This window comes from Mobula hypostoma, chromosome 26 (genome assembly GCF_963921235.1).
Source record: "Mobula hypostoma chromosome 26, sMobHyp1.1, whole genome shotgun sequence".
Lineage (NCBI taxonomy): Eukaryota > Metazoa > Chordata > Chondrichthyes > Myliobatiformes > Myliobatidae > Mobula > Mobula hypostoma.
The window spans coordinates 38,885,666-38,948,078 of record NC_086122.1 but is presented as its reverse complement, the minus strand read 5'-3'; the positions used below and the strand labels follow the sequence as shown (position 1 = coordinate 38,948,078).

General features: G+C 42.2%; 1 protein-coding gene across 1 annotated transcript; it reads right to left on the bottom strand.

The window, feature by feature from the left end:
• Window positions 1-14,999: 14,999 nt before the first annotated feature.
• On the bottom strand, window positions 15,000-40,017 carry LOC134338274 (delta-type opioid receptor-like). Its single transcript, XM_063033996.1, has 3 exons — window positions 39,616-40,017; window positions 18,608-18,963; window positions 15,000-16,440 (listed from the first exon to the last, which is right to left on the bottom strand). The coding sequence occupies exons 1-3, from the start codon at window positions 39,879-39,881 to the stop codon at window positions 15,914-15,916; spliced, it is 1,149 nt and encodes a 382-aa protein (XP_062890066.1). The 5' UTR covers window positions 39,882-40,017; the 3' UTR covers window positions 15,000-15,913.
• Window positions 40,018-62,413: the final 22,396 nt, after the last annotated feature.

Below are 62,413 nucleotides of genomic sequence, written 5' to 3'. Positions count from 1 at the left end.
AACAGTCTGGTGTTCTGACCAATTTTTACCATTAACTGGGGGTTAGCTGGACAATTTCACTTATTGTCTGTGTGGCCTTTCCACACATAAACTAGGTTTTACATTATATTCAAAATTCGCTTAGGCACCTTGGAGCATGTTGAGATTGTAAAAGGTACCATACAGATACAGATTCTTTTTTACGCCACAATTCAGAACGCAAGTCTCTGCATGATTGTTCTGAGATGATGCCCCCTGTGCATTCTCCCCATTGTTCTTGGTCTTTCCTTTTTAATGTAATTGTCCTTTGAAAGAAACAAATGATCACCCAGACCATTTGCTGATCCAACAACTAATTTCTCCTTATCCAATTTTATAATTGATCACAGCCTCTCCTGAGGAAATTAATTTTCTCCCTACACTCTCTAAATTAAACCCTATTAAATATTCTTTTGGTGTTCCAGTTCAAATTGTTGCCATTGCTCATGCTTACAACTAGTTGACGCTGTTATTCTGATCTACTCTGAATCATCTTTAGTTTGGATGTGCTTTCAGCAATGGGATGCCTATATAATACATATTAACTGCAATTAATCCTTTATCTGAAGTTACTCTTTATCATCCCTTAAATATAAGACCCTTAATTATAAAAATGTAAATTCTGTTGGCTACGCACACAAAATGCTGAAGAAACTCAGCAGTCCAGGCAACATCTATGGAAAAGAGTATAGTTGACATCTTGATGAAGTGTCTTGGCCTGAGATATAGACCAATGCTGTTTTCCATAGATGTTGCCTGGCCTGCTGAGTTCCTCCAGCATTTTGTGTGCATTGTTTGGATTTCCAGCATCTGCATGTTTTCTCTTCTCTGAAATTCTGTTGGCTATTATTTTATGGTTTCCTTTTATGTTTAAGTAACTAATAGAATTTTTAATACCCAAGATCAAAATCACCTTCCTGCTAGTCTTCAACTAATACTGCTATATTTCTTCAGCTTTCAAAATGTAATTCTTCTTATCCCTTCTCTTGTGCAAGTTCACATGTATTTCTACCTTTAGACAATGCAAGGGAAGCTCTTCAGCATGTCACTTAACTTGTCTTCACCAAGTTAGCTCTCTGATAACTGACTGAATATCTAAGCATTTTGTTGCTAAAATGTTGAACTTAGCTTTGATTTTATCCCCACTAGGTAAAGATGGGTCAGCTTTGCAAATTGTTTCAACTTCCTTTGGAGTTTGGCAGTTGGCATTTTTTCACTTAAAGGGTAGACAACCTCTCTTCCTGTACAGCTACTTAGTGCACAATATGAGAAGCTTACAAGGTTAGTACAAATTAAGTCTTGAGGGATGGTCTTGGCCCGAAACGTTGACTGTTTATTCTGCCTGACCTGAGTTCCTCCAGCATTTTGTGAGTTGCTTTGGATTTCCAGCATCTACAGAAGCTTTAGTGTTTAAAGTTAGTACAAAAGCTGGAGATTACAGAACAGGGGCCTGCACAAGGGCCTCTGTCTGACATCGATCATTAACGGAGAGCTGCATCAGTGGAGAAATGCAGAGACATGGATATGATGATGTAGAAATGTATTGGATGCCATCAGATACTATAGTAAACTCAATGTCTGAGCAAGTGACAGGGATTGTCCCAAAAACATATGGTGGAAAATAATAGAGAAAGTGATGGATGTATGGAGACTGGTTTGAGATACCATGAATATACATGTCTCTGCACCGTCGCCCTGTCATGGAAGTTGAATCATTTGAGGTGAGAAATGAAGTAAATTATGGAAGAAATAATTCAGAAATTGCCATGTTTGGAGCATTGAAGTTCATATGTATTTTTCCTCCCCTAATACTGCCTTTTCTTTCCAATCACCCCACCCCCTACCTTGGCATCTACATCTTGCACTTTTGATACAAGACACTTCAAGATTCAAGATTAAGATTGTTTATTGTCATTGTTCAGTACACACGAGTTAAAAGAGAACAAAGTGATAGTTACTCCAGATCTGATGCAGCATTAAAAAAACACTAAGCGTAAAGAACATGATAAATATACATACATAAGATAGCTTGTATACATAGCCTGATTGTATGTACATAAGGAGACGCTAGGCATGAGTGTCTGTACATAAGATGACTGACAGGAAATGATAAAGTAGTAGTGGTGGGGGGTGGGGTTAAGTGTGTGAAGGTGTTGATTAACCTTACTGCTTGGTGAAAGTAACTTTTTGATTCCAGGTGTAGCCAGGACTAAGCCTTAAAGGAACAAATTGGGATCAAATACAGTTGTTCCCTTTAAAGCTGAAAATTCAATGGAGAGATTAGCATGTACAATGTTAGACCAAAGCACAGCCCTTTCATCTCTTAAAAGACAAATAATTGAAAAATAAAATTCAGAATCATGCAGGCAGATAAACAATAACTGATAATTTTTAGCAAGAGCGTGCAGAGCTGATGGGCCAGGTCACCTGCTACATAAAATTCTGAATCCATAAAGAGACTGAAGTTGGCTTGTATAAATTTTCCACATTGTTCCTGCACTATTATCTTCCACCACGAGATGGTGACCTTACATCAGTTGTAAATAAATAGATCATTTTAATCTATGGTAGCATAGCAGGTAGTACAACGGTATTACAGCTTGGGGCGTCAGAGTTTGAAGTTCAGTTCTGACATCATCTGGAAAAAGTCCATGCCCAACTCCCCGTGGAATGTGTGGATTTTCTTCGAGTGCTCCAGTTTCCTCCCACAGTCCAAAGGTGTATCAGTCAGCAGGTTAATTGGTCATTGTAAACTGTCCTGTGATTAGGCTAGGATTAAATCGGGTTGCTGGCGTGGCACTGTTTCAATGGCTGGAAGGGTCTGTTCCATGCTGTATCTTCAAATAAATAAATATTGCCACCTGCTGTCAAAAATAAGTCAGTCAGAAGCACTTGGTGTCTATTCTGAAACTGGAATCAAACTATCATTGGAGAGGTAATGTTTCAGGATGATGAGCTTGCAGCAGTGATTATCACCAGCAAAATGAAATGTCAACACTCTCCAATGATGCTGCTGGATCAGGATGTTTTCAGCTTCCCTGCCATTGCTTACAATTCCCAGTAAGTCCCATGTTCCTTTTGCTGAAGGGACTGTGATTTGGAACAGCAGAATCATTACAATCCTCAGTGTCCGCTTTATTTGGTATACCTGTATACCTCGTTAATGCAAATATCAAATCAGCCAATGGTGGCAGGAACTCGATGCATATAAGCATGTAGGCATGGTCAAGAAATTCGATTGTTCAGACCAAACATCAAAATGGGGAAAAAATGTGCTCGAAGTGGCTTTGGCCATGGAGTGATTATTGGTGTTGGACAGAGTGGTTTGAGTATCTGAGAAACTGTTGGTCTGAGATTTTCACTCGTACCAATCTATACAGTTTACAGAGAATGAAGCAAGAAACAAAAAATCCAGTGAATGTAGTTATGTGGGTGTAAATGGCATGTTAATGAGAGAGGTCAGAGGAAAAATAGCCAGATTGGTTCAAGATGACAGGAAGGTGATAGTAACTCAACTGATCATACATTACAACATTGGTGTGCAGAAGAGCATCTCTGAACACACAACATGTTGAACCTTGAAGTGGATGGGCTACAGCTGCAGACCACAGACGTACACTTGGTGGCCACTTTATTAGTTACAGAAGGTAACTAATAAAGTGGCCATTAAGTGTCTATTAGCTGATACATGAAAGAAAATGGAACAATGAATATAATGTAGTTGTTTGACTTGGTGTTGAATCAGGAGGCTGTAGCTCAGAATGATATCTTACTGCCCATTACATTGCTGGGGTTTAGGTCAGCAATGACGGTCCTCCTCTGTCCATGGCCACGCAGATGCAGAAGGATTCTTCATTGCTGCTTTCAGAACAGTTTTGTTTTACCAGTCAGTTGTTAGTCCTGAGCTGAAGAACCAAACCTGGAGAATTGGTGAACCACTCTTAATCTAGCCTCTACCCTTTGACCTGTTTGGCATGGGTGACCCTACAAAGAGCCAAAGCATAAAGCCCTGACCTGCCAACATAGCTGTCCAGGTCATTGAGGCATATAAGCCTTCAAACCACAATGAGTTTGTGGTTCTCTTGGAGGTCAGGTGGATTGATGTCTAATGATATTTAATACATTCCTACATTATCGGCATGTCCTACTCAACTGTGACTGATAGTTTTCTGAAATTGTAACCATGTGTTATTTGACTATGTGCAGTGTGCTGTGGGTAATGTGTTTTTCACCTTGGCCCCAGAGGAAAGCTGTTTAATTTGGCTATATTCTGTATGGTTGAATGATGGAGTTTAAACTAGAGTTGCAGGAGGATGGGAACCAGAGGGTGAGAACAGTTAGTGGATAGGTTGTGGAGGCAGATATTGGTAAGACCTCAGACAAAGTTAGGAATTAAAAAGTTTACCATGGTGTATTAGTGTCCTGAGCTGCCTATATTTCAATGCAAGAAGTATAAGTATGGGAGGAAAGGTGGATAATAGTGCTGAAGATGAGGTAGCTGGTTTACAAACAGAAGCAATGAGTAATGAGGAGAGGATGTGGATAGGGCAAAACTGCAGTCAGCAGCATGAGTTGAAACATAAAAGGTGGACAAAATCGAAAAGGGTAAACACAGAACTGAAGGTGTATCTGTATGCGCATAGCATACAAAATAATGTAGATAAACTTGCAGCACTGTTGCAAATGGGCAGGTATGCTCTTGTAGGCATCACAGAATCATGGCTGAAAGATTATAGCTGGGAGCTTAATGTTCAACGATACACATTGGGCAGGAAGGCAGAAGGGGCAGCATTGGTCTGTTGGTTAAAAAGACAATGAAATCAAATTAGAAAGAGGTGACATAGGGTTAGAAGTTGTTGAATGATTGTGGATAGAGCTAAGGAACTGCAGCAGTAAAAAGACCCCGATGGGAGTTGTATACAGATCCCCAAGCAGTATTAAGTATGTGGCCTGCAAATTACAATGGGAGATAGAAAATGCATGCCAAAAGAACAATGTTACAATAGTCATGGGGGACTTCATTATGCAGGTAGACTGGAAAAATCAGGTTGGTGCTGGATTACAGAAGGGAGAATTTCTAGAGTGCCTATGAGATGGCTTTTTAGAGTGGCTCGTGGTTGAGCCCACTTGAAGATCAGCTATTCTGGATTGGGTGTTGTGCAATGAACTAGAATTGATTAGAGTGCTTAGGAGTAGGGAAAGCAACCAGAAGTCATGATACATGTTGGCACCAACGATGTAGGCAGGAAGAGGGATGAGGTCCTGAAGTGTGAGTTTTGGGAACTAGGCAGAAGGCTAAAGAACAGGACCTCAAGGGTGGCGTTCTCAGGATTGTTGCCAGTGCTACGTGATAGCGATGGTAAGAATTGGAGAAGATGGCAGTTGAATGTGTGGCTGAGGAGTTGGTGCAGGGGGCAGGGTTTTAGATTTTTGGATCATTGGGGAAGGTGGGACCTGTACAGATTGGATGGGTTGCACCTGAACTCGAGGGGGAACAATATCCTTGCAGGTAGGTTTGCTAGCATGGTACGGGAGGGTTTAAACTAATTTGCAAGGGGGATGGGACTCAGAGCGATAGAGCAGTGGAAGAAGTGCATGGAGTAAAGCCAGATCCAACATATAGAGAGGCTTTGAGGAAAGAGAAGCAGAATAAACGGTGTAAAGACAGTAAGGTAGAAGGGCTGAAGTGTGTGTACCTCAATGCAAGAAGCATCAGGAACAAAGGTGATGAACTGAGAGTTTGGATACATACATGGAATTATGATGTAGTGGCCATTCCAAAGACTTGGCTGGCACCAGGGCAGGAATAGAGTCTCAATATTCCTGGATTTCAGTGTTTTAAAAGGGATAGAGAGGGGAGAAAAAGGGGAGGAGGGGTGGCATTACTGGTCAGGGATACTATTACAGCTGCAGAAAGGTGGGTAATGTTGCAGGATCCTCTTTTGAGTCAGTATGGGTGGAAGTCAGGAACAGGAAGGGAGCAGTTACTCTATTGGGAGTATTCTTTAGGCCCCCTGGTAGCAATAGATACCGAGGAGCAGATTGGGAGGCAGATTTTGGAAATGTGCAAAAATAACAGGGTTATTATCATGGGTGACTTTAACTTCCCTAATATTGATTGACACCTGATTAGTTCCAATAGTTTAGACAGGGCAGAGTTTGTTAAGTGTGTCCAGGACGGATTCCTTTCACAGTATGTTGACAGGCCGACTAGGGGGAATGCCATACTAGATCTAGCACTAGGTAATGAACCGGGTCAGGTCACAGATCTCTCAGCGGGTGAGTATCTGGGGGACAGTGACCACCGCTCCCTGGCCTTTAGCATTATCATGGAAAAAGATAGAATCAGAGAGGACAGGAAAATTTTTAATTGGGGAAGGGCAAATTGAGGCTATAAGGCTAAATATTGCGGGTGTGAATTGGGATGATGTTTTTGCAAGGAAATATACTATGGACATGTGGTTGATGTTTAAGGATCTCTTGCAGGACGTTAGAGATAAATTTGTCCCGGTGAGGAAGATAAAGAATGGTTGGGTGAAGGAACCATGGGCGACAAGTGAGGTGGAAAATATAGTCAGGTGGAAGAAGGCAACATACATGAGGTTTAGGAAGCGAGAATCAGATGGATCTATTGAGGAATATAGGGTAGCAAGAAAGGAGCTTAAGAAGGGGCTGAGGAGAGCAAGAAGGGGGCATGAGAAGGCCTTGGCAAGTAGGGTAAAGGAAAACCCCAAGGCATTCTTCAATTATGTGAAGAAAAGATGACAGGAGTGAAGGTAGGACCGATTAGAGATAAAGGTGGGAAGATGTGCCTGGAGTCTGAGGAAGTGAGTGAGGCCCTCAATGAATCCTTCTCTTCGGTATTCACCGATGAGAGGGAACTTGATGACAGTGAGGACAATATGAGTGAGGTTGATGTTCTGGAGCATGTTGATATTAAGGGAGAGGAGGTGTTGGAGTTCTTAAAATACATTAGGACGGATAAGTCCCCGGGGCCTGACGGAATATTCCCCAGGCTGCTCCACGAAGTGAGGGAAGAGATTGCTGAGCCTCTGGCTTGGATCTTTATGCCCTCGTTGTCCATGGGAATGGTACCGGAGGATTAGAGGGAGGCGAATGTTGTCCCCTTGTTCAAAAAAGGTAGTAGGGATAGTCCGGGTAATTATAGACCAGTGAGCCTTACGTCTGTGGTGGGAAAGCTGTTGGAAAAGATTCTTAGAGATAGGATCTATGGGCATTTAGAGAATCATGGTCTGATCAGGGGCAGTCAGCAGGGCAGATCATGTCTGACAAGTCTGATAGAGTTCTTTGAGGAGGTGACCAGGCATATAGATGAGGGTAGTGCAGTTGATGTGATCTACATGGATTTTAGTAAGGAATTTGACAAGGTTCCACACGGTAGGCTTATTCAGAAAGTCAGAAGGCATGGGATCCAGGGAAGTTTGGCAGGTGGATTCAGAATTGGCTTGCCTGCAGAAAGCAAAGGGACATGGCGAAGGGAGTACATTTGGATTGGAGGGTTGTGACTAGTGGTGTCCCACAAGGATCGGTTCTGGGACCTCTACTTTTTGTGAGTTTTATTAACGACCTGGATGTCGGGGTAGAAGGGTGGGTTGGCAAATTTGCAGATGACACAAAGGTTGGTGGTGTTGTGGATAGTGTAGAGGATTGTCGAAGATTGCAGAGAGACATTGATAGGATGCAGAAGTGGGCTGAGAAGTGGCAGATGGAGTTCAACCCAGAGAAGTGTGAGGTGGTACACTTAGGAAGGACAAACTCCAAGGCAGAGTACAAAGTAAATGGTAGGTTACTTGGTAGTGTGGAGGAGCAGTGGAATCTGGGGGTACATGTCCACAGATCCCTGAAAGTTGCCTCATGGGTAGTTAGGGTAGTTAAGAAAGCTTGTGGGGTGTTAGCCTTCATAAGTCAAGGGATAGAGTTTTAAGAGTCGTGAGGTAATGATGCAGCTCTATAAAACTCTGGTTAGGCCACACTTGGAGTACTGTGTCCAGTTCTGGTTGCCTCACTATAGGAAGGATGTGGAAGCATTGGAAAGGAGATTTACCAGGATGTTGCCTGGTTGAGAGAGGGTGAATTATGATCAGAGATTAAGGGAGCTAAGGTTTTACTCTTTGCAGAGAAGGAGGATGAGAGGAGACATGATAGAGGTTTACAAGATATTAAGAGGAATAGAGCGGACAGCCAGCGCCTCTTCCCCAGGGCACCACTGCTCAATACAAGAGGACATGTCCTTAAGGTAAGGGGTGGAAGGTTCAAGGGGAATATTAGAGGAAGGTTTTTTAGTCAGTGGTTGGTGCTGGAGTGCCCTGCCTAAGTCGGTGGTGGAGGCAGATACACTAGTGAAATTTAAGAAATTACTAGACAGGTATATGAAGGAATTTAAGGTGGAGGGTTATATGGGAGGCTGGGTTTAAGGGTCGGCACAGCATTGTGGGCCGAAGGGCCTGTACTGTGCTGTACTATTCTATGTTCTATCATAATATGATCGAATTCACCTGAAATTTGAGAAGAAGCTGAAGTCAGATGCATCAGTATTACAGTGAAGTAAAGGAAATTACAGAGGTATGAGAGAGGAGTTGGCTAGAATTTATTGGAAAAGAGCACTGGCAGGAATAATAGCAGAGCAGCAATGGCTGGAATTTCTGGAAGCAATTTGGAAGGCACAGGATATGTACGTCCTAGAGGAAAAGCATTCTAAAGGCAAGATGACACAACCATGGCTGAAAAGTCAAAGCCAACATAAAAACTAAAGAGGGCATACATCAGAGCAAAAATTAGTCGGAAGTTAGAGGATTGGAAAGCTTTTCAAAACCAACAGAAGGCAACTAAAAAAGACTTTAAGAAGGTAAAGATGGAATACAAAACTAAACTAGCCAATAATATTGAAGGGGATACTGTAAGTTTCTTCAGATATATAAAGTGTAAAAGACGAGAGTGGATATCAGACCACTGGAAAACAATGCTGGAGAGGGAGTAATGCGGCAACAAAATAGCGGATGGACTGAACAAGTATTTTGTATCAGTCTTCATTGTGGAAGACACTAACAATATGGTGGAAGTTCCAGGTGTCAGGGCATGAAGTGTGTAAAGTTGCCATAACTAGAGAGAAGGTTCTTGGGAAGCTGAAAGGTCTGAAGGTGGTAAGTCACCTGGACCCGATGGTATACTCTCCAGAGTGCTGAAAGGTGGCTGAAAAGATTGTGGAGGCATTAGTAAGGATCTTACAAGAATCACTAGATTCTGGAATGGTTCCAGAAGTCTGGAAAATTGCAAATGTCCCTCCACTCTTCAAGGAAAGAGGCAGAAGAAAGGAAACTATAGGCCAGTTAGTCTGAACTCAGTGGCTGGAAGCTGTTGGAGTTGATTATTAAGAATAAGGTCTTAGGGTACTTGGAGAAACATGATAAAATAGGCCATAGTCAGCATGGTTTCATCAAGGGGAAAATCTTGCCTGACAAATCTGTTGGAACTCTTTGAAGAAAGAAAAGGCAAAGTAGAATTGGTTGATGATGTTGTGTACTTGGATTTTCAGAAGGTCTTTGACAAGGTGCCACACATGAAGGCTGTTTAACAAACTGTGAGCCCATTGTATTACAGGACAGATTATAGCATGGATAAAGCAGTGGCTGACTGGCAGGAGGAACAGAGAGGGAATAAAGGGAGTCTTTTCTGGCTGGCTACCGGTGACTAGTGGTGGTCCACAGAGGTCTGTGTTGGAACGGATTCTTTTTACATTATATGTCAGTGATTTGGATGATGGAATTGATGGCTTTGTTGCAAAGTTTGCAGACGATATGAAGATAGGTGGAGGGGCAGGTCATTTTGAGGAAGTAGAGAGGCTACAGAGGACTTAGAGTGATTGGGAGAATAGGCAAAGAATTGGCAGATGAAATACAGTGGGAAGTGTATAGTCATGCATTTTGGTAGAAGTAATGAAAAGGTTGACTATTTTCTAAATGGACAGCAAATACAAAAAAAAACTGAAGTGCAAAACAACCTGGAAGTCTTTGTGCAGGAATTCCTAAAGGTTAATTTGCTGGTTGAGTCTGTGGTGAGGAAGGCAAATGCAATGTTAGCATTTGTTTCAAGAGGAGTAGAATATAAAAACAAGGATGTAATGTTGAGGCTTTATAACATACTGGTGAGGCCTCACTTGGAGTATTGTGAGCAGGTTTGTACCCCCTTATCTTCGAAAGGACATGCTGACACTGGAAAGCATTCAAAGGAGGTTCACAAAAGTGATTCAAGGATTGAATGGCTTGTCACATGAAGAGCATTTGATGGCTCTGGGCCTGTATTCACTAGAATTCAGAAGATTGAGGGGTGACCTCATTGAAACCTATCAAATGATGAAAGGCCTTGATTGCGTTTGTGGAGAGGATGTTTCCAATGGTGGGAGAGTCTAAGACCAGAGGACACAGCCTCAAAATAGACTGGGCATCTTTTTAGAATGGAGAAGCGGAGGAATTTATTTAGCCAGAGAGTGGAGAATCTGGAATTTTTTGCCACAGGCAGCTGTGGGGACCAATTCTTTATGTATGTTTTAAGGCAGAGGTTGATAGATTCTTGTTTGGTCAGGGCATGAATGGATATGGGGAGAAGGCAGGAATATGGGGCCGAGGAAAATTGGATCAGCTAAGATGAACTGGCAGAGCAGACTCGATGGGCCAAATGGCCTAGTTCTGCTCTTATGTCTTATGGTCTTAAAATTGGACCTGAACTTGAATCTGGATAAAAATGATTTGTATTTGTCTACTGATGCAGTTCTTCTTTTATGATCCATCTCATTCAGAAATCCATCTTGGGCGTCCTTTTCGGGTCCTTGTTTTGGAAAGCATCTATTTTATGTGCTAGCTTTATAAGCGTGAACACTAAGCAAAGTAAAAATGCAGGAAAAGGGACTTCCTGCTTAGGAAATTAGATAATAACTGACTATATCACCAAGAGAAGTCAACACAAGAAATTGCAAAATTAGCCTGTCCTTTTACCCTGGTGAGGAATCGGGAGGCTATAAAGTCCGCAATGAACAGACTTTCTGATGTACTATGTGAGCTGGCTAATTGGATTCAGACTAGCTTGGTGACAGGAGGCCAAAGTAGGGGTGAAAGTAAACAGATGCATGAGAACTTTAAAATTGAATTTTTTTTTCCTGGAGCAAAATCTAGTTTGGATCAAAGTTAGGAAATGGACAACTGAATTTTAAATGAGGGAGAGTTTATTGCAGTAGAGCAATCAACTATTTGGATATGGAGGTGGCAAAGGCATGGATAAAACTTTCATTACCAGGTGGGCTAAGGTTGGGACAAGATAGATTGGAATTGAAGTAGGAAGTCTTCTGATGTTGCAAATAGAATGGTTTGGGTAGCCAAGGAGGAGGATGAAGTCAATTGCAAGCAAACAAAATTTAGAGGGAACCTATAAGATATTGACCCAGGTGTTCTTCAGATAAAATGAAAGGCAATTTCAGTACTGCTGGTCAGATAATCAGCATATCAAATCAAAGGTGGTGGGGAGGGGTGGTGGTAGAGCATGTGAAACTCATTGTTAAACCATTCTGACTAAGGGTCATTAAACTAAAGCATCAACTGAATACCCCTAGTGTTAATTGCAAAGATATGCATCTGCAGCTAGATAACAATCCCTCCTCTCAAAGAAAGATGTTCTTCATGTACAGGTAGAAGTGTTGCTCAACTGATGTTGAAATGTAGTTGAGAATGTCCTTTTCCTTCAAGTTGATACATGAGTGCAGTCCTGCAGAGTTAATTGAGTGGCCATCAGTAATGTTCATCCTGCTGTAGTGGTTTGGCTTGTTTCTGTTTGTCAACAGCACCGACTGTTCAGGCTTGAGAAAAGTATCTCTCCACCAGTTATTTTTCAGCTTGTTCACTACATTTAATTAATGCACAGCACTTTGGCATGTCAGAGGCTTGATGTAAGAGAGTCCGAGCCGGCAAATGGAGGTTGGTGGTCCAAAATCTGCAGTCCCAGACCAAGGGCTGGATACCCAGAGGAAGCGTCTCCTGTGATTGGTGTGTGTGTGGGGGGTGGTGGTGGGAAGGGGCTTGTTTTGATGCTGCTGTTTGTATTGTTCTGTTGAACATTGTGGACATCCTATGTTGGTGCTGGAATTCATGGCAATACTTGAGGGCTGCCCCAAACAACCCTTGGGTGTGTTAGTTGATGCAAACGGCACATTTTACTGTATGCTTCAATATGCATGTAATAAATAAATGTGAATCTGAGTAGTGAGACTTTTCTGCATTTGTCAGGTTAATATTCTCCTTAATGTTGCACAAGGCAGACTGATTAAAGAAAGACCACAGTGTCTGTCCATTCGGATCACCTGGGGTGAAGAGCAGGCATGTTCAGTGTTTTTCACAATCTCAGTGCATGAAAGATGCCTAAAAGATAATGAAATAGATATTCATGTAAGGGTTGGTCTCATAAAGTAGGAAAGGCAGCAGATAGTTTGCACAACACAAACAGCAATACTGGCACGTGATGTTGATTGAGATGTAATGTTTACACCTCAGTCGACATTTAGAGCAAGTGTTGGTGTTTGGTATAAATATTATACAAGAAAGCTAGAAAGCTTGACTTACTGAGAGTAATGTTATGAGGTCAATTACATTTATCTGAGTGAGCTAGCAGACCATGATTTAGCATAGCATTCAAGGGTTATCAACTCTGACAGCGTAGTGTTCCTTAAGTAATGTGTGTGTCAGCCTGAATTAAGTACTTTCCTGTGCATTGAGACTTGAACCCAAAACCTACTTGCTCAAGAGATCTGTATTTTAACAATAGTTCCCCATCAGAAGAGTAATACTGTTGGGTTTTAGCAGCTTACTGAAGTCTGATGAGCACACTAGGATACTCATTATGGTTTTGCTGTTCCCAGTAGATGGATAAAATAAGCTTCATTAAGCTTGGATTCAGTATGCTTTGGGGTACAATTAGCATTCAGAAATGTTGCAGGAATAAAATCAATCTGCACAATGGAAGAAATGCATATTATCTGTCCCTGGTGTACCGGCAGATATTTATCCAAAACTGTCTTCCCTATGAATGAAGAAAGCACTTTGTAGGAGGCATGTATCTGTTTACTGCTTGTGTTATATTTTGTGTTGTGTTTATTGTGGATAATTTGTCACGTGGGTTGGGGTGTGGTAGAAGCGAATGAGTATAGTTACATATTCTTGCTTTGTCTTAGTCAGTTTAGTCTATTTGAGAAGGTGAGCTGGGGTGGGGGGGTGATATTTTTTTTATTAACCTCTGATTATGTTGATTTTGCTAATTGGAACACTTATTTTGTTAATTTCTCTATCATTAATTTTAGTTTTGTTAGTTTTGCTATTAATACATTATATACAGAACAAGGTAGGTTTTATCAGCAGGCCAGGCAGCATCTGTGGAAAAGAGTAAACAGCTGATATTTTGGGTCGAGACCTTTCAGTCGTGAGACATCCCGAAATGTCGATTCTTTACTCTTTTCCATAGATGTTGCCTGGCCTGCTGAGCTCCTGCAGCATTTTGTGAGTTGCTTTGGATTTCCAGCATCTGCAGATTTTCTTGTGTTTAAGTTTTACGAGGATACTGCCTGGATTAGAGAGCATGTGCTATGAAGTGAGAGTGGACAAACTTGGATAGTTTTCACTGTAATGGCAGAGGTTGAGGGGAGAACTAATATGAAAAGCATAGCTAAAGTAACAGTATCGTTTTCCTGTGGTTGGAATCCCTGATACTAGAGGGCATGCATTTAAGGTAAGAGTAGGTATGTTCAAAGGAGAATTGTGTGGCAAGTTTCTTTCCACTAGTGGATGCCTGGAATGTGTTGCCGGGGGTGATGGTGGAGGCAATTGTGATAGAGACACACAAGAGCTTCTTAGGCACGTGAATATGTCAAGAATGGGGGATGTGGATACTGTGCAGGCAAAGGGGATTAATTTATTTAGGCATTTAATTATTAATTTGATTAGTTTGACTCAACACCCCTTTTCCTGTGCTGCACTGCTCTGTGCTCTATAATACATTCTAACTGCTACTTCAGCTGTTTCCATAACCTCATTTGGCCTCGCTCAGTCAGAGATATTCCCACCCACCCCCATCTCCATTACTGAAAATTAAGTTCTCTCTTTCCTAGTTCTGTTGAAATGGCCCTTTCCACAGATGTTGCCCAATTAGTTGAGCGTTTCCAGCATTTTTCTGCTTTTATTTCAGATTTCCAGTATCTGCAGTTTTTAATGTTTGTGTTATCATCTAGCTTGGCAGCAAACATTAATAATCACGTGAGACGTCCAGAATTTGTTTCACTATTACTGTTATCTGACTCAGCACTCAAGATGCATTCCTGGCATTGAGGCTTGATTGCTTCTGTTGAGGGGTATAGACAGGGTAAATGCAAGGAGGCTTTTTCTACTAAGGTTGGGTGGGACTAGAACTAGACTTCATGGGTTAAGGGAGAAAGGTGAAAAGCTTAAGGGGAACATGAGGGGAAACTTCTTCACTCAGAGGATGGTGAGAGTGTGGAACAACCTGCCAGGGCAAATGGTGTATGCAAGCTGGATTTCAAGAGAAGTTTAGATAGGTACATGGATGGCAGGGGCATGGAGGACTATGGTCTGGGTGCCGGTCAATGGGACTAAGCGGTTTAAATGGTTTGGTATGGACCAGATGGGCTGAAGGGCACATTTCTATGCTATAGTGTTCTATGACTATGTATTTCTTATTGTAAATTAGAGCTTTTTTTTGCATTGAATTGTACTGCTGCCATAAAATAACACATTTCATAACATATGTCCGTGATACGAAACCTGATTCTAGACCCAAGAGCACTATTTCATCCCTTTGTTGGGCAGCACTAAGCAAAGTACCATTATCCATGTCAAGGCACATTGTTGAGTTACTCAGTCTGTTGCAGCATATCACAGAGCAGGGGTGATCTGATGATGGAGTGCAATAAAGGTTGGCTGAAGAATATGTGATCAACTCTTTAATCCATGTGTTTACAATGTCAGAAATATGATACATATCTTAACTCTTTTTACAGCAATAACTTCAACCACACATATAGCATTATAAAATATCAACCATTAAATTTCTCCCTGACATCAGTCCAGCAGCTGAATTTCAATGTGTCTAAATACTACCATAGAAAAACAGAAGGAATTCCTTTTCATCCGTTTCCTCCCTGTTAGATGAGGCATTTGCATGTCCTTTTGGGTTGAGAACGACTCTTAGGGAAATAAGGTGATTGTTTCATAAAAGGGCTGTCAGCAAGAATGGAGATATCAGATCTGCCTACATTGCTTTAAGAAGACAATTAAGTCTGTGCAATGAGTATATAAAAACATCTACATAACTCAATGCAGGGAGATACATTTAATTAAAGGCTACTATGGACTATAACAAAACTTGTGTCATTGTGGTAATTGTAAAATAAATAATGTGTAGTACCACTTTCCCAACAAAGGTTAGAAAACATTTAACACCAAGTAAAACAGCCTGACACATTGAATTAAGGCAACTTCTTCAAAAAAAAAGTATACCTTTGTGCCAAAGGCAGTGTGTGTGTGTGTGCGTGCGTGTTTGTAAGCTTTCTATGTAAAAATAATTGCTAAGTTAATTTTCCTTATTACAGGCAATCACTTGAACTTTGTAAATGAAATTCTAACTAGATTACAGTGTGAACTAAACTCCCTGGAAAACTGAGGCAAGTACACAAATGCCTCGATTTCCCTCCTTAAAGATTTAAATTACAATCATCATTTATTTGAAATAATAATGGTTAAAACTCCGTTGTGATTTGTGTTACTTCAGAATTCAGGTCCTGTTCTCTCCCAGAGTGTGAGCCCTTACTGGGCTTGTTCACGCCTAGTCATACTGGCTTGTTGACCATCTCAGAGGGGGTGCAGGCGCAAACCGATTCCCTAGTTGTCTTTCTAGCTCGGGTGAAGCTATTTTCTTCCAACCTGGTACGCAGGGGCAGGCAGAACTCACGGAAATACCGCTTGAAGTTCTCATCCAGGAAGGCGTAGAGCACAGGGTTGAGGCAGCTGTTGGTGTACCCCAGAGCAATGCAGAAGTGCCAGCTGACCGATATCAAGGGACTTGAGCCAACTTTCACCAAGGCCTTGACAATGACGAAGATGTGAATCGGTGTCCAGCAGATGATGAAGATGGCTACCACCACGAGGACCATCCGTGTAATCCTCCGCAGGTTCCTGTCCTTCTCTTTGGAGCCCGAGAGGAGTCGGACACTTCGCAGACGCAGGATCATGAGACTGTAGCAAATTGTAATGACCAACACCGGGATGACAAAGGCAAAGATGAAGACACAAATTTTGGTTACATTTTCCCAGTATTTTTTGGGCTCTGGGAATTGAATGCCACACATCACACTGCCTGCAAGTGAAGAAGGATAAAGACACATGAAAAATCAAAGTTATTAAGTACATTCATCCACAGGATACAGAGAATATGGTATTGCAGGAAAGAATATTCTTCTTTATTGCCCTCAAGAATGTGATGAGAGGCTTCTTATTCCCTTGAAATAGACCATTTGTTGAAGTGCTCCCATGGGGTATTTATCAAAAGATTAGCATATTCAAACCAAAAGGGAATAGACTTAATGTATGTAACATTTTCCAGATACGGCAATGGAAATCACAACCCATGAATACAGAGTGAGATGGAGAAGAAAAGATGTAACTCATATTTCCAGGATTTAGACCCAGTGACTATGAAGAATGGGCAAGTTACTTCCAAATTTGTACGGTGGAGCAGAGCTGCAGGTGGTACAGATTGAGGGTTTGGAAGGTGCCATTCAAGTAGCCAGGTGATCAACTGCAGTGTAATTTGAGGGTGGTATACACCCCAGTTTCTTTGTGCCAGTCATGAAGACACTGGTTGTTATGGGTGGTGGATTGGTCGCCAGTCAAGTGGGGTGCCTTGTCCTAAATGCTGGGTGTTATTGGAGCTGTACTCATCAGGATAAGTGGAGAATATTTCATCATGTGCCATGTAGGTGGTGTAGGGAATTTAGGATGTCAGTTGGTGTAACTTGATGGAGGAGTCCCTGCTTCTGAATTTTCCTTGTATCCTTGTGTGGTTGGTAGTTGAGTTTCTGATCAAATGGTGATTGCCAGGGTATTGATAGAGGGTGATTTGACAATTGTAATGCCATTAGATATGATGGTTTGCATTAAAACCCTTTGGAGATGGCCACTGCCTGCCAGTCATGTCATGTGAATGTCCATGCTTGAATGTTGTCTAGATCCTGCGGCATGCCAAGCATGGAATACCTTATTAGCTGAGTAACTGCAAACTGAGCTGAGCATTGAGTCATCAGCAAACAGCTCCTCTTCAGACCTCATAATAGAAAGTCATTGGTAAAGCAACTGAAAATGGTCGGGGCATAGGATGCTAATTGACCTTCAGTAAACACAATCATCTTTTGTGGATATCACTTTTCAAATAATGTACAATCATGCAACAGAGCTGGAGCTTGTTTGACCTATCCCACATAGTCCCATACATCCCGACCTCTTCCTATTGCTTGGTAGTTCATTCTTTTCAGTTACAATTCCCTTTTGAAACCTGCTGTTAAATGTGCTTGCATAGCACTGCAGATGGTCCACCCCAGATTTTAACACCTTCCTGTGTTGAAGACTATAAGATCACAAAACATACGAGCATAATTAGGCCATTTGGCCTCTCGAGTCTGCTCTGCCATTCCATCATGGCTGGTTTATTATCCCTCTCGACCCCGTTTCCCTGTAACCTTTGACACTCGTACCTCTCAGCCTGTGCTTTAAATATAGTCAATGACTTGGCCTCCACAGCCATCTGTAGCAAGGAATTCCACAGATTCGCCACTTTCTGGCTAAAGAAATTCCTCCTTATCTCTGTTCCAAAGGGATATCCTTGTATTCTGAGGCTGTGTTCTCTGGTCCTAGACTCCCCTCAGAGGTTCCCAACCTGAAATCCATGGAACCCCTAACGGTATTGGTCCATGGCATAAAAAAGGTTAGGAACCCCTGCTAGATCTTTGAAACATTGATAAAACCATGTCTCATTTTCCCTTCTGGTTCCTTTACCTTTGATCTTAAATCTGTGTGACTCTGGTTATTATGTCCCTGCCAGTGAGGATGTCTTCTCCTTAATAATCCTATCAAAAGCCTTCATGATGTTCAGAAACACAAACAAGTCTCCTCTTAATCCTTTTTGAGTTGTGGTGACCAACAGGTGGTGGCCTGGTTACAGTAGTGTAGTGGTTAGCGGAATCACTTTACAGCAGCAGCAATCACTGAATAGAGTTTGAATCCCATCGCTGTCTGTAAGGAATTTGTGTGTTCTCCCCATTACTGGCTGTGTTTCCTCCAGGTGCTCCAGCTTCCTGCATGGTTAGGATTAGTGAGTTGTGGGCATGCTACACTGTCACCAGAAACATGGCGACACTTGTGAGCTATCCTCAGACTGTGTTGGTCATTGACACAAATGGCACATTGCACACTTGCACACTGCTTTGACGTACGTACAGTATGACAAATAAAACTAAACTTTAACTTACCGTTATCATCTGGGCGCGTGATGGCCATAACCATGACAGGGACTCCAATGGCGGATGACAGCAGCCACATGCAGACATTGACAATCTTTGCATTCATGGGTGTGCGGAAATCCAATGCCTTAACGGGGTGGCAGACGGCAATGTAGCGATCGACGCTCATCATAGTGAGAGTGAAGATGCTGGTGAACATGTTGTAGTAATCAATTGATATAATTATCTTACACAACAGCTCTCCAAAGGGCCAGGTGTTCATCAGATATTTGGCACTCTGGAATGGCAGCGTACTCGTGGCTAAGGCATCTGCCAGCGCAAGATTGAAGATGTAAATATTTGTAGCGGTCTTCATTTTTGTGTACCTGAGAAAGCAATAGAAACTCCATTATAGCTGGACATTTAGTGGGAAAATCCCTTAGTTTCCTGCAGGGACTGACTCTTGCAGAGCAACACACACACAATGCTGGAGGAACACAGCAGGTCAAGCAGCATCTATGGAGAGGAAGAGTCAATGTTTTGGACCTAAACCCCTCATCAGGATCTTTCAGGACTCTTACTGAGGTGACTACTAGTGATGCAGGTGGAGTCTACTGTTGGTATCCTGGTGAACTGGAACAGTGTAGAGTATAGCTGTCCTGTACCAATTAGTCTCCAGCCTTACAGCCCTGAACACTAGTGCACTGGGCGCCAGTTGCGAGAGAAAGGTACCCACATACTTTCCTCCCCCCCCCATCTTCCTCCACCTCCCCCACCCTCCAAGACCAAGACCAAGTGGTACCTGTGTGATACCAGAGCTGAGGTTACTAACCCAATCCAAACCAGTGATTAGAGCAGTTCTTGCTAAATTATTAAATCCTCCAATTATAACCAACTAAAATATTCCTGAATACGCAGTTCTGCCTGTTGTCCTGGAAGTCATATGTGGTTCCTCGGGTGCTCCTGTTTCCCCTCTCATTCCAGAACATCTCCAGATCAGGGTTAGTATGTTGTGGGCATGCAATGCTGCAGCCGGAAACATGGCAACACTTGCAGGCTGCCCGGCGCATCCTCAGACTGTGTTGCTTGTTAACGCAAACAATACATTTCACTGTGTGTTTTAGTGTACATGTGACAAGTAAAACTAATCTTAATCTTAAATAGGGTGTATGGAGTGACCTGGGAATGGTAGCACCTCTGGTGAAGGAGCTCGTGTGTCCAGTCTGGGGCAATTTGCTCATTCACCTTGATGCCCACCGGACAGGCAGCTCTCACCTGTGGCTCCAAGTCGCTGCTTGCATGTGACAGCGGCCACACCCCAGTACAATACTTCGACAGGTGGGCTAAACCAGGTGGGTGTAGCCAGCACACCTATACCCCGGTGAGGTAGGGCCATTCCTGCTCTAGCATGAAGTCAGCTCCGATGAACTGGGCAGATGAAATCTACGGTGAGATCCAACAGCCAGGAAGGCAATTCTGCAACACTTTGTGGAAAACGAAAGGTATGATGTCATGGTCATAGCTGTCTACCGCAACCAAGGAACCAACACTGGACCCAGACTTCTGAGGGTTGAGAGAGTGAAACTGCCCGAGTGCAATGGCTTTTCCACTTTAAAAACCACCACACAGATTTCCCATCATCGTCGGGTATGACGGACAACCACCGTCATTAATCTTAAATATTTATGCCTCAATCATCATCAATAAAAACAGAGGCGATACAATCATCTTCAATTAGCTGGCTAAGTGGGCTTGCACTTGATGCTGGGTCCACTACGTTACAACAGGGATTGCACTTCGAGAGGTATTGAGGCTGAAAGGTATTTTGCAACATGCTGAGGTCATGAAAGGAATGACCAGATGTTGCAAAGAGCTGCAGAAATGGAAACCAAAAATGCTGGAAACAACAGCAATCAGTGCCTGCAAAAAGGGAGGAATTTATGTTTCAGGCCTCACTGTTGTAACCTGGAGCTTATCTGTATAAAGTACGACCCCTTAGGAAACATTGTGATAATGGCACAGAGACCAAGATGTAGTCAGGGCATCAAAGGTTACAGGGAGGAGGCAGGAAAATGGGGTTGAGAGGGACAATAAATCAGCCATGATGGAATGGTGGAGCAAATACAATGGGCTAAATAGCTTAATTCTGCTCCTACGTCCTATGGTCTTAATATTCCTCCTGAAAGGCAGCATCCCTGATAAATGTACTGATACTACAGTATGGACCAAGAGCATCAGCCCGCAATAGAATTGAACCCACAGCCCTTCATAATGAAGGAAAGAATGCTAAGGCTGAACACTGAGGTATAGGCAAAACCCCTAATCTGATTTCTGATGTGTTGCGCAGACGCAACTGAGTTTGAAGGAAATGTGTACCTTGATGCAGTAACTACAAGAGCACAGTTAATTCTGCTGGGTTGATCTCATTGACAGTTATTGATGAATCTAACATGAGCATAAATTTTACCTCCATCTTCAGTCCAAGTTCCACCTGTGGTGAAGTTCAGCTTTGGCAGAACAGGAGATAGCACCATTAGCGGGATGAACCCATGCAGAATCTTATTCCTGAAATTGTCTGTCTTTTGTACTCACACTTAACAAAAATCATTGTCTAGACTGCACAAGTACTGGATTGACGGGAACTAAATTATCACCTGTCAGGTCTTGGATTGTATGGCCGGACTTGCTTTCAAGTGCTCTTCATCTTATGTTCTCACTATTTATTGCTTATTTATTATTATTATTGCCATCAATGTCTTTCTCAGCTCAATCTGTTAAAACCTGAGGTATGGGCATAGCCAAGCATGCTCATTTGTCAATTGCTAGGAACTTTTGGATTACTCTCGTGTTTAGTATTGTGGCTTTCTGAAGATTTACACAGATATTACTGTGTAGCCCTAATTGTTTAATGCTAATGTGTAGTGTCTTTGGGGTGACACCAGTTGTAGATATTACTATTGGGACAATGTATAGACTGATCATGTTCTTTCAATTTCCTCTTTTGATTCAGCATATTTCTGGTGTTTTTCACTTACTGATTTCTGTTTGGAATGGCTGTATCTATTAAATAAGTTGTTCTTGCTTGTTTATCCTGTATTATTATATCTGGATGGTTACTATGGATTGTCCTATCTGTAATAGCTGATCGGTCATAATATAATTTGTGGTGTTCTGATTCTAAAACTGGAACAGATTTGTATTTATAGCAAGATGTGATTTCATTTAAGTTTGTATTTTAAAGCACACTTTTGATGGAAAATGTTTGTCACTTAATTGTGCTGTATAGGTAATCAGATTGTGTTAAACTGTTACAGGATCCTGTAAAGTATTGGATTGTTTCTAGTTTTTCTTGGCATTTTCTACATTTATCATCTTGAATTGTTGGTCTTTAATTATGTATTTTTGCGATTTTTTTTCTGTTAACCATGGGTTTCTATATCGCTACAAGAAACCCTATTATTATTGTTTCATTTTTTTCCTTTATTTGCACAGTTTCATAAAAAAGAATCATAGAAAAGTACAGCACAGAAACAAACCCTTTGGTCCATCTAGTCTGTGCCAAACCATCTAAACAGTACAAAAAAATTGCATATTGGTTGTTTGTCCTGTTTGGGTGTGGTCTTTCATTGATTCTATTGCATTTCTTGTATTTACTGTAAATGCCCACAAGAAAATGAATCTCAGGGTTGTATATAGTGACATATGCACTTTGATAAATTTACTTTGAACTTCAATAGGCTGTCTGAAAATATTCTCAAATCATAACTATTCCTTGGGTGATTTAATTTCCTGCGTGTTTGTTTTTTTAAGTACACAACTAATGTGGTTAATGTTTGCTTTATAGTATTTTGAAATGCTTCGGTAAGTGCTGGAAAGTCTCAGCAGAGATGCCATCTGTACGGAGAAGCAATTACCAAAGTTGCAATTTGACATTTTCAGATTTCTACTGTTTTCTTCTCACCATACATTACCCACTTAGAAAAATGGTTAACTGGCCATATTAAATTTCAGACATTTTTTTTAGCACAACCATTAAGTGGACAAATAGTGACTGTATGTTTTCCTGAAATCCTAACCATGTACGTTGTGTGTTGTTATAATGTGTTTTGCACCTTGGTCCGGGAGGAACGCTCTTTCATTTGGCTATATTTACATATGGTTGAATGATAATTAAACCTGAATATGTATTTATTTTGTTTGTTTATTGACTGACAGAGACACAGTGTGGGATAGTCCCCTCCAGCCCTGTGAGATGTGCCACCACAATAACTCCGATTTAACCTTGACCTGATCACGGGGCAATCTATAACGACCAGTTAATCTAGCCGGTACGCCGTTGAATTGTGGGAGGAAACTGGACATGAAACAATCCCACCAGAACAAATTCCAGTGGCAGCCGGCTTGGTACACAACATGTAATTGGTAGATATTTTTGATGCAACCAAATTTTGATGTGCATCTGGAAAGGCCAGGCACCTTTGGTTTACTCTTTTGCAAGTTGGCTCATGGGAGTGGCACTTGATGGGAGGGTTGCTGCCCACAGCACCAGCAAGCTGTGTTCCATCCTGAGCTCCAGTGCTGATTGTGTGGAGTTTGCAAGTTCTTCCTGTTAATGTATGGGTTTCCTCCACATATTTTGGTTTCTTCCCATGTCCTCAAGATGCACAGATTGTTATGTTAATTGGATGTTGCAAATTGTCCTTGTAAGTTTTACCCTCCACATTCCTGTTGGACTTGCTGAGAATGTGGAGAGCGAGGAAAAAAATATTAGGGAATATTCCATTCAGGGGCCACCTTATTAGGTACACGTGCACACCTCGTGATTGCAGATATCTAATCAGCCAATCATGTGGCAGCAACTCAATGCATAAAAGCATGCAGACAAGGGGTTCAGCTGTTGTTCAGACCAAGCATCAGAATGGGGGAGAAATGTGATCTAGGTGACTGTGATAGTGGAATGATTATTGGTGTCGGACGGGGTCATTCATGCATCTCAGAAACTGCTGATTGTTTTCACATCCAACAGTCTCTGTAGTTTGCAGGGAATGGTACGAGAAACAAAAAAAAAATAACACCCAGTGAGCGACAGTTCTAAGAAGAGAAATGCCTTGTTAATGACAGAGATTTGAGGAGAATGGTCAGACTGGTTCAAGTTGACTCAAAGCTGACAGGAACTCAAATATCCATATGTTACAGCAGTGATGTGCAGAAGTGGGATCCGCTGCCGCAGTAGAAGACCACATAGGATTCCATTCTTGTATTTAATCAACCGGGCACGGAGCGTACTGAAGAAATATGAACTGACCTGATGTCTAGAAACCAATTGCACCATTCCTTCAGTGTCGATCCAGATTATCTATTTGACACTCTTAAATATGATTGGAATGTTGCCTACTGTTTGACCTATGGGGTTGCACAGGTTACTCCTCAAGCAAATGGAGCCCCGTGACTTGCCTTTCATCAAATCATTAATGCCCAGAGGAATTTTTAATCTCGAAGTAAATCATAATGAGATTTGTCAGCCCGCCAGATACAACACAGTTTTAAGTTCCTTTGCTTTGGTAAAATGGAGCAATAAAAATGTTAATCTAACTGCAAAAACAAGTACAGCAATTAGCCAATTATAAGCGGTGTGTGAATAGACACCAGCATCTTCTTTTTCAGATTTATAGCATAATAAGAGCCGCTACGGTGGCACTAATTGCTGCTCTCTGCTTTTGCTCAGTTAACTTGGAAGCATGCCACAAGATGCCAGCTGTTTAGCGAAATGGGAAGGATCTCTTATGGGATAGTCAGCACTGGAGGTTGTGCAGGTGAAGGTGAGTCTCAGAGCAGAAATGTAGCAAAGAAAGAAATGCTGAAATGGGGGAAGATCTGGAAATTAAATATCCCCTTTGGTCAGATTGCGAGATTACCTTAAAATGCATCTAATTCACTGGGTGTTTCTCATAGAGAAAGAAATATAGACGAAGGTGCAGGTGTCATCCTTCAGACCAATGAAGCTGTTTCGCCGATCATCCACGTTGATACCCGGTTTCCTGGTCTCTGTCCATCTTCCTTGATCTCTTTAGCATTCAGAAATATATGTACCTTCTTAATGTCTTGGAAGAGAATTCCACAGCTTCACAATCCTCTACATGCTAGAATCTCCTGATTTCAGCTCTGAAGTGCATGCCCCTGCTAAACGTGTTTAAACACACACCAACCCTGATGGCCAACATTGTTTAATTTATATACTCGGCTTTGAGTTCCAAATGAGAATTAGTATATGGCAAACAGACTCAAAGGAAAAATGTTCACAAGAAGTCACCCACTATTATCCCTTCCGTCCTTCGTCAAAGACAAGGGTGATGGGTGGATGACACAATAGACATAATCTTGCATCAAAGAAGATGCAGGAATTGGCATCAATCATGATACATGGTCATTCTCAATCTCCCAAAAGCCTTTGTGTCATTTGAGGGAATGTGGAGCATCCTTTTCCCATATGGCTTTGGGCAGAAATTTGTCTCAGTCTTGCATTTGCTTTGTGACTTAAACCAAGAAGTTCATAATAGAACCAGTCTTGATGTCATCACCCTGATATCTTCAACACTGTGATGGCAGAATATAGTATTAATGGTTAGACTCTTGGCAGTGTGAAGGATCAGAGGGATCTTGGGGTCTGTGTCCATAGGACACTCAAAGCTGCTGCGCAGGTTGATTGTGTGGGTAAGAAGGCATACGGTGCATTGGCCTTCATCTACCATGGGACTGAGTTCAAGACCTGAGAGGTAATGTTGCAGCTGTATAGGACTCTGGTCAGACCCCACTTGGAGTGCTGCGCTCAGTTCTGGTCACCTCACTACAGGAAGAATGTAGAAACTATAGAAAGGGTGCAGAGGAGATTTACAAGGATGTTGCCTGGATTGGGGAGCATTGGGAATAGGTTGAGTGAACTTGGCCTTTTCTCCTTGGAGCGACAGAGGATGAGAGCTGACCTGATAGAGGTGTATAAGATGGTAAGAGGCATTGATCATGTGGACAGCCAGAGGCTTTTTCCCAGGACTGAAATGGCTAACACAATAGGGCACAGTTTTAAGGTGCTTGGAAGTAGGTACAGAGGAGATATCAAGAGTAAGGTTCTTTTTATGCAGAGAGTGGCGACGGTGGTGGAGGCTACAATAGGGTCTTTTAAGAGATTCCTGGATAGGCACATGGAGCTTAGAAAAACAGAGGCCTATGGGTAACCCTATGTAATTTCTAAAGTAAGTACATGTTTGGTACAGCATTATGTTCAACGTCCTTTGCCTGTAGTCCAGAACCAAAGTCACCAGTGATGAAGCATAGAGAAGCAACCTGAAGTCTCTCCAATTTGCTTACCATCACAACAGGTCAACATCCAATGCCATTTCATCGACTCTCCACTCAGCTCTGGAACATCTGGACTGTGAAGATCCATATATCAGGATGCTTTTCATTGACTATTGATCTGCATTCAATACTATCAACTCCTCAAAACTAATCAATAAGCTCCAAGTCCTGGACATCAAAAACTCCTTGTGTAACTGGACCTTTGATTTTCTCATTTGTAGACCTCAGTCTGTTCAGATTGGCAATATCTCCACCCCAGTCAGCATCAGCACAGGTGTACCACAAGACTACTCTGTTCCCTTATGTGTGGCTAAGCACAACTCCAATGCCATATTCAAGTTTGCTGACAACACCACTGTCGTTGGCCAAATGTAAGTTGGTGATGAGTTGGCATATAGGAGGGAGATACGGCTGAATGGTGCAACAACGACAGCCTTGCTCTCAATGTCGGCAAAATCAAAGAGATGGTTATTGACCAGAGGGGGAGGAAACCAGAGATCTATGAGGCAGTCCTCATTAGGGCATCAGAGGTGGAAAGAGTCAGCAATATTAAATTTCTCAGTGTTATCATTTCAGCAAATCTGTCCTGGGTTCAGCATGTAAATGCAATTATGAAGAAAGCATGGCAGTGGCTGTACTTTCTTAGGAGTTTGTGCAGATTCAGCGTGTGATCTAAAACTTTGACAAACTTCTACAGATGCATGGTGGAGAGAATACTGACTGTTTGCATCATGGTTAGTTGGGAACACCAATGCCCTAAAATGGAAAAACACTGCAAAAAGTAGTGGATGTAGCCCAGTCAATGACAGAGAAAGCCCTCCTCTGCATTGAGCACATTTACAAAGGGCGCCGTGCAAGAAAGCAGCATCCATCATCAAGGACTCTCCCTACCACCCAGTCATACACTCTTCTCACTGCTGCTACCAGGAAGAACCACACATCCACACCATGATTTGTTCTGTTTCATTCTCCAGAGATGCTGTCTGGCCTGCTGAGTTCCTCCAGCATGTTGTTTGTATTTTAGATTTGCAGGGCTTTGCTTTTTAAGCCTCCTTCTGAAGGAATTTGTTTATCAGGTGTTGGTTCTCAGAGAGTTTCTGGATGTTAGTAAAAGTGTCAAATGAATGCAGATATAAGATTCTAATTCTAACCAGTGATATAAAAAATGCAGGGTTATGCCAGTATTTCCTGAATAATTAACGTATAAAGATTCAATGTCAGCAGCAGATTGAATCTGGCTGGGATATCTCAGTAAAAAGTTACACTGGCCAGTTTTCACCCAGCACTCCCATTAATCTGGTGAGTATAATCTCAGTCACCCCATTAATATGTACAGTACACCTGTTTATGATAGTGTAAAAGTAGATGAAAAATCAGTTAAATAGTTCAGGTCCTATAATGGTTGATTATATTTCCTTCTCCTGAATTAATTATTTATTTGAGCTGAGAGTTTATTTGATGTTTCAGCTGCAGTAGATGAAAACTATGTTATTGTATTTTACCTCCCTCATCCACCATCTCATAGAATTACATTTACCGAGTACCCTTTTCTGCAAATTGCTTTGGGATGTGCTCAGATTACAAAAAGGTGTTATGTAAATATTTCTCCCTTTCTGTCTATCGGTGGTTTCCCTGCTAAAGGGAAGCAGTGACCTGAATTATCTCTATTACTTGTTTGTCATGGCCTCTTGCTGTTTGCCTGAATGCACAACACCACTGGCAAAACAAACAGAACTAAATCACTCCCGGTCCATGTTCTCAGTGGCCTTGTGAGGGAATACACTGCCCCATTTAACTCTGAGCCTTCTGGAATGCTTTTGGCAAAACTAACTCAGGAGTATTGTGGGCAGTTTTGGTCACCTACCCACAGGAAAGATGTAAATAAGGTTGAAAGAGTACAGAGAAAATTTATAAGGATGTTTCTGGGTCTGGAGGACCTGAGTTATAAGGAAAATCTGAATAGGTTAGGAGTTTATTCCTTGGAATGTAAAAGATTGAGATATTTGTTAGAGGTTTAGATATGATAAATGCAAGCAGGCTTTTTCAACTAGAGCATAGAAACATAGAAAACCTACAGCACAATACAAGCCCTTCAGCCCACAATGCTGTGCCGAACATGTCCTTACCTTGGAAATTACCTAGGGATACCCATAGCCCTCTATTTTTCTGGGCTCCATGTACCTGTCCAGCAGTCTCTTAAAAGTATCCACCTCTACCACCGTCGCCGGCAGCCCATTCCACGCATTCACCACTCTCTGAGTAAGAAAAATCTTACCCTTGACATCTCCTCTGTACCTACTTCCCCAGCACCTTAAAACCGCGCCCTGTCGTGCTAGCCATTTCAGCCCTGAGAAAAAGCCTCTGACTATCCACATGATCAATGCCTCTCATCATCTTATACATCTCTATCAGGTCACCTCTCATCCTCCATCGCTGCAAGGAAAAAAGACCGAGTTCACTCAACCTGTTCTCATAAGGCATGCTCCCCAATCCAGGCGACATCCTTGTAAATCTCCGCTACACCCTTCCTGTAGTGAGGTGACCAGAACTGAACACAGTACTCCGTGGGATCTCAACAGGGTCCTATAAAGCTGCAACATTACCTCTCTGCTCCTAAACTCAATCCCATGATTGATGAAAGCCAATACACCATATGCCTTCTTAACAACGGAGTCAACCTATGCAGTAGCTTTGAGTGTCTTATGGACTCTGACCCCAAGATCCCTCTGATGCTCCACACTGCCAAGAGTCTTATCATTGATACTATATTTTGTCACCATATTTGACCTACCAAAATGAACCATCTCACTCTTATCTGGGTTGAACTCCATCTGCCACTTCTCAGCCCAGTTTTGCATCCTATCAATGTCCCACTGTAACCTCTGACAGCCCTCCACACTATCCACAACTCCTCCAACTATTGTGTCATCAGCAAAGTTACTAACCCATCCCTCCACTTCTTCGTCCAGGTCATTTATAAAAATCACAAAGAGTAGGGGTCCCAGAACAGATCCCTGAGGCACACCACTGGTGACCGACCTCCATGCAGAATATGACCCATCTGCAACCACTCTTTGCCTTCTGTGGGTAAGCCAGTTTTGGATCCACAAAACAATGTCCCCTTGGATCCCATGCCTCCTTACTTTCTCAATTAGCCTTGCATGGGGTACCTTGTCAAATACCTTGCTGAAATCCATACACACTATATCTACTGCTCTACCTTCATCGATGTGTTTAGTCACATCCTCAAAAAATTCAATCAGGCTCGTAAGGCACGACCTGCCTTTGACAAAGCCATTCTGACTATTCCTAATCATATTATACCTCTCCAAATGTTCATAAATCCTGCCTCAGGATCTTCTCCATCAACTTACCAATCACTGAAGTAAGACTCACTGGTCTATAATTTCCTGGGCTATCTCTACTCCCTTTCTTGAATAACAGAACAACATCCACAGCCCTCCAATCCTCCGGAACCTCTCCCATCCCCACTGATGCAAAGTTCATCGCCAGAGGCTCAGCAATCTCCTCCCTCACCTTCCACAGTGGCCTGGGGTACATCTCGTCCAGTCCCAGTGACTTATCCAACTTGATGCTTTCCAAAAGCTCCAGCACATCCTCTTTCTTAATATCTACATGCTCAAGCTTTCAGTCTGCTGTAAGTCATCCCCACAAACGCCAAGATCCTTTTCCATAGTGAATACTGAGGCAAAGTATTCATTAAGTACCTCTGCTATCTCCTCCGGTTCCATACACACTTTTCCACTGTCACACTTGATTGGTCCTATTCTCTGAGGTTGGGTGGGACAACAACCAGAGGTCATGGGTTAAAGGTGAAAAGTTTAAGGGGAATATGAGGGGAAATTTCTTCACTCAGAGGGTCGTGAGAGTATGGAACGAGCAGCCTGCACAAGTGGTGCATGTGAACTCCATTTCAACATTTAAGAGAAGTTTGGATAGGTACATGGATGGTAGGTGTATGGAGGACTATGGTCCCGGTGCAGGATGATGGGAGTAGGCAGCTTAAATGTTTCAGCATGGACTAGATGGGTTGAAGGGCCTATTTCTGTGTTGTACTTTTCTGTGACTCTAACTCGTGGATCAGTCTGAGTTCTTTATTTTCTCAGCATTGTGGTGATAGCCCTCAATTTGATTCTTGACTTCCCTAGCAGGAGACGACAGTTAGCCTGGATCGGAGATAACATCTTGTCCTCACAGTCAATCAACACAGGTGAACCTCAAAGATGTGTGCTTAGCCCATTGCTCTACTCTCTCTGCACTCATGACTGTGTGGCTACGCAGAACTCAAACACCATCCATAAATTCGCCAATAACACCATGCACTGTTTGGGAGGTGCTAAAAGACTTCAGAAGGGTATAGACTTAGTCAGCTGCATCATGGGCACAAGTCTTCCCATCACTGAAGACATCTTCAGAAGGAAGAACCTGAAGAATCTTTCATTAAGAACCCTCACCATCCAGGACATGCCCTATTCTCAATACTACTATGAGGGAGGAAGTACAGGAGTCCGAAGACTGACACTCAATAATTTAGAACAGATTCTTCCACTCCACCATCAGATTTCTAAATGGTCCATGAACACTACCTCACTACTACTCTTTTGCTCTATTTATTGACTTTTTATTGTAACTCCTAGTAATTTATTACGCCTGCTCTGTTGATTGCCACACAACAACAAAATTCACAATGAATGTCAGTGATGGTAAACCTGGTTCTGGGCAAAAGCTTTCATGGTTCTTGCCTCTGAGCCCTATTCTTCAGGGCAGGAGTGTAGCGGTCAGCTCGGGATAGGGTTAGTCTCAGTTGTAAAGCACAGGTTACTGCAGCTATTCTGGGTGTTTCTCGGTATTCCAGCATCTGCAGCCACTTGTGTCTCCATTAGGCTCAGATAGTGATGACTCTGTGGTGGAATAATCACTCTGCAGATAGACTCAGTTTACATTTATCATTTGGCTGCTTGAGCAAGTTATTGGAAGGTGACCAGGAAATCAACTTCAGGGAGAATCACTTCCAGCCACAAAGTCACGGCATTGAAATACCATCAGCAAGTTGGTGTCAGTCATCAAGCATCATTTGCACTAATCTTACACTAAACCCATTTTTATTGTTCACAAACTTCCATGACATCCCCTCAGATTCTACAACTCACTCTCACAATGGGGACAGTCTACAGCAGCCAGTCTGAACGCACAGGTGAGGAATTTCTTTAGCCTGAGGGTGGCGAATCTGTGAAATTCATTGCCATGGACACTGTGGAGCCCCAGTCGTTGGGTATTTAAAGTGGAGGTTGATAGGTTCTTAGTTAGTAAAGGTTATGGAGAGAAGGCAGGTGAATGGGGTTGAGAAGGAAAATAATCAGCCACAATTACATGGCAGGTCAGACTCATGGTTAAATGGCCTAATTCTGCTCCTTATGGTCTTATGGTCTTATTGTCTTATGGTCTTATGGTCTTATTTTAGCACATTCCCTTACAAACCCAGCGATTGCTGATTGTGTTCAATTTCAGCCACTGTATGTAGGCGTTTGAATATTCTCCCCGGTCGTGTCCGTTTCCTCTGAAAGCTCTCGTTTGCTCCCACATTCCAAGCATGTATTGTTAAGGTTAGTAAGTTTTGGAAATTCTATGTTGGTGATGGAAATGTGGGGACACATGCGGGCTGCCCAGCACTATCCTCACTGACTTAATTTGTTGCAAAGGATGCATTTCACGGTATGTTTTGATGTACATGTGACAAATAAAGCATATCTTTTTTTTTCTATCTTTCAACCTGTGATATGGGATGTGGGAGGAAATCGAGGCACCCAAGGGAAGCCCACATGGTGACAGAGAACATGCAGACTCCTCAGGGACAACATCCAAGGTCTGGATTAAATTTCAGTCTCTGGTTCTGTGAGGTGGCAACTTTCTACCCGAGCCACTGTGCCGCTGACAAATTGGGTAGCATTTGATGGATTGGATTAGAACACTTTCATCTTTTGAAGGGGATCAGTTATTCACTGACTAGCTGTGTGTTGAAGATTTTAATGCCCCTTTTTCCTTAAGCTCACAGTACATCTTAAGCATTGCTGGCTCTTTGCTATGAAATTGGCTAAGACAAAGGATTTATCTATTTCATTGATATATTGGCTGATGACACAACTTCAGATAGTGGCAAGAAGATGCTTAGGAGTGACATCGATCAGCTGGTTGAGTGGTCCTTGTATTCAATGTCAGTAAGAGCGAAGAATTGATTGTGCACTTTGGAAAGGTTAAGATGAGGGCACATGCACCAATCCCCATCAAGGGATCAGTAGGAAAGCAAATTCAAATTCCTGAGTGTCAACTTCTCTGAGGATTTACTCCGGCTCCAGCATATCGATGCAATTATAAAAAAGGTACAACAGTGGCTATGTATCATTAGGAGTTTGAGGAGATTTCGTATGTCACCAAAGGCACTTGTAAGTTTCTACAGATGTACCCTGGAGAGCATTCTGTCTGGCTGCATCAGCATTTGGTGTGGGGGGGGAGGGGGCTACTGCACAGATTCGGAAAAAGCTGCAGAAAGTTGTGAGCTCAGCCAGCTCCGTCATAGACACTAGCCTCTTCAGCATCCAGGACATCTAAAAGGAGCCACATCTCAAAAAGGTGACATTCGTCATTAGGGACCCCCACCAACCTCTTCTCATTGCTACTATCAGGGAGGAGGTACAGGAGCCTGAAGGAACAGCTTCTTCCCCTCTGCCATCAGTTTCTGAATGGACATTGAACCCACCAACATTTTTTCTCTTTTTGCACTACTTATTTAATTTAAAAAATATATACTTACTGTAAATTAGGTTTTATATTATTGTGCTGCTGTTGCAGAACGACAAATTTCATGACATATGCCAGTGATATTAAATCCTATACTGGTTCTGATCTTTGAGTGTCATTGTGTAGTAATTCCATCCATATATTACAATGTGGTCATTATACCAGTCTAGCAACACACATCAAAGTTGCTGGTGAACGCAGCAGGCCAGGCAGCATCTCTAGGAAGAGGTGCAGTCGACATTTCAGACCAAGACCCTTCGTCAGGACTAACTGAAGGAAGAGTGAGTAAGAGATTTGAAAGTGGAAGGGGGGGGGAATCAAAAATGATTGGAGAAGACAGGAGGGGGAGGGATGGAGCCAAGAGCTGGACAAGTGATCGGCAAAGGGGATACGAGAGGATCATGGGACAGGAGGTCCGGGAAGAAAGACGGCGGGGGGGGGGGAACCAGAGGATGGGCAAGGGGTATATTCAGAGGGCCAGAGGGAGAAAAAGGAGAGTGAGAGAAAGAATGTGTGTATAAAAATAAATAACAGATGGGGTACGAGGGGGAGGTGGGGCATTAGCGGAAGTTAGAGAAGTCGATATTCATGCCATCAGGTTGGAGGCTACCCAGACGGAATATAAGGTGTTGTTCCTCCAACCTGAGTGTGGCTTCATCTTTACAGTAGAGGAGGCCGTGGATAGACATGTCAGAATGGGAATGAGATGTGGAATTAAAATGTGTGGCACATTTTAACAGATCATACCCCATCTGTTATTTATTTATATACACACATTCTTTCTCTCACACTCCTTTTACTCCCTCTTTCCCTCTGACTATATCCCTTGCCCATCCTCTGGGTCACCCCCCCCCCGCCTTGTCTTTCTCCCTGGACCTCCTGTCCCATGATCCTCTCATATCCCTTTTGCCAATCAGCTGTCCAGCTCTTGGCTCCATCCTTCCCCCTCCTGTCTTCTCCTATCATTTTGGATCTCCTCCTCCCCCTCCCACTTTCAAATCTCTTACTAACTCTTCCTTCAGTTAGTCCTGACGAAGGGTCTCGGCCCGAAACGTCGACTGTACCTCTTCCTAGAGGTGCTGCCTGGCCTGCTGCGTTCACCAGCAACTTTGATCTGTGTTGCTTGAATTTCCAGCATCTGCAGAATTCCTGTTGTTTGCATTATACCAGTCTAACCTCATTGCTATTCATGTTATCTCACAAGCAAATAAAAAACAAAAGGGTCTAACTGTCCCAGTTGGCTGAAGTATTACCTGCTTGCCTACCTGGTAAGAAGTCTGTAAGTTGAAGCCCCATTCTCAGAGCTGAACACACAATCTGTTGTGTTCCATAGGAGGTGATACCCTGCCAGATTGCCTTCTTTCAAATGAGATATTGAATCAAGCTCCATTGTCCCATTTCAATGGATTTAAATGATTCCACAGTGCAAAGGTTTTGGGGAGAAGACAGAAGAATGGGGTTGAGAGGGAAATTGAATCAGCCATGATGGAACAGCAGAGCATACTCGATGGGCTGAATGACCTAATTCTGCTCCTGTGTCTTATGGTCTTCTGCTGGAGCCTGTGTCCATAGTGCTTCCTCAACCAGCACCTCTAAAATTCAGATCAGCTGGTATTCAACACAAAATCCAATTCTTGAATATAATAATGAAAGCAGAAAGCACTGGAAATACTCATCAGGTGAAGCAGCATATTTAGGGAAATAGAATTAATGTATCAGGTTAACAAGCTTCCATACGAACTATTTCAATGAATGGTCAACCTGAAATATTAAACCAGCTTCCCTCTGCATGGTTGCTAATTGACCTTTTGGATAGGACGGATGGTTGTGCAGGTAGTGGTTAGCATAACAACTTCACGACTCTGGTGACTGATTGGAACAGCATGGTTCAAGTCCCACTGCTGTCTGTAAGGATGTTCTCCCATGACTGCGTGTGTTTCTTCCCACATTCAAAAGACGTACAGGTTGCAGTTAGTCAGTTGTGGGCTTGCTATGTTGGTGCCGAAAGCATGGTAACACTAGTTAGTCCTGACGAAGGGTCTTGGTCTGAAACGTCGACTGTACCTCTTCCTAGAGATGCTGCCTGGCCTCCTGTGTTCACCAGCAACTTTGATGTGTGTTGCTAACACTAGTGGGCTCCCTCCAGCACACCATATTAGTCATTTACACATGTGACATATAGAGCTAATCTTTAGTCTTTGAATGCTTCCAACATTTTATTTATAATAAGTCATTGACTCCATATGTGGAATCTGGGACCTGTTGGCCCCAGGATTCAGCAATTGTAATTTCCTTTACAACAAAGGGTGGCATTTGATTAGAACAACCAGATAACTGAATATCAAAACCCATCTAGGTCACTGTTCATTAATAATAATAATAATAATTTTATTTATATAGCACCTTTCATACTTTACATAGATTGTAAAGATAAATCAATATTGTCAAAAATACAAAAATTATAATTAAAATCACAAGTAAAGATACAAATTATATAGAATAAATTGTACTCGAATATACCAAATTATATAAATGTATTCAACATCAACAGGCATTAAGTAATCCTATTAGTGGGCTAAATAACAATGTAGGTTTTTAAGTGTTTGGAAACGTTCCACAGTACTAGCCTAGCATATCTCAGTTGATAGAATATTCCAGGTTCTTGGTGCATAGGAGTAAAAGGCTGCATTACCAGTTCTTATATGCTTGGATCTAGGAACACTAAGCTCACCAATATTCATGATCTAAGAATTTAATGAGTACAATGCTCATGCAGTTGACTCATTGTAGGAGGTAATATTTACCATATCCAGACACAACATAAAACAAAACCCTATGGTACAGGTGGTTAGAAAGTAGAAATTTAAAACTACCTCTCTGCTGAATCCACTACTTGTAGTATTTTCTATTCAAGGGTATTATTTCCATACCAAGCCATGATGCAACTAGTCAATATACTCTCCACCACACATCTTATGGAAGTTTTTCAAAGTCTTAGATGACATGCTGAATCTTCTCAAACTTCTAACAAAGTAGAAGTGCTGTCTTACTTTCTTTTTAATGGCACTAGCATGCTGGATCCAGGACAGATCCTCTTGAATGATAACGCAGAGAAACTTAATGTTGCTGACACTCTCCATCTCTGATCCTTCGATGAGGACTGGCTCATGAATCTTCAGTTTACTCTGATGCTTTGATGAAGACTGACTCATTTATCTCTGGTTTCCTCATCGTCTGCACCTCCCGATGATGACTGGCTCATGGATCTCCAGTTTCCTCCTCCTGTATCACCTCTTCAAATCCTCCTTACACCCCCTCCCACACACTAAGTACAATGACCGTTTGCTGAGGTACACTGAATCTAGTGGGAAGAGGAAGTCAAGTTAACAAGGGAGCCTTTACCAGAATTGGGTTATGTCTAAAATATACTTTTTAAATGGGTTATGATTATCACATATTATTTTAAATTCTAGGGATTTTCTTCATTCCTTTCCCTCGTGTGCCTTTGTAAACTGAAGGCAATGGGAGAACAGTGGAAGCATAATTCCCAAATTGATTGGTCTGTACATGTCCTGTAAGTCCCATTGAAGTCCACTTAGCTAGCGGTTGCATTAATTCAATAGTTCATTTGTTTAGTATTTAAGAGAACAGTGATTATTTGCAAGTTTATCAAGACTTGCTATAATGTAGATTGACAATTAGTGAATAGGACCCGCAAACACAGGCAAGAACAGAGAAGGTGAGGTAGGACCTAACTATCTTCTGTTGGCAATTCCTAATCAAGCCGCGAGGTGGTGCAATTCTGTACTGAATTTGCAAAATTCCTGCACATCAAATAAAGATAAATTGAAGAATGGCCATTTTATTTATTGTGCAATGTTAAGCTCGGTATTTTTGCAGACGTTAGGAATTACGATCCTGATTTAAATTGACTGGTGATCCATTCCCCGGCGATTAAATTGACACTGAGGTAGCGAGGTTGATATCATTTTAACCATTTTGACATCCAGCTGGTCACTCACAAAGTGAGACAGAAGTTGAAGCATTTGTGAAAGTCGACATTTCTCCAGCGTAACAGCGAATAGAGTGACTGGTGTGTAACATCAATGTTTTTACTCGCGAGTGAAGAGAAATTACACAACCCATAAAATCATTCTCAGTTTCCATCAGCAACACCCAAAGAAAAACATCGAAATATTATTTTGAAATGATTCCCAGTTCCCCGGTGTATATATTTTGTCCGCTTGTTTCGTTGTGTGTAGGAGACTCAATTTACAACGATTATATTTCGGGATGTTCTGTATGATGGGATCGTTTCTGGTTTTGCGGGGCCATGCTGGTGATACCGCGATTCTCCGCGAGTGTATGTGGACGTGAATCCGCTTGTATGTACATTAAACGCAGGCGATTCTGCAGATGTGGGAAAATGCTGGAAGAACTCAGCAGGTCAGGCAGCATCCATGGAACTGAATAAACGTTTTGGGCTGAGAGCGTTTATTCATTTTCATAGAATTTGCCTGATCTGAGTTCCTTCAACATTTTGTGTGTGCTGTATCTACTTTTTTTTGCACGTTTTAATGAGGTTATTGTGTCTATTTGTATTTGCTGGTGCGATGATGTGTGTCTGGATAATGCGAATGTCCGTCTCCGGTTGTGATTGCGTCTGGCTGTGACTGTGATTGTGTCTGGGTTTACGTATTTGTATAATTGTGATTCTTTCTGGGTGTATTTGTATGTGCGTAGATGAGATTATGATTGTGCCTGAAGTTTTGTGCGGGAGTGATTGTGTCTGGTGTTTCTGTGTGAGTGTGATTGTGTCTGGCTGTATCTGTGGGTGTGACTGTTATTGTGTCTGGGCATATGTGCATCTGACTGCTGTGTCTGGAGTTCTCTGTGGATGTGATTGTCGTGTCTGGGTTTATATGTGGATCTGACTGTTGTGTCTGGGCGTTTCTGTGGGCGCGACTCTCGTGCCTGGGGGTTTCTGTGGGAGTGACTGTTGTGCCTGAGTATACCCTGAGTATATCTGTAGGTGTGATAGTCTACCCATGGATTTGATTACGTGGGAGCGTCTGTGTTTGTGGATATTTTTATGTAGGAATGCTTTTCACACCGAATGGGCGTTTGTCGTTATATTTGTGTGTGTGTGTGTGTGTGTGTGTAAGATTACGACCCCTTTTTCCGGACAAGTGGATATCTGTGAGGTTATACAGTGTCTGAATTTCAAATGACAACTCCAGCCCAGGTCATGAAATGTCATCTTCTGAAACGGGGTTAAACAGCGTCTGTGTGGTTTCGGCCCAGAACATTGACAATCCTTTTTCCTGTCACAGATGCTGCCAGACCCGTTGGGCTCTTCCCTCAGATTATTTGTTGCTCCAGATTCCAGCAACTACCGTCTCGCGTGTCTCTTAGTTTCTTTGTCGTTTTTTTTAAAGAACCCGGCTTTAGGTCCACTGGGTATTACCAAACAAACAGCGATTTTCAGTAATACTTGGATAGAACCGATTCCAAGCACTTTCACCTGGGATGTGTTACAGATATTTTTTGGACATTTAGCCGTTTTGAGGTCCCAAGCAGAAGACGGATGAACCTGATTGATAACACTGGCATTTGCTGGGCCCAGACTCTCTCGGGTGAGGTCTGTCAGCACCTCAATGCACAGGTCAGGTGTATACCGGGGCAGCAAGACGCAACTGGGGACCAATGTCATACTGCAGTTAACGGAACCCATCAATTACTAAAAATAAAGACACTTTTATGATACTAAACGGTCGTCTTTACATTTTATTCAGTATTTCCGACCATTCAATTAATTTATGAGCTAGATCTCGAGTGAAATTGCCGAACAGTCCAGGATCTGACGAGGAAAAAAAAACTGACTTTGAACTCATTAAGTCTAATAAAAAGTTAAAAGCATTTCAGAATGTTGTTAATCGCCTCGGCGTACTTATTACCAAAACATTAAAAAATGCACACAGTTTTAATTTTCTACTTTACGGTCATTGGATTCAGTTTTAAAGAGTGATTAATATCAGGCCAGAGAACGGGAAGAGCTGACAGCTTTAATTCAAAGCGTTATTTTGAGCCTATACAAATCTGCCCCCCCCCCTCTCACACACACCAGCTCGTGTTTAGCAAACCCTCATGAAGGTATGGGAGCAGGATTGAGGAAAGAGAGTCAAGAGACACCGGGGAGGCGAAAAGGGTGGGGTGATGTGTGGATGCTGAAAAGGGCGATAAGTGATTAGCGAGGCGGCTGAAATTGCAGTTGCTGGAAATCTGAAATAATAAAAAAAGCAGAAAATGTTGAACATGTGTAGGAGCAAAAACCTAGATAATCTCTTCCATCTGTTTCTCGTCTCACAGACGCTGCCAGTCGTGCCGATCATTTCCAGCATTTTATTTTTATTGCAGATTTCCAGCGTCTGCAGTCCCCTGGTTAACTGCAGCTTGTCTCCTTGGAATATCTATCTGAAGAAACTCTACTCTGTTTTCCGACGGGATTTTCTCTAGTCCAGTGCTCTTGCCCTCTTTCATGAGAGGGGTTAATTTCAATTTAAAAAAAGACAAAGCCGGCGAATCTTAATGGGTCAGACAGCGTCCGTGAAGAGAGAAACAGAGTTATCTGTTAACGGCAAATACTCCCTGAACTTTCAGATTTGCAGTAGTCCAGGTTTTCTGGATTTTTATTTGGCTTGTGTAGATCAATGCTGAAATACTCCCATACTCAGGGCCAATGTGCCAGCTTTCGTAGACATGATGGGATCTTTCTGTGCAAACCGGCCACTATCTTGGTTACAGTTTTGTGACGTTTAGAGGTGATAAACAGGATAAAGACCGTCTCACACATCGGCATCTTTCCTTACCTGACAATCACGTACATGACCAGGAAATTACCAATAAGCCCAACCACACACACTACCGAGTAGAGCGCCGTGATAGCGATCGCGTGGATTGTGGACGCGGTTTCGTTGGTCGGATTCAATCGTGTGCCGTTATCCAGGCTAATATTCTTTTGAAAACTGTTCTGGAAATCCTCCCAGGTACCATTGAACGCCAGTCCCCAATACATTTTAGAAACGTAGTCTGGCATCAGCTCCCGTTCGGCATTCGGTACCGTGGACAGCTCCATCGCTTCGCTCGAACGACCTCACAATGATTACTCCGGACCGCTCTTCCAGCGGCTAATTCTACTCTCCCGGCTGTAACACCGCGCTACATGGACAATGTACCCTGATAATTGCGAAGAAATAAGGCGAGGCGTCCTTGTTGCGTTGGATTCGGAATCAGAGATTTGTAGCTTCTCGCTCCCGGTCTGATCATTTCTTATACAATGTGACACCTTCATCGACGTCAAAGCCACGTGCTAGCCTAGACTCGGTTGTCAATCAGGAATGCAAAAAAACCCCTAACTCTTCGCTAATTGCAATCAGAGTACAACATACTCTCTTTCGATCTAACTCATCTACATCCGAAACAAATAGTCAGTACAAAGTATAAAGCTGCAGCATTTAAAAGCAAGGCGGAATTTCAGACTGCAAGCATAGCGTTCACTAAACAAAGAGCTGGTGGGTTGATTTAGTTTCTCAGACTTAGGTCTATCATTTCCTAACTCGTTCGCTGATGAACATAAATGATTAACGGCACTGTTTGATGACCAGCTTCCGAGAGTGACCCGGAATCAGGAACCTTCCTGCTTCGTAACAGGCACTTGGTTTAGAAAGACGTACAGTACTTCAATATGTTGGCTTCAGTCTTTCCTCAGTGCACTCTCTCTTGTCTCTGAATCGGAAAACTATTAGTATAAGTCTCACCAGGGACGTGAGCTTAAAAAAAACAGGCTGATTCTAGGGGAGAACTGAGGGGGCTGCAATACTGCGGGTGTTGTCTGATGAATCGTTAACCAGACATCCCGTCCGGTCTCCAATACCAGCTTTAAAGAGAGAGAGTGTGAACAGGAGTGTTATCCCTTGCGCCGTCGCCAATATATTTTCCCCAATTTTCGACAAAACATTGAAAGCTGTTCATTGTGGATTTTTTTTTGCCATTCACAAACTTGCTGATGCATTTCCAGTATTTATTGAAAAATATTTCATTGACTGTAGAAGTCTCTTTCTTGTTTCGTGATTGCGAAAGAATCCATACGTGAATGTAAATACTGTATACTTTAAGGACCTTTAACTCCTGGTTTAGTCATGAATCCAAACCTTGCATATGCTTCTTGGGAAGTGTTATCTAAGTAGCCCAGCCACCATACCTCTCCCTCAGCCCCTCCACTCATAATGTGTACATTCTTAAGCATCAGGGTCGTCAGACTGGGTAACAGCTTCTTCCCTCAGGCTGTGAATACCCTGCCACCACCGACATCCGACATCCCATCACCAGGACAGGGATTGTTTACTCTACAGTTTACCTATGCTGCACACTACCTGCATTTTTGAATTATATTTTATTAACTTGTTTGTCGTAATATTTTGTTCTATGTGATTTGTGGGCGCATTGTGGCCCGTTGTTTCATTTATATATTTAGAGTCAGATGACAATAAACTTGAACTTGTTTTCTAGGTGTTTCCTGCCACAATCTCGTTAACTGTCGATTTTCACATGACTTTACATGGGCCTCCAATCTGCAAAGTCATTTCATTTCCAAGACTACCAGTGAAGTTGCCTTTCATGTAAACCAATTTAGGATTTACTGCAGAGAATGAAAATCTTCATGAAAACAGAAAGGCTATGAAGTGGAATACAAAACCAATCTACAAATTGCATCAAGGTATGGAAGAGGTTAATTTGAATTTCCTTGAAAAATGTCCATTGATTACTGGCAGAATCTGTGGAGGAAATTGTTTATGAATAGCCCTCAACTCAGACACTTACTTCACATCCCAGATGAGTCAGAAAGCTTCAGTTCCTTCGCACATACCAACACACTCAGAGGCCATGGAAAGATTAGAAACACTGAAAGAAACTTGCCATTCTTCAAAAAAGCCTGGCCAGAGTTTTATTAACATAAAATACTCTGCAAATGCTGAAAATCTTGAGCAACACACACAAAATGCTGGAGGAAGTCAGCAGGTCAGGGAGCCACTGGCCTGATGAAAGGTCTCGGCTTCATATTCTCCTCTGTATATGCTGCCTGACTTCCTGAGTTCTTTGGGCATTTTGTGTTTATTTATAATTTCAGAGAAAATCAAGTTTTAAATTGAAGTTGGATGTGATTTTTCTGTCTAGAAATTTGCATTCCATGTAGATTGAATGTAATGTTAAAAAAAAAGTCCAGCTTTCGCAGCTACAGATAGCTATCTCTCTTCTTCTCACTAGCACACAGAGAGACAGACAAATTGCTTTCTCTCTAATATCCAGTAAGGGGCATCGGAGTTACGCTGTGATTGTAGCAGAAATTTTAAAAACTTTCTTTTAAAAATCCCAACCAGATTTGTTTTGGAAGACATTTATAGCAACTTTGCCTGGACCATAATGAATAAGAAAGGGCATTGATCTGATAGAGGTGTGCAAGATGATAAGAGACATAGATGGAGTGGAGAGCATGAGACTTGTTCCTCAGGGCAGAGATGGCCAATACAATGGGGCATAATTTTAAGGTGATAGGAGGAAAGTATAGAGAGATGTCAGAGGTAATTTCTTTATGTAGAGAGTGGTGAGTGTGTGGAGCGTCCCTGCCAAGGTGGTGCTAGAGGCAGACAGGCACATGGATGATAGAAGAGCGGAAGGTTTTGTAGGAGGGAAGTGGTAGGGTTAGGAGATTGGCACAAAGTCATGGACCAAAGGGCTTGTACTGTGTTGTAAAGATCTACATTCTCTAACAGAGAAAACAGCTCACGTATTAGAGTCATAGTGATACACCATGGAGACAGAGCCACTCAGCCCAACTGATCCACGCTGATCAAGATTCCCATTAGCTAGTCCCATTTGTTAATACGGAATATGATGATTTGATGCAACTAAATAACTTTCGACATCACTCTAGATCAGTGCAGAGACACCTACAGTAAGTTGTGTATTCCTGGGCTCACAGACAGGCCAGACTTGGTAAAGTCAACATATTTTCTCTTGAGCATTGTTGAATCAAGTAGATTTTTTCCAGCAGTCATTTATCCTCATGACCTATTCCATTAGTTTATATCCATGAAATCAAATTCTTAGATTGTTGCAGTGGAATAGAAATGCATTCTCATGATCATTTCAAGCTCTCCAGAATCCTCTCATCACCACTCTATTTAGCTTTAGCTCTGACTGTGGCCATTAAGCTGTTTTCTAAACTAGTTACATTTCACATGCTCCCAATGGAAAGGCTATTTCTTAAATTGAATTGAAATAAATTGGATTGTATAGTGTTTGATGCTTCAAGACATTTTATGAAATTGCTAATTATTAGGAAATTTACTTCAGGGATACTCTGGGAGCTGTACTGATGGGTATGAGATTCTTTAGAAATGGATCTGATCAGCAGATGAATAAAGATTAAGCAGAGATTCACACTGATGGGTGAAACTGAGATAATGATTTGCTTAATTCATTTGCTGTTGCAGATGACAGAATTATCATTCCAGCCCCACCTTAGCTGGTATTGATTTTAAATAAATATTTTATTATTGTCCGAATGATCAGTTTGCTTACCTCTATCAAAAGCAACAGACACAAAATACTGGTGGAACTCAGAACGTCAGGCAGCATCTATGGTGGGGGATAAATAGTCAATGTTTCAGGCTGGGGATCTTCTACAGGACCGGAAAGGAAAGAGAAAGAAGCCGGAATAAGCAGGCGGGGGCGGGGGGAAGTTAAGGAGTACAATTCTAAAGGTGATAGGTGAAGCCAGGTGAGGGGGTAAATAACTGGGTGGGGGAGGGAGGAGGATGAAGTAAGAAGCATGGAAGTGATAGGTGGAGAGTGTAAAGGGTTGAAGAATAAGGAATCTTATAGGAGAGGAGAGTGGACCAGTGGGAGAAAGTGAAGGAGCAGGGGCACCAGAGGTGGGGGGCGGTGCCTTTTTCTTCTTTAGCCTTTTGTCTTTTCCACCTATCACCTTCTGTGTCCACACTTCTATGTCCTGCTGATCTTCATGGTCGATCTTCTGAAAATGAAGAAGTGTATGCATTAATTTTATTGGGAGCACGGATGTAACTGGGAGAAAATTGTGACTGGCTGAATCACTATCTGGTATGGGATGTGTGTTCTCCTGACACCTTCCTGAAGTCCACAATCAATTCCTTGGTCTTCCTAACATTGAGTGCAAGGTTGCTGTTGTGACATCACTGAACCAGCTGATCTATCTCACTCATGTGCAATCTATTGAGATCTTAGTGTATTTTCAGCTATTTCTGCAAGCCTTCCAATGTTAACATTTTAATTACTTTTTATATATCTAGCACTGGAAGGAGAGCAATTGGTTTGCATTGGAAGACAATTGTTAAAAGAATCACACTGAGCTGGATTGGGAACCAACACAGCAACATGATGTCCGCACTAGCTTGTTGACCTTAGTTGATAAATAATCAATAGTGTGAAGTGAAAGGAGAATTGGAAAAGGTCAGTGGGACTGATAAAGGGAACTGAATAATAATGACACAGACACGAGGAAATCTGCAGATGCTGGAAATTCAAGCAACACACACTAAAAATGCTGGTGAATGCAGCAGGCCAGGCAGCATCTATAGGAAGAGGTACAGTCGACGTTTCGGGCCGAGACCCTTCGTCAGGGCTAACTGAAGGAAGAGCTAGTAAGAGATTTGGAAGGGGGAGGGGGAGATCCGAAATGATAGGAGAAGACAGGAGGGGGAAGGGATGGAGCTAAGAGCTGGAAAGTTGATTGGCAAAAGGGATATCTCCTTTTTCTCCCTCTGTCCCTCTCACTATACTCCTTGCCCATCCTCTGGGCTTTCCCCCCTCTTTCTTTCTCCCTAGGCCTCCTGTCTGTCCCATGATCCTCTCATGTCCCTTTTGCCAATCACCTGTCCAGCTCTTGGCTCCATCCCTCCCCCTCCTGTCTTCTCCTATCATTTTGGATCTCCCCCTCCCCCTCCCACTTTCAAATCTCTTACTAACTCTTCCTTCAGTTAGTCCTGACGAAGGGTCTCGGCCCGAAACGTCGACTGTACCTCTTCCTAGAGATGTTGCCTGGCCTGCTGCGTTCACCAGCATTTTTTGTGTGTGTTGCTTGAATAATAATGAATGCCTTTAAAACACATTATTACTTTCAGAATGATGAAATCACACAGATGAGCTGCTGCATCTTATGCGTAGGTAGAGTTCCATTGCTGAGGTAAATCCCACTTTTGGGACCTGCACGTATGAAAAGGTGCCTCATGAATGTGTCACCATAGAAACTCAGAGCCTGTGGAACATTCCCTTTGTCGAAACTGCAATTTCTGTAGAAAAACATGTCATCCTGTCATAAACTGGGTTATCTAAACACTGTACGTCAAATCTCCTCTTATTCCAATAGTTTGAACTTGTGAAGATTTAAAGGAAAGGATTGCTGTACGTAGCATCTTTCACAACCAGAGCACTTGTCCCAAGTGCTTTGCTTGCAATAATGTACCCTAGGAGAATAGTCACTGCTTTGACATGGGAATCATTATTAACTAGAAATCCATCCCTGAATGGGAGTGATAATTGTCAGTGCGTTGTACTCTGCCTTCACAATCCTGTCCATGTAACCATGCAGTCTGTTCAGTGTAATTGAACAGAAATGGTTTCTAGGCAAATATTATTTTTAGTCACAGAAAAGTTTGACAAGTAGTAATGTGATAATGAATGGATATTCTGGATTATCATCAACAGTAGTGGACTCTGCCCGATGAATCAACTGCACATTCCTCCCCACCTTTGGTGGTATCTACAGCAGCAGCTGCCTCATAAAGCTAAGCAAGGTGCATTATCAAAGATCCCCATCACTCAGGCCACGCAGTTACCATCAGGCAGGAGGTACAGAAGCCTGAAGTCCAATACCACCAGCTACAGGAACAGCTCCTTCCCTTCAACCATTCAGTCCTTGAATCAACCAGCAACATCTTAATCACCACAGTTTAGCGAGACTGTAACCACCGTGATCACTTTGCATCAAAATCGACAATGCTATCTATTACTGCAAGGTGATCATAGTGGTTACACGATAAAAAAGATGGTGGGTGGGGAAGGTGGATAGCTAGAAGGGGAGAGGTGAAGCAGGGAGAGTGGGAAAAAGAATTTTCTTTTTCCCTCCCCCACCTTTTTATTCTGGCATTTTTCCCCTTCCTTTCCTGTCTGGCTGGAAACATCGACGGTTTATTCATTTTCCCCCTTCCTTTCGGTCTGGCCTGAAACATCGACGGTTTATTCATTTCCCCCTTCCTTTCGTGTCTGGCCTGAAACATCGGTTTATTCATTTCCCCTTCCTTTCGTGTCTGGCCGGAAACATCAACGGTTTAATCATTTCCATTGATGCTGCCTGGCCTGCTGAGTCCCTCCAGCATTTTGTGTGTGTCTCTGGATTCCCAGCATCTGCAGAATCTCTTGTGTTTTGCGTTTTCTAATTTGTGTTCTTTTTTTGTAAAAATTGTGTACTATTGATTTCATTTATGTTTTTCCTGTGAATGCTGCTCATATATTGCGATGAGCGCGTGATGCTGTTCACAAGTAAGATTTCTTGTTGAAACCTGTGCATAAATGAACTCGTACCATACGTACTGCAATGAGTTCCACTTTCACTTTGTTTGAAGTGTTACAGTTGTTCAAAGAAAGGCTCCTTTCTTTTCTTTGAAATGATACGTGTGATTTTTTTGACGTCAATCTGAAAGTGCAGGGAGGACTTTGCCTTACCATTTCAGCTGATGACAACTTGTCTGTTCAAATAACATTTCCTCAGTAATACACTGGACATCAAACTATAGGCATTGGTTTATTATTGTCACATGTACCAACGTAATGTGAAAAGTTTGTCTTGCATACTGTTCAGACAGATCAGGTCATTACACAGTGAATTGAGCTAGAATAAGGTAAAACAATGACAATTCAGAATATAGTGTAAAAGCTACCAACAAAATGCAGAGCAGGTAAATGGCAATGTGCAACATCATAATGAGATAGATTGTAAAGCCAAGAGTCCATCTTATCATAGAAGAGGTCCATTCAAGAGTCTGACGACAGTGTGGTAGAAGCTGTCCTTGGGCCTGGTGGTCTGTGCCTTCCAGCTTTTGTATCTTCAGCCTGACTGGAGAGGGGAGAAGAGAGAGGATGGATGGGGTGTTTGTTATACTATCTGCTTTACTGAGGCAGCGAGAAGTGTAGACAAAGTCCATAGAGAAGTTATTCCTGTGATATGATGAACTGTGCCCACAACGCTCTGCTGTTTCTTGTGTTCACATGCAGAGCAAAAAGGTTCCATCACCTAAGTCATGCCTTGTTCGTCAGGAAGGAGGTACAGGAGCCTGAAGGCACACACTCAATGATGCAAAAACAGCTTCTTCCCCTCTGCCATCCAATTTCTGAATGGACATTGAACCCATGAACACCATCTCACTACTCACGGCATTTCTATTTTTGCACTACTTACTTAACTATAAACTTACTGTACCTCAGTTTTTTCTATTATTATGTATTACAATGTACTGCTGCCTCAAAGATACCAAATTTCACAACATATGCCAATGACATTAAACCTAATTCTGAAATATTATTCATATTTTTTCCCCTTTTTTCATGTTTAATGGAGATATATTTCATGATTAAAGCTTTGCTATGACAGCTTTGTTTGTCGGCAGTGATTGTATCTGTAGGCCATTTGTTACTCATAACAGCAGAGCAGTGTTTTCAGTTAGTGGATTACCACAAAACAGTTAATGCTAATGACTTTCAAAGTCAAGTGCATCCTAAACTCTGAACTGAAAACTGTTACTTAAAGCATGTATGTACAAGTGTTCAGAATCAATTGAGATTTCAAATGTCACAAATCAATCTATGAAAACCTTGCCGATTTGTCCCCCATCTCTCTGCTATCACTCTACATCATTGCTTTGGTTTTTCCTCCAGCTGGCAGATATGTGAAGGAGGCAGCATTTAGTTGACTCTGACAGCACTGTGAGGGCAAGGGTGGGGAAACATCTCCAAGTTCATCTCTTAAGCTGCACAACATCTTGACTTTGAAATGTATCAGCATTCTGTCCTCATTGTTGGATTAACAAAGATCTGAGGTGCAAATGGAGTCCTTGTGCAGGATTCCCTAAAGGTTAATTTGCAGGTTGAGTCGGTGGTGAGGAAGGCAAATGCAATGTTAGCATTCATTTTGAGAGGACTAGAATATAAAAGCAAGGATGTGATATTGAGGCTTTATAAAGCTCTGGTGAGGCCTTAGCCAGAGTATCATGAGCGCCTGTGGGCCCCTTATCTAAGAAAGGATATGCTGACATTGGAGAGGGTCAAAGGAGGTTCACGAAAATCATTCCGGGATTGTAAGGCTTATCATATGAGGAGGGTTTGATGGCTGTGTCCCTGTGCTCTTTGGAATGCAGAAGAAGGAGGGGGGACCTCATTGAAACCTATCAACTGTTGAAAGGTCTTGATAGAGTGGATGTGAAGAGGAAGTTTCCTGCGCTAGGAGAGTCTAAGACCAGAGGCTACAGCCTCAAAATAGAGGGATGTCCATTTAGAATGGAGATGAGAAGGAATTTCTTTAACTAGAGAGTGGTAAAACTGTGGAATTCGTTGCTGCAGGTGGCTGTGGAGGCCAAGACTTTATCTATATCTAAGGCAGAGGTTGATCGATTCTTGAATAGTCAGGGTATGAAGGGATATGGGGAGAAGGCAGGACAATGGGGCTGAGAGGAAAATGGATGAGCCATAGTGAAATGGCAGAGCAGACTCAATGGGCCAGATGGTCTAATTCTGCTTCTATATCTTATGGTCTTATTGACTTAAATACGGGTCACCTCCACCCAACAACCCTTTGAACAGAATAGCTGAATTGCTTTATGTTTATTGCCATCCCCATCATTAAGGACGGACCTCCATTAACATGCTTCTGGCATCAACATCGTATACCCGCGATTTACTAACCTTAACTTCAACTGTTACTTTATGCCAATGAAACCAATGATTAGATATGGATCATTCTGATTCTATCCCGTTGAAACTACACAGGAGAAGACCACATGAATATTCATGTTAAGTGACAGCCATTGAAGACATCAGGATTGCCATCATAGATCAAGGAAGTTATTAAAATATCATTAAAGTTGTATCTCTTATTACTTTATGCAGAGTTCAGCACAGATTTGTTTTCAAATTTAATTTCTGGCTGGTTGTATATTCAGGGAGCCATCGCTCTATGCTCCAATGAAAGAGATATATTTTGGGTGCCTGGTGTTTGTGCTTAGTAGAGTTTTATCCAGTCAGCACCAAGTTATGATGAGCCAACATTGAAAAATGCAAATTTGCCTTTCTGTATTCAAAATGTTAAACACAAGAGATTCTGCAGAAGCTGGAAATCCTGAGTAACACACACACACAAAATGCTAGCATGGCGGTCATGGATCCTGTACAGATTACAGAGCAGGTGTTGCCAGTGCAAGTGGTGGATGCAAGGTTGATTTCAACACAAGAGAATTTTGGACTGGTACGTGGATGGGAGGGGTCTGGAGAGCTGTGGTCCTGGTGCAGGTCGCTGGCACTAGGCAGAATCATTGTTTGGCACAGACTAAATGGTTTAGCACAGATTAGTGTTCTATGACTCTATAATAAAAACCAAGAGTAACACACAAAATACTGGAGGAACTCAACAGGTCAGACAATATCTATGGAGGGAAATGTCAGAAGGTTATTTTAATGTGTGGTGCTTCATAAACAGTTCTGGGGTCTGTTCTCCTGATGTTTGTACATTGATTTAGTGTGGGGTGTTTCATCAACAGTTCCAGTGGCTTTCCTCCTGATGTCTGTGTGTTGATTTCCATCAGAATCATAGACAACAATCTGGAGCAGAAAGCTCAAATGAGAATGGAGTCTGAAATCTACTAATGTGAGGCAGCCCAGAAATGAAGTTGAGGAACAGACACAAAATGTACAAAATCAACGTAAAGCACGTATATGTTGTCATGGAATTCCTCAGATGCCATGTGCAGAATCTCTTGTGTCTGTAACTAACCACCTCATAGATTTGCTTCTCTATTTGTGAGTTCTTCATCCTTTACCCTACTCCCTCTCAGAAGTCATTGCCTGTCCGATCCAAGCCCTCTGATGTTCCACAGGTCCATCAGCATTTTGCAAAGTGTTGGCCATTTGTGATACTAGACATGCCATCGGCCATTAATGTGATCTTTTTAAAAGAGAAAGACCTGAGATTAAAATTATGGCAGAGAATGTTGTTTATGGCAGGGAGGCTCTTCAAACCATCCATCAGGTGCTGGCTCTTTTAAAGAGCAGACTGATTATTCCCACTTCTGAGGTACTTCCCTCTGCCTTGTAAATTTGTTTGTAGTTAAGAAGAGGTTTTGAATCTCCTCGTACATCCATTCCTGGCATCTGACCAAGTCACAAACCTTAAAATAAATTCAGTCTTTTCCCCTGTAAATTATTTTAAATTTGTATCACTGCAGGTTGAGTAAAGGAAGTCAAGTGCAATGTTAACATTCATTTCAAGAGGACTAGAATATAAAAGCAAGGATAATAATACTGAGACTTTATAAGGCATTGGTCAGAAAGCACTTGGATAATTGTGAGCATTTTTAGGCCCCTAAGAAAAGATGTGCTGGCATTGGAAAAGGTCCTGAGGAGGTTTACCAGAATGGTCCTGGGAATGAAAGTGTTAATGTATGAGGAGCATTTGAAGGCTCTGGGTCTGTTCACACTGGAGTTTAGAAGAATGAGGGGTGGGTGGGGCAGGGTATCTATTTGAAACCTATCAAATATTGAAAGGCCAGGATAGAGTGGAATAGAGAGGAGAGTCTAGGACCAGAGACTGCAGCCTCAGAATAGAAGGACGTCCCTTTAGAACAGGGATGAGGAGGAATTTCTTTAGCCAGAAGGTGGTGAATCTGTGGAATCCATTGCTGCAGACGGCTTTGGTGGCCAAGTAATTTCAAGACTGTTGAAAAGGGGCACCATTCTATTGTAAATCCAATAACAATGAATGAGTAGAGAAGTCACTAGTACTCAGAGTCAATTAAGTGTTTAAAGGATAGATTCATTCATTCATTTCAAATGTTAACTTTGGGCCTGTCCAGCACTGTCTTATAAAGGAAGGTAGAGCTGCCTGGGAAGGTTATAGCAAGTCTCACAGGACACCCAGAAGGGTAAGAGATGCTTCTTTTCCAGCAGGAGACAATAAATTCTGTTTGCAGTGAGGCCACAGTCTCAGTGGCTGTGACAACAGGATTATGAGTGTAGCCGAACATGGGTCTGGGAGCAAAAGCAGATTATTGTCATATTTGCTTTGCTTCCCATTAAACGTATTTCTGTTATCTCCCTCAAAAACTCCCTGTAAAAGGCAATTCCACAGCCTAACCATTGCAAGCATAAGGCTGTTTCCTTTGAGTTTGCTGCTGAAGTTATTTGTGGCTATTTTATATTTATGATTTGGGAGTCCAACACAGCTGGGAATGGTTTCATTTTAAGTTCAAAGTTCAAAGTACATTTATTCTCAAAGGTCTGAACAACAACTGAACCTCTTGAATATGTCTGCATGTGTTTATGCATTGAGTTGCTTCCTCATGATTGTCTGATTAGATATTTGCATTAACAAGCAGGTGTACAGGTGTACCCTAATAAAGTGGCTACGGAGTGTACAGCTTTATATTGTAGAAATGAATATGTATGTTAATAATTGACATTAGTGACAGAAGTAGCATTCTTCAAGATACTTCAAATTACTTAAAATCTCATGTCTGTTTTGTATGTGATTCAAGATGATTGTTTAAATTCATTGTCATCCAGAGGCATCTCTCAAATGACCGAAGCGTGCACTTACTTTCTAACTGGTGAGAAGAGAAAAGCAAGAACAGACTAATCTGACGTTCTGGTTAATCTTTGTGATATCTCTCGAGCGTCAGCTTTGACTGGCCCTTCCTTTCGTGTTTCCTTTCCTTTCAACCACAGATCTCAACCCTCACTTTAAATTCAGTTCATATTCTGCGTAGGATTGGAAAGATCCACCAGTCAATCTATGAATCTAACCCCTTTTAGTTGGAATCTTAATTGTCTAAGATGGGCTTCTAAAGTATTGAAGATCCCAAAGGTTATTCCTTGACCGGGGCCAATTTTTAAAGCCCCTGAAGTAAGAGCTTTTGTGTCTGGTGGTCTTGGTGTGGCAGCATCTACATAAAGACTCCCAGAATCAAAAACAGTTACTTCCCTCAAGCGTCAGGCTGATCGACACCTCCACATATTAACTGACTCTCCACCACTACTACCTTATCACTTCCCGTCCAAGACACCTTCTGTAGCAGTTCTCCTGTACCCAATGTCACTCTACGGACATACAACCAGTCTATGTCTATAAGCTAATCTAATGTATTTATATTTATTGTATTTTTCAATGGACTTCTTTGTGCTTATTACATTTTTTATGCTGCATTAGATTCAGAATTCATTTCTTTTACGCTTGTGAGCTTCTGGTTTAAGATGATGCTGGTGATGCCCAGCAATTATTTATTGGCAGCAAAACACAAAGCAAAAAATTACTGAACACCTTATTAATAACATTTTATTAATAATAATCACCGCTAACAGTGGAGTGGCGTGCAGGAGCGAGGCTAGGAAAGCGGAGGTGAAGGCGAGGACGAAGCGTAGTGGAGGCAGGTGGAGGTGGGAGGGAAGTCGCAACGTCTGATTGATTTAAGCGACAGGCTGAATTGACCAGGCAGCTTACTGGCTGAATCGTGCTGATGGGCTCCAGGCCCCAGAGGAACAGCCAGATATTTGGATGATTCGAGTGCCAGGCCAGATTAAAAAGATCAGGGTGTTGGGATCGGAGGTGAGGTGAGGGTCAGTTCTGCTCATTGATCCATGTGTTTATTCTGTGCTGAACTGAGGTCATGGCCTGCCTGGTTTTGTAATCTGTATCCTGCGACGTTTATGTCGGCTTTACGATAAACTGAGGCTGTGACCTACACCAGTTGTGGTGATGCCTGGCTTCGTGACTTTCATAAAACTTCAGTTCTGAAAGCTAATTGCTTACTTCTATTGTTTGCAGAATGTTTTTTTCTCTGCATATTGGGCGTTTGACGGTCTTTTTTTAAATGGGCTCTTTTGGGGTTTCTTAATTTTGTGGCTGCCAGGTCAGGAGATGAATATTAACATTGTATAATGTATACATACTTGGTTAATATATGTACTTTGAACTTTGAATGACAGTAACCGATCTTGAATCTTGAAAATGGATGCAAATTAGCCTGCATCTGTCCAATGTACATAGTTTACTCAATTAACTCCTCCCAAAACTGTTAGTGGCAAATGTCATCCAAGGCTACCCTGCACGCTTGGAACTGGAGGTGCTTTGTGGTTCTTTTAGGTCAGGTCACAGTCTGCTCTGATAAATATCAAAGAACCTCATTACATAAAACAGACAGAGCTGCAAGATTTTTTTCCACTCAGCACAGAAGGTATTGGCAGAGAGAATACGAAGCATTTTTATTGCAGAATGTTTGATGCACACTAGACCAAAGTAAGGTTTTCATTGCAACCTGTGCGTATGTGTACTTGTTCATATGACTTTAAAGGCAACCTTGAACTTTGGACTTTGGACAGGCATTGTGAGGAGGAGGTTTTGCTGGTCAATATGAGAAGGCAGGCCACAAGAAGTTCAAAGCTCTAGTATCAGTGACCATAGTTGGAGACTGAATCTTCCAACACCAACCCCAGCACCCGACTCAGTCAGTGAGTCCTCAACACTAACCTACCAATGACCTCTATACTCAGGGCTTGTACCTGACATTAATGCTTACTGACTGCCCGTTACACCGCTGGTGCTTAGGGCAACAATGAAGGACCTCCATTTCTGTCTGTCCTTGGCTATCTTCTTTATTGTGCCCAGGTGTGGTTCAGGGTCCTCACTCCTGCCTCTACGGTACGTTGTCATGTGGAGAACATGCAAGCTCTTTACAGACAGTGGTGGGGATTGAACCCTGATCATGCCTACAGGAAAGATGTACAAACGTGTAAATAAAGTTGAAAGAGTACAGAGAAAACTTACAAGCTTATTGCTGGGACTGAAGGACCTGAGTTACAAGGAAAGATCAAATGTATTAGGACTTTGTTCCTTGGAATGTAGAAGATTGTGAGGAGATTTGATAGAGATACACAAAATTATGAGGGTCATAAATAGAGTAAATGCAAGCAGGCTTTTTCCACTGAGGTTGGGTGGGACTACAACTAGAGGTCATGAGTTAAGGGTGAAAGGTGAGAAGTTTAAGGGGAACATGAAGGGAAACTTCTTCACTCAGAGGGTGGTGAGAATGTGGAACAAATTGCCAGCACATGTGGTGCATGCAAGCTCAATTTCAACGCTTAAGAGATAGGTACATGGATGGTAGGGGTATGGAGGGCTATGGCCCTGGTGCAGTTCGATGGGAGTAGGCAATTTAAATGGTTGGGCATGGACTAGATGGGCTGAAGGGCCTGTTTCTGTGCTGTATTTTCCTATGACTTTATGACTCTATTCAGCTGGTGCTGTAAAGCATTATGCTAACTGCTAGGCTACCGTGCCACCCAATATATTAAATAAAAGGACCCGTCTCCTCTTTCTTAAATCGCACTTGCTTGTTACCCCTCTTTGTCTTCAGGTTGTGCAAACCTCTACTTTTGATTTCCCCTTCATGTACCTTTCAGCTCCCAGGTAGCCAGGAATTACAACCTCCAGCAAGTAGAGAGTGAAGGCACAGATGCATCATCATTCGCCCCATTCACAGTCGTCGGCCCGGGTACAAGAGCCGTACATAACCTAGTGATTAGCTAAGAGTGGGGTCTGCATCATGAGTGACTTACGGGCTGCAGGTGGTGAGTGGAGGAACGGTGGTGCTGTCAGAGAGACCATGTTGTGGATTCTGCTACATAGATAAAGACTTTTTTGGAGAAAAAGGTTAAGAGGGATGAAACTTAAAGTGCTTAGTAGAGATTAGATTGTTTTCAGTTCTGGTCACCTCATTAGAAGTAAGGATGCGGAAGCTTTAGAGGAGATTTACCAGGTTGTGGTTCAGATGAGAAAAAATGCCTGATGAGGAGAGGCTGAGCAAGCTGGGGCTTTTCTCTCCGGAGTGAAGGAGGATGAGAAGTGATTTGATAGAGGTGTACAAGATGATAAGAGGCATGGATATAAACACAGTATGATCTCACTGAAACCTTCCAAATGTTGAAAGGCCTAGACAGAGAAGATGTGGAAAGGATGTTTCCCATGGTAGGGGAGTCTAGGACAAGAGGGTACAATGCCAGGATAGAGGGGCATCCTTTTCGAACAGAGACGTGGAAAAATTTCTTTAGCCAGAAGGTGGCGAATGTGTGGAATTGTTACTACAGGCAGCTGTGGAGGCCAGGTTGTTGCGGGTATTTAAGGCAGAGCTTAATAGGTTCTGGATTGGACACGACATCAAAGGTTACAGGGAGAAGGCCGAAGAGTGAGGCTGAGGAAGGGAAAAAAGGATCTGCCATGATTGAATGGTGGAGCAGACTTGATGAGCCAAATGACCTAATTCTGCTCCAATGTCTGATGGTCTTATAATGAGCGAACTGTGTCATGTTCTTTCCTGGGCTTTCCTAGCACAGAAATTCTGCCAGTATTCTTGCGCTCAGGGATCAGCCTGCCAGCCTGGAAAAGGTACAGTTCAAAGCTTTACCCTCTGGACCACACCTGCTGCATGTCATCCACCATTTGCATTTTCCTGCACTCAGAGTCAGCAGCCTTCAACCAGCCTACTGGGAACAGCACAGCAGCAGCTCAGCAAGGGCAGTCCAAGCCAAATGAAATGTACTTGGCAAATCCACGCAGTGATGTCAGTTTATGTGCTCTGACTCAGTAATCTGGTTTGGAATGTTTGTTGGTGTGAGATTTCATCCTGCATTTCAACTAACTAGATACTACATAATATGTTCAGCAGCAGGGGAAAGGTAAGTTTGGTGGGACGTGGGGGACTGATAATTGGAAGGGAATATCAGAAGTGTGTTCCATACTAGGAAACCCAAAAGATTAGATTAAGGACTTCCTTAGTGGGGGCCTAACCAGAGAAGTATTATGTAAACTTGGTTGTCCCAGGTATATGTATGATAGATGCTGTCAGAATAACGTGGCTTTAATTTACTCTGAACACTGCAGAAGGGATATTGTTGAGGAAATAATGTCCATTAATGTGAATCTCACGTGGAAATGAGGTCAGACTCACAAGTATAACTCAAACCAGGAGGTGGCCAGTTACATTTCTCATCTGTTTTTCTTCCTGTTCTTTCAGTGACTGAATACCTCATTTCCCAATGACAATGATAAAGCTCAGAAGCTGTTTATCGCTCATAGTGTTGTAGAACAAGCTAGGATACGGCACAGTGCAAAATGAACAATGAAAATATCCTTCTATTTGTCTGTAAAATGATGGTCATTATGTTGGTCTGCTTCAGCCTTTGCTGCTTTCTTTCTTGTTGCTGATAGGCGGGTGGCTGATATGTTACTTTTTGTATGAGGGAGTAGTTGGGGATTTGGGGTCTGAACTTCTTGTTGGTGTTTTTCTGTGTTGGAGATGTTTAGTTTTTGTATTTGAGATAGGGGGTTGGGGGGTTGATGCCATTGTCGCTGTTCTTTTCTGTGGGGGCAGGGTTTGGTGTTTGATGTTATCGTTGCTTTGTTTTGTGAGGGAGGGGGTGGTGTTTGATGTTATCGTCGCTTTGTTTTGTGAGGGAGTGGGTTGGGGTTTGATGTTATTGTTGTTTTGTTTTGTGAGGGAGGGGGTTGGTGTTATCATCGCTTTGTTTTGTGAGGGAGGGCGTTGGTGTTTGATGTTATCATCTCTTTGTTTTGTGAGGGAGGGGGTTGAGGTTTGATGTTATTGTCGTTTTGTTTTGTGAGGGAAGGGGTTGGGGTTTGATGTTATCGTCGCTTTGTTTTGTGAGGGAGGAGGTTTTGGGTTTGGGGTTTTTGATGTTTCAGCTACCATTTTCCATGTGGGCAATCTGTTAGTTTTTGTGCGAAGGAGAGGGTGGGGGGTTTTGGAGCTTGTGAATTTTGTTTCTTTTTCTTTCTTGGGCCGGAGTTGATGTCTTTTCTCCCAACAACAGCCATGGTTTTTTCTGTATTTCATGGCTATCTGGAGAAGATGAATATCAGAGTTGTATTGTACATCCATACTTTGACAGGAAAGTGAACCTTTCAACCTTTTCATATTATCTACTGATTTTTTAATTGCAATGGAGAGAGAATAGTTTATTTATATCTAGAAACAAGTAACAACAGAAATAATTAATATACAGATTAAAGTATGTATGATTTTATAATATGAACCACTGCCCAAGATATAAAACTAAATCTTCTCTTATTTTCTATAGGGTGCCATGGTTAGTGCAACAGTATGTGGAGCTTAATTCCAATGTCCTTTGTTTATACATTCCTGTGGAATGTGTAGGTGTCATCGAAGTGCTCTGGTTTCCTCCCACAGATGGCGCCGGTAACTGGCGACTCAGTGCGTGGTCTTCCGAACAAACTGCCCTCTACGCTATCCAGTCCAAACACATACCAGTTAGTACGTTAATTGGTCATTGTAAATTGCCCCTAGGGTTAAATCATGGGTTGCTGGGCGGTGTGGCTTGGAGGGTCAGAAAGGCCTATTCTCTGCCATATCTCAATAAGTAAATAAATAGCAGCCGATCAAAGGAAATAACCAATATCTTTCAGCACTGAACAGTGGAAAGGAAGAATCCACAGCCAATTATTTTCTTTAAACAGAAACTACAAAAAGAAAAGCAGATGATTTGACTTCTACTGTCTTGTGAGCTTGTCGCAAGCAAATTGAATGTTGCTTTTCCTTTACTAGTGAGTGCACTTCAAAAGGACTTAACAAGCTTATGAAGAAAAAGGACTTAACAAGCTTATGCAGATAGGTTGAGTGAACTAGGGCTTTTTTCTTTGGAGCAAAGGAAGATGACAGGTGTACAGATAGACGTGTACAAGATGATGAGAAGCATGAGTCGAGAGGCTTTTTCACAGAGCTGAAATGGCTAATACAAGGGGATATCATTTTAAAGTGATTTGAGGAAAATATAGGAGAGATGTCGGAGACAAGTTTTTTACACAGTGAGTGCTAAGTGCCTGGGCTGGTTGTAGAGGCAGGTACTTTAGGGACAATTAGTAGACTGTTAGGTACAAAGATGAATGAAAAGTGGAGAGATACGTGGGAGGGAAAGGATGGATTATTTTAGAGTAGATTAAAGGTCGGCATCACATCATGGACTGAAGGGCTTCTACAATTCTCTGCTCTGTATTCGAAGCTATACCATCAGTGTTGGAGAAGTTCAAAGTACTCAATGCATCCTGAACCAAGTTGACTTTATTTCTTATATCCTTCACATGCATGAGGAGTAAAAATCTTGACGTTAAAATCTGAATGTGCAATGTGCAAATTATTGTAATTTTCAATAAATAGTATGTACAGTAAGATATAAAACAGAACAGTCAATATAATGTAGAAATACAATTGTGTTAGCGTGAATTAATCAGTCTGATGGTCTGGTGGAAGAAGCTGTCCCGGAACCTGTTGGTCCTGGCTTTTATGCTGCGGTACTGTTTCCCAGATGGTAGCAGCTGGAACAGTTTGTGGTTGGGGTGACTCGGGCCCCAATGATCCTTCAGGCCCCTTTTACTCACCTGTCACTGTAAATGTCCTGAATAGTGTGAAGTTCACAGTCACAGATGTGCTGGACTGTCTGCACCACTCTTTGCAGAGTCTTGCGATTGAGGGAAGTACAGATCCCATACCAAGCAGTGATGCAGCCAGTCAGGATGCTCTCAATTGTGCCCCTGTAGAAAATCCTTAGGATTTGGGGACTCATGCTGAATTCCTTCAACTGTCTGAGGTGAAAGAGGTGCTGTTGTGTTTTTTACACCACACAGCCAGTATGTACAGACTAAGTGAGGTCCTCGGTGATGTGTATACTGAGGAACTTAAAGCTACTCACCCTCTCAAACCCAGATCCATCGATCTCAATGGGGGTAAGAAATGGTCCAACAACTGAATGGATTTGGAAAGATAATATTCTCAAATCTTAAGATAGTAGGAATTATTGCAACCTCAGTTCTGAAAAAAAAAGGAATGAAATGACTTGTATTAATTAAAGTGTCCTTCATGGCTTCAGACTGAACCAAACCACAGGGCCAGGTTAATACAAAAAATGCAAAGACTGAAAAAAGCTGCAGAGGGTGCATTATAGCTGCATTATGGACACTAGCCTCCCCAGCACTGAGGACATCTTCAAAAGGTCGTGCGTCTTGAAGGTGGCATCCATCACTGGGAACCCTCACCGTCCGGGACATGTCCTCTTTTCTTCAGGAAGGATGTATGGGAGCTTAAAGATTTCCACTCGATGTTTAAGGAACAGCTTCTTTCCCCCCCACAATCAGATTTGTTAGGGTGGGGAACACTTTCTTTCCCCAGGCTGTGAGACAACTGGATACCCTGCCGCCACCCAGGGTGAAGCTCCTGTAGCATCATACAGCTTACCTTTAAACTTGTCTCACAACTGCACCTTATTATTTGGTAATTTATTTGAGGCTATTACTGTATGTGTTGTGTGTATGAGTTATATGTACTGTGTTGTACACCATGGTCTGGAGGAATATTGTCTCGTTTGATGGTATACATGTGCACAGTTGAATGACGATAAACTTAAACTTGTGATTTCTGAATGGCCCATAAACATTACCTCAGCATTTTGTTCTCTTTTTGCACTATTTGCTTTTTGACATACAAATTTCTTATTGTAACATATGGTAACTTTTTTATTTATTGAATTGTACTGCTGCTGCAAAACAATAAATTTCATGACATATGTCAGTGACAATAAAGCTGATTCTGATGAAAGACGATTGCCCAGAAATGTTAATACTATTTCTCAGTTCATAAAAGCTGTCCTGCTTGCAGAGCTTTTCCAGAATATACTGTTTTCAAACAGCACAAACAATTGGTTTCACTTATACTGGTTCAACCTTATTGTCATAACTATTTACTTATCTTACTATTGATAGAATTTCTGGTTCAGCTGCTGGATGACAGTTGTTCAGAAGATCATCTGCCTTCAATCTGAAATCCCTTGAATTTAATAATTTATCTGAGGCATCAATAGAGCTCTTCAAAATCGAAAATGTTTCATGGTGTTTTATAGAAGCTGTACTAGAATAAAAACAGAAAATTTTGGAGCACTCAGAAGCTCAAGCAACAACAGCGTAGACAGAGAGAAATGGAGTTAACCTTTCAGACCGATGACCTTTCATCTGAACCTGTTCCCAGTGATGGACATGTGTTGCATTGAAATGCTGTCAAAGGTTACTATATTCTAAATGCCTTATCAAACATCGGTTAGGCCCCAGGGAGCACAGCACTCCATCCTGAGTGTGGTTTCAGAAGGATGAAAGGCAGCAGGGAAGATTCATGTCATCATGAACTAAAGGTTTTGTGTACCTGGGGAGAACTGAAAGGCTAAAGTGGTTCTGTTGGAACAAAGGAAACTGATGGGTGATTTGATTGTGATGTTCAGAATTATGAAGGGTTTAAACAGGGAAAAGGCGGAGGATAGTAGAGGATCAGCAACTAGAGGCAAAAATTTAAGGCAGGAGTTCCCACCCTATTTTATGCCATGGACCCTTTCCATTAACCGAGGGGTCTGTGGACCCTGGTTGGGAACCCTTGATTTAAGGTGTTTGGAAAAACAACCCACAGGCATCAAAGAGTAAACATTTACTTTGTTCAGCAGAGTGATAGTAATTTTCCAAAAGAATTGGATCTGTATATGAACTGGGGAAGAATCAACATGGGATGAAGGTGAATGGATCTGTGCTTCTTTGAAGAAGTCACTTCTGGATTGAGAATTTCAAGAAGATTATCACAATGATATAATACTTCTTTCTTCAACATTCATAGTTCAAAGTAAATTTGTTAGCCTAACATCAGTAGTGGGGAAGATGCTAGAGTCCATTATTAAAGATGAAATAGCGGCATATCTTGATAGCAGTGATAAGATTGGGCTGAGCCAGCATGGATTCACCAAGGGCAAATCATGCTTGACTAATCTATTGGAGTTCTTCGAGGATGTAACCAGGAAGATAGATGCGGGAGATCCAGTGGATGTGGTGTACCTTGACTTTCAGAAGGCATTTGATAAGGTACCACATAGGAGATTGGTGGGTAAAATCAGAGCTCATGGCATTGGGGCGAGGATATTGACATGGATAGAAAACTGGTTGGCAGATAGAAAGCAAAGGGTAGCAGTGAATGGGTGTTTCTCGGAATGGTAGGTGGTGACTAGTGGGGTGCCACAGGGCTTGATATTGGGACCACAGCTGTTTACGATTTACGTCAATGATTTAGAGGAAGGCATTGTGAATAACATCAGCAAGTTTGCTGATGATACTAAGCTGGGTGGCAGTGTGACATGTGATGAGGATGTCAGGAGAATTCAAGGTGACTTGGATAGGCTGGGTGAGTGGGCAGAAACTTGGCAGATGGCGTTTAATGTGAATAAGTGTGAGGTTATTCACTTTGGGAGCAAGAACAGGAAAGCAGATTATTATCTGAACGGTGTGGAGTTAGGTAAGGGAGAAATACAAAGAGATCTAGGAGTACTTGTTCATCAGTCTCTAAAGGTGAATGAGCAAGTGCAGCAGGCAGTGAAGAAGGGTAATGGAATGTTGGCATTTATTACAAAGGGAATGGAGTACAAGGGCAAGGAAATCCTTTTGCATTTGTACAGAGCCCTGGTGAGACCACACCTGGAGTATTGTGTGCAGTTTTGTTCTCCAGGGTTAAGGAAGGACATCCTGGCTGTGGAGGAGGTGCAGCGTAGGTTCACTAGGTTAATTCCTGGGATGTCCGGACTGTCTTACGCAGAGAGGTTAGAGAGACTGGGCTTGTACATGCTGGAATTAAGGAGATTGCGGGGGGATCTGATTGAGACATATAAGATTATTAAGGGATTGGACAAGATAGAGGCAGGAAATATGTTCCAGATGCTGGGAGAGTCCAGTACCAGAGGGCATGGTTTAAGAATAAGGGGTAGGTCATTTAGGACAGAGTTGAGGAGGAACTTCTTCTCCCAGAGAGTTGTGGAGGTGTGGAACGCGCTGCCTCAGAAGGCAGTGGAGGCCAATTCTCTGAATGCTTTCAAGAAGGAGCTAGATAGGTATCTTATGGATAGGGGAATCAAGAGTTATGGGGACAAGGCAGGAACCGGGTATTGATAGTAGATGATCAGCCATGATCTCAGAATGGCAGTGCAGGCTCGAAGGGCTGAATGGTCTACTTCTGCACCTATTGTCTATTGTCTATAAATTTATTCATACTTTGGCCACTATTTTAAAACTAGGAATTTGGATAGAAAGCTCCCTAGAGTCATAGAGCCATAGAAAAGTACAGCATAGAAATAGGTCCTTTGGCCCATCTAATCGGTGCTGAACCAGTTAAACTGCCTACCCCCATTGACTTGCACTGGGGACAT

Coding starts and splice junctions, on each gene's coding strand:
- LOC134338274 (XM_063033996.1), bottom strand. CDS start 39,881: ATGGAGCTGTCCACGGTACCGAATGCCGAACGGGAGCTGATGCCAGAC. Junction 18,964..39,615: donor GTCATGTACGTGATTGTCAG/GTAAGGAAAGAT, acceptor TTGCTTTCTCAG/GTACACAAAAATGAAGACCG. Junction 16,441..18,607: donor CACGCGCCCAGATGATAACG/GTAAGTTAAAGT, acceptor CTTCACTTGCAG/GCAGTGTGATGTGTGGCATT.